We start from the raw sequence: 72,089 nt of genomic DNA on the forward strand, positions 1-72,089 counted from the left end.
CTAACACAATTCATTTCATAAATATACAAGATTATAATAATGAAACACTTGGTATTAATTGATTCTATTTGTGTAGTCACAAAGAGTGTACACAATTGATTCAATTTGTGGAATTCTAAATTCAATTTTTTTCTTCAGATTTATCAATCACAAGACTAGCTTGACTAGTTATCCAATTCCAACAAAACCTAATGCTTACGTAATAAATCACTATCAAGAATAAAACAATATAATACGAAGGAATTCAAAAACCTAAGCATGTAATCACTACGAATTTAAATTCAAGAGTAAAAGAGAGAGATGACACTGAGATTTATAGTGCTTCGATACTCATCCTCGCTTTGCCTACGTGTACTCTTCAATGGTTTCCCATTGGAACCTGCATAGTTCCTTGTTATTTGACAAATATTTTCAAGAGTTCATACAATCACCAATCCATAATACAATTGAGAAAATAAATAATCTAATTTGGATCTTGATTTTTATACAACAAACTTACCAAACTCTTCTACTTAATCTTAACTCAAATACGTTTCTTGAATCTTCCAATGAGATCAATTTTTCTCCATGTCTTAGTGTCTAGAAATCAACCCATTGATCCTACCGATTCCTTGAGCGGTGAAATTGTTCAAAGATCTGAGAAGAACTCCGCCTTATTTATAGTCTTCCACACAGTTACTACTAAGACAATGTTGGAGAGAGGGACCTACTTCTTTTCAATGGAATTTGTCACCACCATTGACAATCCCTTAAAATGCTAACAATCTAAAAAACTAAACAAGATCTCCAAGAACGGTTAGTTTCAAGTACACGCCTCCTTCAGTCAATCTCAGAACTCTCGTTATCAATATATGAACTCAATTGAAGTTGAAGATTGGAAGAATTTTGTTGCAAGACTTTGAACGATCAAAACAAAGGAAATTGATTTTCACTACAAATTACACTGAAAAATATGTTCAGAATGATAGATGATATATGAGAAATGGTGAAAAGGTGGTTTTATATGTGCTTGAGATTAAGCACACAAAATGGTTGATAAAGTTAGTTAGAATAGAATCAAGAAAAATATATTTTGAATCAAATGAGAAAAATGAGGTGGAATGAAAAAAATAACAGTTTTTTTCCGAAAAAGTTGCTAGTTGATTCAGATCAGACAAAACGTGATTCAAAACAAATGCCACGAGATTCAAATCATGTTCAAAATTTGATTCGGATCAAATGACACAGAAATGACAAGGAATTTTGAAAAAAGAGTTAGATTCGAATCTTGTACAAATATTGATTCGAATCAAATCAACTAGAATCAAAAATGAATTTTGAAAAATGAAATTGATTCGAATCATGTACAAATATTGATTCAAATCAAATCAAACAGAAATTGTTCCCAGAAAAATGATCAGGATCAAGTGTAAAATTTGATTAGGATCAAATGTCTAAGCTTCACTTCTGTCTAATTTGGTCAAGATCAAAAATTCAGTGTAAAACTGAATGATTCGAATCAATCTTGTAAAATATCAAAAATTGAAATTTTCAAAAGCATTTTGAGATTTTACTTTTGAATCAAAGTTTAACCAAAAAAACAAAACGATTTCATTCCACTAACATATGCTATTGATCAAAGAATATTTAGATCAAAATCAAATCTAACCAAAGTTGTATGCATGCTAAAAATGAATCAAATCAAACTCGATTCTGAGAAATCCAATCATGAAGGAGACTCAACAAATTGAAATAAAAATAAAGATAAAATCAATAAGACAAACAACAAAATAATTGGATAGAAGCTCCCCCTGAGTGAAGTAGGGATATGCAACTACAATCTCCCATTTCTTGATGTTTGGCAAGCTTTCACTTGGAATTGAATCGACCTTTGAGTAACATGCATATTCTCCCCCTACAACAGTGCACACAAATAACTCACAACATAAAAATACATAAAACAATTCTATACTCATTACAAATTCTCTGTCTTTGACAATATCATAAAGAGATAGTTCAAAATGCGTCTAAAAACCAAAGAAACAGCCACTAACAGATAATTTCAAAGAACATATGAGCTAAACAACTAAGAAGCATATACAACAACCATGATCACATATACAGTGAAGATAAACATGTCACAAGCAACATAATGCAAATAGACATGCAACACAACCATTCAACAACTAACAATAAAGTGATCAAACTTCTAAATCAAGGTATGCATTAACAATCATAAATAATGCAGGAATAAGTAATCAAAAGTTCCAATGAACATAATTACCAATATACATTTAAAAGACTTAAATGCAAGTAAGAACAATCAAAGACATAAGCTAGAGATGATTGAGTGAGATATGGAGGAAATAAGTAGACCAATGCATATCTATAACACAAATACATAAAATAATACAAGGGTTAGAGACATACAATTGTAGGTTGGTAAAAGCTACGATTTTCTACAAAATAGTGTTACTGCAATCAAAATATATATAAAAAATGAAAATAAAACCAAATCCTCATTCTATTTAAGGCATGAAGAGTCTAAGACTCCCAAATCCCTACAAATCTCGTGGAAGGATTCCGATGATAATGGTTTTGTAAAAATGTTAGTAAGCTGACTTTTACTGTCAACGTACTCAAAAACAACATCTCCTTTCTCCATATGACCTCTTAGGAAATGGTGTTGGATCTCAATGTGTTTAGTCTGTGAGTGTAGTACCAGATTCTTCGTAAGACTTATAGCACTAGTAATATCGAACATAATCAAAGCGCATCCAAGTTTTAAATCATAGTACAATAATTGTTACTTAAGCCATAAGACTTGTGCACAACAACTACCGACGGCTACATATTCAGCCTCGGTGGTAGAAAGAGCAACACTATGTTGTTTCTTACTATGCTAAGAAACTAAGCAGCTTCCAAATAAGTGGCAGGTACCACTAGTACTCTTCCTATCCGACTTGCACCTCGCGGAATCGGAATCGGAGTATCCTAATAAGCTACAACCATTTCTTTAGGATACCAAAGACCGTGATTGGAGGTTCCGTTAAGATACCTCAAAGTACGTTTAACGATCTTAAAGTGGGAATCCTTATGTGATGTTTGATATCTAGCACACATGTAGACACTAAACATGATACTAGGCCATTTGTGGTTAAATAGAGTAAGGATCCAATTATACCTCGATACCTGGTTATGTCGAAATCCACTTTTGTTTCATCTTTGTCAATAAGCACATTTGAGGCCATTGGTGTTGAGATAATCTTTGAATCTTTTATCTCGAACTTCTTCAAAAGATCTAGACAATACTTTGTTTGACTTATGGAAGTCCCTTCTTCGCCTTGCTTGATTTGCAATCCTAAGAAGTATGTTAACTCTCCCATAAGTTACATCTCAAATTCCCCCTACATCAAACTTACAAATTCTCAACAAATAGATTCATTAGTAGATCCAAATATAATATCATCTACATAAATTTGCACTAAAATAATATGCTTTTCCTTATGTCGTATAAACAAAGTGGTGTAGACTTTCCCATGATTGAATCCTTGTTTGATAAAAAAAATCCACTCAATCTCTCATACCAAGCTCTAAGAGCTTGTTTGAGACCATAGATGACTCTTTTCAACTTAAAAACATGATTAGGATTATTGTGATCCTCGAAACCCGAAGGTTGTGACACATACACCTCTTAATTTATATGGGCACTTATAAAATAAGACTTAACATTCATCTGGTAAAGATTAAATTCCATATAGCAGGCGAATGCCAAAAGGAGTCTATTGGATTTTAGGCGGGCTACATGAGCATAAAACTCCTTTTAGTCTATCCCTTCATCTTGATTATATCCTTTTTCCACTAACCTAGCTTTATTTCTTGTCATTACTCCATTTTCATCCATCTTGTTGCTAAATACCCATCTTGTGCCCTTGCCGGTTTTATCAACCGGACTCGAAACAAGGTCCCAAACGTCATTTATTTTAAATTAGATTAGTTCCTTTTACATAACAAGTAACCATACCTCGTCAAGTAAGGCATCAAATATGGATTTAGGTTCAATATGAGAAATGAACGCATAGTACTAACATACATTGTTAACCTGTCACCTAGTACTTACTCCCCTTTTGATGTCTCAAAAGATTTGATCTAACCGATTATTCTTTGCGATTGTCTAATATCGAGGCAGCTGGTTCGAGGTCTCTTGTTTATCATCCTCATATAATATTTCATCTTTATCTTCCGTAATGTCCTTCTCCTTTATTTTTGGATCAGGGTCCTCTTTTGAACTTTCATTTTCGATCAATCTTTCCGTTATTATACCTGAAACATTAGAGCAAATATCCTTCACTGGCTTTTGGGGCGAAGAATCATAAAAAACGTGAAGATATTCCTATAATGCAAATGAAAATCGATTGAATGTAGCATAATATAAATAAAGTGCAACTACACGGAGATAAAGGAGAATGAAACGACCATACCAATTACGATAATCTAGGACTAAACATTCTGCACAAGTAACGTTAGCAAATAACAACACTAATACAATAAAAAGAATACAATACAATCAAAAATGTGATTGGATACATCTTCCTTTACTTGTCTTTAGAATCGACAAAGATTCCTAGACACTCCTGCACAAAACAACAATAGATAGAACTAGGTACCCAATTTTAGTTGGGTCGTTGGGGGTTAGTTGAGTTACATTTAGGAATCCATGTCATTTTACCCATTTGGAAATTGAATGTTCCTAACATGAAAAAGAGGCCTAATGTGGCCCTTATCTCCATAATAATACCAAATAGCTTTAGATGAAACACTCCTTCTATTTCTCCTAGTGACATGAGGGTTTTTCTTAAAAACCTTCCATCTTTCAGTCAAAGAACTAGAACAGGTATTAGATAGTGAGGCAACATGTGTTAGTTGTCTCTTAAGAGTTTCAATTTCAATTTTTAAAATTGGATACTCAACACATTCCACAACTTCTACCTTTTCAGCTAAAGTATCTGAAATAATACAACAGTCATCCATAAGAGATGTATAAGCTTCCTTTAAACAATTTAAATAATGATTAAATTTTTTTATCTCATGTTCAAGTGTAACAATCATTTCCTTTATGGGAGAAATTTTCTTAAAAGCTTTAATGGAATCAATATACATGTCATTGAAAATATTAGACAATTCACTATAAATATACTCATTTTCAGAATCAGAATTTTATACCTTTGAAGTTCCACTTTTCTTTCGTGCCATCAAGCAAAAGTTGGCACACTCATCATTTGAACTTGAGCCATGGGCATTCCTGTGTTACCATTTATTTTGGTATTCAGGTCAACTTTCTGTTTCGGTACTCAGGCCAATTTTCACCGTATCAGACGGATTCTTCTTTTGAGATTGCTTCTTTGACGATGCTGACAGGCATTGTTTCGTAGGGATTCATGATCAAAATCCGGGTCTTCTTAGTATTTAACCATCTCCCACTATGATCATGTGAAGAACATCCTGCTTCATATTCTCTAGTTGAAGACGCTTAAATAGGGGCAACTGTCATACCCCGATTTTGCTCCTGAATTTTTTATGTTTGTGTGGCATGCTTGGCCTAACTTTACTTTGGTTTTGTATGAGGTTTGTGGTTTTGATCCAAAGTCATGATGTTGTGATTGTGGATATTTCTATGGTTTGGGTCATCTGAACAACCAGGTTTCTTGTGTGGCAAGCCACTTACTAGTCATGTTATTGGTTCATGGATACTATGCCAAAACCCTAACCTTATGGTCTTATTTCATGGTTTCGTTCATACACATTATCAGTCAAGTTATTCAAGTCATGACTAAACCAATTGTGAAAACCAACTTCAAACCATTTTGTTAATCCATTTCAATTTATTTCAATTTTTATTTCATTACATTTGATTCCATACAGAAAATACAAAATTTGGCATTTTTGACCAACTGTTGACTTCAGTCTACAGTTGACTTTTTGGTCAACTTTGACCAAAGTCAACCCAAAAATTCACCCATATTTGTCCATTGAATATCCATTTACAAAGCATATCATAAAGAAGAAATGCAGTCATTTTCTCCCAAAAATCAAGACATGTAAATAAAAGTATACAAGAGATATATCATGTCCTAAAGTTTGAATACAAGTAGGAAAATATAAATAACAAGATGCAACTTCCCATGCCTAAATATTGTCACAAATCTGCTGGCTACTGTCTTGATCTTTCTAATTGTGATATACTTCCAAGGTTTCCGCGTGGTTTTGCCTGTAAGGTCAAAGAATGCTCGTGGACAGCAGGGCTCATATCCAGTCAAACTGTTTTACACCTCCAACATGCCCATTATTCTTCAGTCTGCCCTTGTTTCCAATCTCTACTTCCTTTCCCAGCTGCTACACAGAAAGTATGCCGGAAACTTCATTGTGGATCTGTTGGGAAATTGGAAGGAATCTGAATATGGAGGCGGTCACTCTATTCCTGTCGGTGGCATTGCATACTATATAACTGCACCCTCTAGCTTAGCTGATATGGCAGCCAATCCTTTCCATGCACTGTTCTACCTGGTGTTTATGCTGTCAGCCTGTGCCTTGTTCTCCAAACTTGGATTGAAGTCTCTGGTTCATCTGCTAGGGATGTTGCCAAGCAGTTGAAGGAACGACAAATGGTTCAAGCAGGCCATCAACAACAGCTCTTTCGAATCTATACAGACACCCGTGCCGCAGTCCTGGAAGCAAGTTAGGTGTTGAGAGGCTGAGTAAGGAGGCTGTTCAATCCGTTGTTCCTGCAAGAATAACCTTAGCATTGAAAGGTGATATTTTCTATGAATATTTATCTTCAATGCGCTAAATTTCAAGGTCAGAAGCAGTCCGTGTTTCACAATGTGTTGAAAAGTCGCATCAGTTGAAAACAGTCAATAATAGGGTTAGAGCAATTTCACTCCGGTATACAAACATCCAGCAAACACAACTCACCTTGTAAGGCCAAATGCAAACCCCACACAAATGAATGCAACGGCACCGAAACCGAAACTGCATTCGTCAGGCCCGCAACAATATCTTCTGGATAACCGAAAATCACCTTGCAAAAGAAAGATTGGGGTTAACAAGCTGAAGAACTAAACTGAAATTCATCAGGCACCATATGACTTGCAGACCTGCACTTGGCTGCACAATTGGGGCTCATGGCTACTTAATTGAACAATTCATGAAGGATAAGAGGACGATGGGACCTAAGGCAAAGGTGCCGTTTCATATACCGACAATTCCGAGGCCACAGGATGAGTTTACTATAATTGTTAATAACGCTAACGTGCCCTTTGAGCATGTTTGGTTGCAGAGGAGTGACGATGGGCAGAAGTTCATTCATCCGTTGGAAAAGCTCTCTGTTTTGGATTTTGTTGATAAAGATCCTGGGAGTATTGTGCCACAAAAACCTGCCTCATTAGAAAGCACCCCTTTCAAGCTTGTAGAAGAAGTCAAAGATTTGAAGGAGATGGCTGCTGAGCTACGTTCTGTTAATGAGTTTGCGGTTGATTTGGAACATAATCAATACCGGTCTTTCCAAGGTTTGACTTGCCTCATGCAAATCTCAACAAGGGCTGAAGATTTCGTTGTCGATACTTTGAAACTTCGCGTTCATATTAGGCCCCATCTAAGGGAAATTTTCAAGGACTCTTCCAAGAGGAAGGTTATGCATGGTGCGGATAAAGATATTTTGTGGCTTCAAAGAGACTTTGGCATTTATGTTTGTAATTTGTTTGACACTGGCCAGGCTTCAAAAGTGTTAAAATTGGAGAGAAATAGTTTGGAGTATCTTCTGCACCATTTCTGTGAGGTTTCAGCAAACAAAGAATATCAAAATGCTGAGTGGAGATTGCGCCCTATTCCTGATGAGATGTTAAGATATGCCAGAGAAGATACACACTATCTGCTGTATATATATGATTCAATGAGGATTAACTTAACTTCCTTGCCAAAGGCACCTGAAAGTTCTGATTCTCCTCTGGTGGAGGCTTACAAGCGTAGTTATGATGTCTGCATGCAGCTATATGAAAAAGAACTTCTGACAGAAAACTCCTACCTTCATATATATGGGTTGCAAGGGGCTGGTTTCAATGCTCAACAGCTTGCCATTGTTTCAGGGCTGTGTGAATGGCGGGACATTGTTGCTCGTGCAGAGGATGAGAGTACAGGATACATATTGCCAAATAAATCTGTTCTTGAAATTGCTAAGCAGATGCCTGTCACTACAAGCAAGCTACGGCGATTGCTGAAGTCAAAGCACCCATATGTTGAACACAATCTTGATACTGTTGTTGGCATCATTAGACATTCAATTCAGAATGCTGATGCTTTTGAAGCAACTGCTCAACAATTGAAAGAAGGACAAGCCACCACTGTATCGGATGCAGTAGCTGTTACAGATCAGACTGAAGATCCCGTGAAGGAATCTTTTCAGCATCAAGATACCATGGTACAAATGAAATTGAAGCCCAATAATCTCACATCTGAGCTCCCAAGGGAAAGCCTCACTATTTCAGGGCAGACTAGGGATGCAAATGTTAATGCAATCTCTACATTGAAGGAAATTGGAGCAACTGTTCAGGTGCTTAAAAAGCCTGGCGGTGCTTTCGGGGCACTTCTGGGGAGCTCCACTTCAAAGAGGAAGCTTGGTCTTGATAAAAAGGGCAAAGAAGAGATCAAGCTAGAGCAAATTAGATCTTCAGTCACTCTACCTTTCCATTCATTTTTGGGTAGCAGTGAGACCTCAAAAGCTGTAGTAGAAACTCTTACTGTAGCACCAGACCAACAAAAGACCTGTTCCTGATCCAGTTTTCACCTCTGTGCCAGAAGAGATTATAATGCTAGACACTGGTACAGGTGCAGAGGAGGATGATATAGAGCAGGATAATAATTTAGAAAACTCCAATGATCACACGGAGAAAAATTCTAGTGCCTCAACTTCGGATGAGGACGAGCCAAGGTCTCTCTCGGAACTGTCATCAAACTTTCAAAAGTGCTTTCAGGCAAACAATCAAAATAACAAAACCAGAAAGTCAAAATCACTGAAGGATTTGATATCTGATAATAATCCAATGGTTGTAGCTAATGCTGTCGCGGCATTCGCTGAAATTCAGGACAATAGCAGTAGACCCATCTTTGAGATCACTAGCCACACACTGTCAAAGCTCCTCACTGCGTTAAATGAATGTACAGAACGGGGTCAAGCTTTTATACTGGATGCTCTATCTAGATACAAGGCTGCTGATGCGCGTGAGGCAGAGAACATTGAAGAAAGAGTTATGCCACGGTTACAGCATGCCAATTGTGCAGTTGTACTGTCGGCTGTTAAGATGATCCTTTAACAAATGGAGCTCATCACCAGTACTGATGTGGTCCGGAATCTTCGCAAAAAGATGGGCCCTCCTCTTGTGACATTACTCTCAGCAGAACCCGAGATACAATATGTTGCCCTGCGAAATATCAATCTTATTGTACAAAGAAGACCGACAATTCTTGCACATGAAATTAAGGTGTTCTTCTGCAAATACAATGCAAACCTAATGCATTAGCCCTAACTCCTCAGAAGATTAAAGGAACTGAATCATCCATATCACCTAGTCCTAGTCCCAAACGTCAAATCGTTACCGCCGCCATATAAGGCTGCTCCTGCACCATCAACTGCAGCAGCAACAACCAACAATCCGCATCGACAAGTCCGAATCAAGACCATATCCTGCTACTTCATGAAGCAGACCATGACAGAGATGTGTATGTTCCATTCAAGACCCCGACAGCAGTTCATGCACAAACAAGTTAGAGTCATGACAAAACACAAGTTGTCACTACAATATGTCACCAACATCCACAACCTCCTTGTAACCAATTTTTGCTGCAGTAAAAAATCAAAATAACTCAGTAAGGTGGTAAAAATTCACAAGCAACAAAAATGAAACATTTTCACAGAAGAAGTACAAGGTACATGTTACCTTTTTCAGAGCAAACACCAAAATGGGATAGACAACAGAGCAGCACAAAAAAGAAAGCAATTCCAATTCCATGCTTTTTTGATCTCATCCAAACCCTAGCAATGGGATTATAAAAAGGGAGGAATCAGTAAGAAAAAAACCCTAGAGCACCACAAAGAACTGGGAGGCGAAATCTGAGAAGAGACCCTAAAAATCCCAAGATTGATTACCTGGAGGCCAGCGTCTGTACGTTCTTCACCGCCACCACCGCGACACTTTGTAAGTACTTCTCTTTCTTTCTTTTTATCTTTCTCATATGCTTGTTGATGGAGATATCGTGTGAGTGAGAGAGAGATGTTGAGAGTTGAGAGAGAACGATTTTGGTGAGATAGAGAGAGCGCGTTTGAGAGGGTTTTGGTGAGAATGAGAGATAGGTGCGAACGAGATTGAGAGAGCGATGAGGGAGAGTTTTCTCTGAGCTTGAGGGAGTTCGTGAGGTGGGGAGGAAGATGACGATGAAGACGAACCTCTGTGTTTCCATTTTTCTTTTTTTCTTTAATTTGTTTTTAACACAAAAAACCATAAAAATGTTTATTTTGTTCTTTTATTTTAAATCTTTTTTAGACCGGTTCATATATTTAACATAGTATCTCAGTAGCAGATAATGATGAGTGGTCTGGTGGAGAAGGGCAGTGTGTATATTCTTGAGTGGGGTGGGTTCAACACTTGTGTGTGGCATTTTTTGGCATTTTTATTTCTCTTAGTTATATTATCTTTTCTTTTAGCATTTTTTATTCTTTTAGCATTTTGTTAATATCTTTTTTATGTCTATTATAATTTCATTTGTTAGTAAATGCATAGTTCAAAAAGCATTTTTTCAAACTATAAAAATCATGCTTTTCTCGGTTTAATATCGAGCCCACTTTTTACACCCTTGTAAGTCGATTGCTTTTTAAGCATCGCCATCGACCTCACATAGCTTACTCTTGGGCTTTCTTACAATGAGCCGGTTCCCTCGCACTTACACTCATACATTGTTTAATGCTCATTCATTTCGTTTCTTTGATTATTTGATTTGATCATGTACTTGTTTAAATATCTTATTGTTTGATTGTGGCCTACTTGTATGGTGTATGAGGCATATATTTATATTGTTTTGATTGCCATGACAACCCCCATTCATAACAAATGTATCCCCTTCCCATGAAATGTATAAAATTTACTCTTTCATTCTTTATTCATCTGTTAATACAAGAAATAAAATGAATACCCGATAACCATTTCAAAACAAGACCAAAACCTCGATCCAACGTCGAGTAATCATTTTTCAAAACCTAACAGAACCAGCACGTATTCATCCACCCTTTTGTAAGTCGATTGCTTTATGCATCGCCATCAACCTTGTAAGTCGATTGCTTTATGCATCGCCATCAACCTCGTAAGTCGATTGCTTCATGCATCGCCATCTACCCTTATCCCTAACACTTCTCCTTGCTCCATTCGTCGATTCTTGTTCCGATTAGGTAGCACCCATTAGATAGAACCCTTTGTATGATAACATAGGTAGAATTCCCATATTTCTTTGCATGCTAACATTAGGTAGATATTCCCATTTGTAAATCCTAAACACATAGGTCCACATTGCATGACAACTCTAGGGCAGAGCTTCCCCATCTTTAGACCTTTCCGAGCGTCTCCAATCCTGTGGCATGTAGTCCGTTCTATTGCAAAGAGGTAACTGCCTAAGACTCGATTCAGCGAGCTGCGACACCTACTGCTAGGACGTGAACACATCGCCCACTCTCCTTTGACACAACTGGTGTCCTCCTTTGTAAGTCCATATTCAGATGGCACCCCCTGTTAAGGGGAACTACATCGCCCTGATCCTTGTTCCAGACGAGGTATGTAGGCAGGTGGTCGTGCGAGACCACTCCGGGCACCTTTCTTTTTCCTTTTGTGTGTGTTTTGGTTCGGATGCTGATATAAGTCCAGTGATTGGCAGTCGGGCTCCATGTTTGCCCTTTTGTGTGTGTTTTGGTTCGGATGCTGATATAAGTCCAGTGATTGGCAGTCGGGCTCCACGTTTGCCCTTTTGTGTGTGTTTTGGTTCGGATGCTGATGTAAGTCCAGTGATTGGCAGTCGGGCTCCGCGTTTGCCCTTTTGTGTGTGTTTTGGTTCGGATGCTGACGTAAGTCCAGTGATTGGCAGTCGGGCTCCATGTTTGCCACCTTTTTGTGTGTAGGTGTCTTGTTTTGTTTGGCGTGCGTGAGCCGAACTACGGCAACTCTGATTCTCATGTTCAGATGAGATACGTAGGCACAAGATGCGATGTCTTGCCGAGTTTGACTAACAACTAACAACTAATCTTTGTTTGCTTTCGCCCTCGTTGCGATCCTTTCTCTCGCCCTCGTTGCGATCGAGACATTCCCTTTCTCTCGCCCTCGTTGCAATCGAGACTTTCCTTTTCTCTTGCCCTAGTTGCAATCGAGACCCATTGTTCCCGTAGTCAGCTGAACTACGTTTTGCTCTGATTCTCATTCCCGATGAGATACGTAGGCATAAGACGCGACGTCTTAGCGAGCACACACATCTCTTTCACCCATAGGTAACCGAGCTACGAAGACTCTGATTCTCATATTCAGATGAGATACGTATGCAGTGGATGCGACATCCGTGCGAGTCATTTTCTTTGACCCTTTTCTTTTAGTAAATAATACTTTAGATAAACATACACCCTTTAGACAAGAAACAACAAGAGTGGATCCCGTAGAGTACTACGGATGCGTAGGGGTGCTAATACCTTCCCTTCGCATAACCGACTCCCGAACCCAAGATTTGGTTGCGAGACCTTGTCTTTTCCTTTCCTTTCTCCAGGTTTACTTCGAGCGTTTCCCTTCCCTCTTTTGGGATAAATAACGCACGGTGGCGACTCTTCAGTCATTTTCTTTCGCCGGTTGTTTTTTCGCACCTCCGTATTTTTCGGGTTGCGACAGCTGGCGACTCTGCTGGGGATGCCGGTTTCCCTAAGCGAGTCCCTCCTAGCTTTTGTAGGTTTCCTGTTTGTTGGGTGTTTATTCTTTTGTACAGTTATTTATTTTCAGCATTTACCTGCTTTACCTTATTGCATTCATGTACATATGTTTGTTGTATCTGTGGGTTTTGTGGGTTGACTGTTTGTTGGGATGGGATATTTTATGAGAGATAAGCCCACTACCCAGGCTTGAGTGTACACATAGGTGTTAGAGTGGATAGTCATGAGGCTTGCGTGGCATGTTGCTATGTTAAGTCGTTCATGAACCCCACATTCCAGACGAGGTTTCTGTTGGATATATTGTGTCCTATGGGTGTTCCATAACGACAGATATTCCTTTAGAAATCGTCGACTCTGGTGACCATTTCCCGAGAACTCAGTCGAGGCCTCTCCTCCGAGACGCGTTTATGTTAGCTCTGGTGGGTGCATTCTCGCTGCTCAATCCGAGGACCCCGAGACTGGGAACTTGCTTTAGGATGTCCTATTGAGAGGAGTCAGTGGAGGTCTTTTATCCCGAAATAATGCCAAACCTTCAGTGGTAAACGTATTATTCTCGACTGAAGGGCTGAAGCTGACAAACTTCTGTTCTTAGAACCTACCTGTGAGGGGAGGGTTTGATCTCTACAGATACGGTTTCTGCCAGTGGTGCTGTGATGGTGACTTTGGTTCAGCCAAATTTATGGACATTTATTTCTGGGACGCCGGAGTTCTGTCCGTGGTTTATCAGCGGGTTCCGTTTATTTCGGATCCCTGGGCTGAATCTGTGGGTGCTCACTCAGATGGTGACTCAGTTCTCCAGACATGGGTTCAGATGCCAGTTGATCAGATTGACTTTGGGTTTCAGATGGTTGTGATCAAAGTTCAAGCCGAAGCTTCGGATCCTGTGTGCCGAGATGCACAGCCTGCCAGTCTTGGCTCCATCATTTGCATCATAGCATGTTTATTTTCCAAAAAAATGATAATGCATGAAAAAAGTTAACTCGCATGTGCATATCCTTTTCAGGATCATTCATGATAAAATAGCATCCGCATCATATGCATATCATGCACATATCATCCTTGCATTGCAGAGATGCTTGGGAGAGACTTCTCACTCTGGGTTTTGACTGAGACGGGATTGTTGATCATCGTCCGCACCGCAACCAGACTGAATCATCAGAGGAGTATGGATCAAGTCCAAGCTGAGTTGGCTGAGATGAGGGCAGAACATGGCCCAGTTCATGACCATGATGCAAGGAGTTGTTCAGGGGCAAGAGGAGCTGCGTGCCTTAGCCCAGAGACAGGAAGCTGTGATTCTGCCGCCCAGTCGTGCTTCACCAGAGAGGGTCCCTATCAATTATCAAATTACTGCTGTCACTATTCCCGTCAACAACTATGTCGTGGGTGAAGATTTGAGGGGTATTATAATCAGTGGACAGCCCCTTGCTACAGAGACTGTTAATGTCAGAGCAACCCTTGCTCCGGTTCGCCATCCTAGCTCTTCAAATCCTTCAAGTTCTAAAAAGCCATCCTCTGGGGCACCCAGAAAGGGAGAGGGTGAAACAAACGTTGTGCACCGTCGGAGGAGCGTGAACAAAGGACAGCATCGGCAAGTTGCTGCTGTGACTATTCCAGCAACTCAACAGCAACAGAGAAGACCCACTCAGCAATATCAGCATCAACAACATCGTCCTCAGCAGCAGACTTACCGGCCTCCCAATGGTAATCAAGCCAGTACGAGTAATGAGAGGAAGAAGATCATTTTTGATCCGATCCCTATGTCCTATGCAGAGCTGTATCCCTCTTTGATAGAGCGGAACTTGATTACTCCCAGAGACCCGCCGGCTATACCCGTCAACCCTCGGTGGTGGTATAGGCCTGAACAGCATTGTGTGTATCATTCGGGTGCTCCTGGTCATGATGTGGATAGTTGTTTCCAGCTAAAGATGAAGGTTCAAGACCTTGTGAGGTCAGGGATTCTGAGCTTTGAAGACTTAGGTCCCAGTGTTAATCAAGCTTGAAGACAACAAGCCCCGGGCCGGCGGTGGCTTTTCTTCTAAGATCTTCAACAAAGAGGGTTGTTCAAAAGCAGAAGCTGCTGATGCAAAGGATTCTGATATTTGTCATCCCTGGTGGGATCTATCGCAATTGGGTCACTGTGGGCGTTCCTACAGTCGTTCATAAGTCAGAGCAATAATCACTTTGTTTAAAAACCCTTCTCCCATGCCAAAAGGAGAAGTGATGACATTGTTGGCAACATTTTGTGCAATGATATTTTCATTCAAATAAATGCATGTTAAACATTTGTTTTTTCCAATTGTTTTCCTTTTTCGCTTTTTACATGAAATTGGTGATCACAAAAAACCCTAAAAACAGGAATAAAAACAATCTTTTCATCTGCATAACGATTGTCTTGTTTGATTTCCAAAAAGCTTTTCATATCAAAATCATTATGCAGGTTGTTTCTTAAACCCATTGAACACAATGATCTGACGTCATCTCCCAATTGTGAATTCCCTGTATTCGAAGCGGAAGAAGATGATGTTGAAGGGATTCCTGACGAGATTTCCCGACTTCTTGAGCAAGAAAAGAAGATCACTCAGCTGTATCTCGAGAATCAGCAGAACAGCCAACTGGGGCATAAAAGAAAAAGAAAAAAGAAAATACAAAGAAAGAAGAGGGTGCGAAATCAAAAGAAATCAGAATCAAAAGAAAGAAAGAAAGAAACAAAAGAAAAAATAGCACCCTCAAAGTCCCAAGTTGACTGATGCTGAATTCGATCGAAAAGAAGAGATTAACTGCCATGTGTCATGGTCAGTTATATCAGCGGAGAGTGACGAAAGCACGCTATAAGAAGGTCAAGCCTCGTGTGTTCCGAGGGACCCTGTGCTCAAGAAAGTCTTGTCTTTCGTACCCGATTCCAGGGGCAAGTGAACCCTAAGCTATGAACGCCCATAGGTTGTCAAGAGAGTCTTTTCAGGCGGTGCTCTGAGACTTACAGCAATGGATGAAGAAGTTCACTCGTCCTGTGAATTCCCGATGCAGTCAAGAAATACTTCGCAAAAAACAAAAAAAAGAACAAAAAGCTCGCTAAGTCGAACACCCCAAAGGGCGACTTAGGCAAAAAGGAGCGTCTCGGTGGATTGAAAACCCGAAAGGGCGATCCAGGCAAAAGTTAGAGACATTGGAAAAAAAAAGAATTCGCATCCCGCTAGATTGAGCACCTCACACTGGGGCAATCTAGGCAAAAATTAGGGATTTGGCAAGTAACTGCATCTTGACAAGACCGTGTTCTATATCTGTCATCCGTCAGGAATCCTCGATGCGTCGTCGACTGAAGCTCTGAATACATCGAAATTCAGAATGGTAGAGTAAGGGTCATTATGTTCAATGTAGCCCTCTCCAATATATATCACCGATTTCAAACTTGTACAGATCTATGGAGTCTCGCCCTTTGCAGACTACCATTTCATTACATCAATTTGAGCTTTTATCCAATTATTTGCACTCTTATTTTTTTTCAACTCAACAAACGTTTTGCATGTTTTAATTGATAAAGTATCATTGTTTTTCAAAATAAATAAATTTTTCAAAATTGTTCTTAAACAAAGTGAACATTCACAATGATGGAAGGATACTTAAGAGACCCACAATGCTCTCCCAAGGGCGGTATGATTACCAACAGGTAAGACAATTGTTCGTATCTCGAGCATGACTGTATCTTTTCCCTGTAGAACCTCTCATGGTTTCTCCTCAGCGAGCCTGAAGGTTACTGCCTTCCCAGTAGGGTTTGTGTTGATGGTTTTCCCTCAGTGAGACCCCCAAGCGGATCGGGTTCGGAGAAAATCATCCCCAGTAGAGATAAGAATGTGTTGCCTCCCCTAGTAGGGCAATCTCCAAGCAGTTCGGGTTCGATGGAGTGCATCCCCAGCAAGGTTTGTCTTTCCCCAGCAGGATGGAAGTTGACATGGTTATAGGATCCTCAGCACAGTTCCTGGAGTTCCCCGGTGTTGTCTCTGGAGGAGACGTGTGTTTATGCATTCATCATTTAGATAAGCATAGCATATTGCATCATTAGTGCATAGCATTTTCATGATCATAGGGCATTGTGTGAAACAAAAAAACTCATGCATCAACATTGCAAACATGTCCATTAGCCCTAGGCCGTGGTGACCAGCCGAGATTGGGTTGTTGGAAAGAGTTTAGCATCGCGCCTTTGGATCGGCTTCAGAATTGGGTTCATCAGCATGATTGAGAGGTTGGTGCTCTCCCAACAAGTGACTCCTTAGTTGAGTGGGTTATCCCCAGCAGTGTTACTCCTCGAAGTTGGCAGCATCTTGCAAGCATTGGTTCCATTCCTTTAGCAGAAGTGGGTGTGTCTGACCTCTCCATGTAGAGTCTACCCCTTAAGCAGAAAGTGTCTACCATTTCCTTCTGCGCTCCCCACTGAGTTATATCCTCGTGGATGACGGTTGTTTCCGTTCCCTCCCTAACGGGATGAGTTTTCCCTATTGAGTTCTGTCCTCATTAGGATGAGTCCTGTTTCAGTCTGCCTTTTTGGATCGATCCTAAATTGGCTTCCTGTTGGCTGTCGCCCGTGCTTCCCTGGGGCATAAATGAATAGTCGCTCATTAACCGACACTCATTCATCTTATCCTCGGCAGAATTTTTGGCTTCTACCTACAAACCGGTAGTTGTAAGTCCTATCTTTGTGGTTTTCTACCTACTAACTGGTAGTTGTAAAATCCCACTTTCATCCCCTAGCAGAGGTAACCGTTGTGGTTCATTCTGATTGTTGGCGGATTTTGCGATCTTCTACCTACTACCCGGTAGTTGTAAATCCTTTTTTCTCGCTCGGTCTCTCAGCAGACTTGTTTGTGGCTTCTACCAACGAACCGGTAGTTGTAAGTCCTATCTTTTTGGTTTTCTACCTAATAGCTGGTAGTTGTAAAATCCCACTTTCATCCCCTTGTTGGAGTTAACCCTTTGTGCTCATCCTATCGATGACTGGTTACTTTTCCGTGGTTTTCTGCCTACTAACCGGTAGATGTAATCCCCTCTTTGCAGTTATCAGTATCCAGCTTGCGATATTGATAATCTTTTCCCCTCTGGATACTTGCCTTGATCAAGCAGTATTGTCCCCAGTGGGTCTTCCCCTTTCTTTTGGGAATTTGCTCCAAGTTAGCAACTTTATCCTCTTTTGATTGGTCATCTTTTGCATGCCTAGTCCTGGTACCCTGATACCTTTCTTTTCGGTCGATTATTCATTTAACAACCTGCAACCCGGTTATGGATAATCTTCCATGCGAGTGTATTATCTACGTTTTGACGGCTACAGATAATATATCTCATGCACTCTTTGGTCAATCTTTCGATTGTTATCCCCAACTTGGGTCTTTGGCATGCGGGCCGGCTCACGTATCACTGTTTTGTTATCTTCGCCGATGCTGATAGACATGAAGAATTTTCCGGTGTTCAGACCGAGGCGGTATCCAGACCGATGTGGCGTTCAGGCTAGTTTCCGATTTTCAGATCGAAGAAGTTCTCAACAGTCAGGACGAAGAACTTGTGGCATTCAGGCCAGTTTTCCCGGTATCCAGACCGAAGTGGCATCCAGGCCAGTTTTCCCGGTATCCAGACCGAAGTGGCATCCAGGCCAGTTTTCCCGGTATCCAGACCGAAGTGGCATCCAGGCCAGTTTTCCCGGTGTCCAGACCGAAGTGGCGTTCAGGCCAGTTTTCCCGGTATCCAGACCGAAGTGGCGTTCAGGCCAGTTTTCCCGGTATCTAGACCGAAGTGGCATCCAGGCCAGTTTTCCCGGTATCCAGACCGAAGTGGCATTCAGGCCAGTTTTCCCGGTATCCAGACCGAAGTGGCGTTCAGGCCAGTTTTCCCGGTATCCAGACCGAAGTGGCGTTCAGGCCAGTTTTCCCGGTATCCAGACCGAAGTGGCGTTCAGGCCAGTTTCCGATTCCAGATCGAAGAAGTTCTCAACAATCAGGACGAAGAACTTGTGGTGTTCAGACCAGTTTTCCCGGTATCCAGACCGAAGTGGCATTCAGGCCAGTTTCCGATTTCCAGATCGAAGAAGTTCTCAACAATCAGGACGAAGAACTTAGGGTATTCAGACCAGTTTTCCGGTGTTCAGACCGAGGCGGTGTTCAGACCGAGGCGGTAGTCAGACCAAAGTGGCGTTCAGGCCAGTCTCTCCCAATTTTCAAATCGAAGAAGTTTCCGGTATCCAGACCGAAGTGGCATTCAGGCCAGTTTTTCCGATATCCAGATCAAAGTGGTGTTCAGACCAGATTTCCGATGATCAGACCAACATTGATACTCTCGTATTCCAATGCTTAGTGTTCAGACTAATGTGTGGCGTTCAGGCCATGGGCATTCCTGTGTTACCATTTATTTTGGTATTCAGGTCAACTTTCTGTTTCGGTACTCAGGCCAATTTTCACCGTATCAGACGGATTCTTCTTTTGAGATTGCTTCTTTGACGATGCTGACAGGCATTGTTTCGTAGGGATTCATGATCAAAATCCGGGTCTTCTTAGTATTTAACCATCTCCCACTATGATCATGTGAAGAACATCCTGCTTCATATTCTCTAGTTGAAGACGCTTAAATAGGGGCAACTGTCATACCCCGATTTTGCTCCTGAATTTTTTATGTTTGTGTGGCATGCTTGGCCTAACTTTACTTTGGTTTTGTATGAGGTTTGTGGTTTTGATCCAAAGTCATGATGTTGTGATTGTGGATATTTCTATGGTTTGGGTCATCTGAACAACCAGGTTTCTTGTGTGGCAAGCCACTTACTAGTCATGTTATTGGTTCATGGATACTATGCCAAAACCCTAACCTTATGGTCTTATTTCATGGTTTCGTTCATACACATTATCAGTCAAGTTATTCAAGTCATGACTAAACCAATTGTGAAAACCAACTTCAAACCATTTTGTTAATCCATTTCAATTTATTTCAATTTTTATTTCATTACATTTGATTCCATACAGAAAATACAAAATTTGGCATTTTTGACCAACTGTTGACTTCAGTCTACAGTTGACTTTTTGGTCAACTTTGACCAAAGTCAACCCAAAAATTCACCCATATTTGTCCATTGAATATCCATTTACAAAGCATATCATAAAGAAGAAATGCAGTCATTTTCTCCCAAAAATCAAGACATGTAAATAAAAGTATACAAGAGATATATCATGTCCTAAAGTTTGAATACAAGTAGGAAAATATAAATAACAAGATGCAACTTCCCATGCCTAAATATTGTCACAAATCTGCTGGCTACTGTCTTGATCTTTCTAATTGTGATATACTTCCAAGGTTTCCGCGTGGTTTTGCCTGTAAGGTCAAAGAATGCTCGTGGACAGCAGGGCTCATATCCAGTCAAACTGTTTTACACCTCCAACATGCCCATTATTCTTCAGTCTGCCCTTGTTTCCAATCTCTACTTCCTTTCCCAGCTGCTACACAGAAAGTATGCCGGAAACTTCATTGTGGATCTGTTGGGAAAATGGAAGGAATCTGAATATGGAGGCGGTCACTCTATTCCTGTCGGTGGCATTGCATACTATATAACTGCACCCTCTAGCTTAGCTGATATGGCAGCCAATCCTTTCCATGCACTGTTCTACCTGGTGTTTATGCTGTCAGCCTGTGCCTTGTTCTCCAAACTTGGATTGAAGTCTCTGGTTCATCTGCTAGGGATGTTGCCAAGCAGTTGAAGGAACGACAAATGGTTCAAGCAGGCCATCAACAACAGCTCTTTCGAATCTATACAGACACCCGTGCCGCAGTCCTGGAAGCAAGTTAGGTGTTGAGAGGCTGAGTAAGGAGGCTGTTCAATCCGTTGTTCCTGCAAGAATAACCTTAGCATTGAAAGGTGATATTTTCTATGAATATTTATCTTCAATGCGCTAAATTTCAAGGTCAGAAGCAGTCCGTGTTTCACAATGTGTTGAAAAGTCGCATCAGTTGAAAACAGTCAATAATAGGGTTAGAGCAATTTCACTCCGGTATACAAACATCCAGCAAACACAACTCACCTTGTAAGGCCAAATGCAAACCCCACACAAATGAATGCAACGGCACCGAAACCGAAACTGCATTCGTCAGGCCCGCAACAATATCTTCTGGATAACCGAAAATCACCTTGCAAAAGAAAGATTGGGGTTAACAAGCTGAAGAACTAAACTGAAATTCATCAGGCACCATATGACTTGCAGACCTGCACTTGGCTGCACAATTGGGGCTCATGGCTACTTAATTGAACAATTCATGAAGGATAAGAGGACGATGGGACCTAAGGCAAAGGTGCCGTTTCATATACCGACAATTCCGAGGCCACAGGATGAGTTTACTATAATTGTTAATAACGCTAACGTGCCCTTTGAGCATGTTTGGTTGCAGAGGAGTGACGATGGGCAGAAGTTCATTCATCCGTTGGAAAAGCTCTCTGTTTTGGATTTTGTTGATAAAGATCCTGGGAGTATTGTGCCACAAAAACCTGCCTCATTAGAAAGCACCCCTTTCAAGCTTGTAGAAGAAGTCAAAGATTTGAAGGAGATGGCTGCTGAGCTACGTTCTGTTAATGAGTTTGCGGTTGATTTGGAACATAATCAATACCGGTCTTTCCAAGGTTTGACTTGCCTCATGCAAATCTCAACAAGGGCTGAAGATTTCGTTGTCGATACTTTGAAACTTCGCGTTCATATTAGGCCCCATCTAAGGGAAATTTTCAAGGACTCTTCCAAGAGGAAGGTTATGCATGGTGCGGATAAAGATATTTTGTGGCTTCAAAGAGACTTTGGCATTTATGTTTGTAATTTGTTTGACACTGGCCAGGCTTCAAAAGTGTTAAAATTGGAGAGAAATAGTTTGGAGTATCTTCTGCACCATTTCTGTGAGGTTTCAGCAAACAAAGAATATCAAAATGCTGAGTGGAGATTGCGCCCTATTCCTGATGAGATGTTAAGATATGCCAGAGAAGATACACACTATCTGCTGTATATATATGATTCAATGAGGATTAACTTAACTTCCTTGCCAAAGGCACCTGAAAGTTCTGATTCTCCTCTGGTGGAGGCTTACAAGCGTAGTTATGATGTCTGCATGCAGCTATATGAAAAAGAACTTCTGACAGAAAACTCCTACCTTCATATATATGGGTTGCAAGGGGCTGGTTTCAATGCTCAACAGCTTGCCATTGTTTCAGGGCTGTGTGAATGGCGGGACATTGTTGCTCGTGCAGAGGATGAGAGTACAGGATACATATTGCCAAATAAATCTGTTCTTGAAATTGCTAAGCAGATGCCTGTCACTACAAGCAAGCTACGGCGATTGCTGAAGTCAAAGCACCCATATGTTGAACACAATCTTGATACTGTTGTTGGCATCATTAGACATTCAATTCAGAATGCTGATGCTTTTGAAGCAACTGCTCAACAATTGAAAGAAGGACAAGCCACCACTGTATCGGATGCAGTAGCTGTTACAGATCAGACTGAAGATCCCGTGAAGGAATCTTTTCAGCATCAAGATACCATGGTACAAATGAAATTGAAGCCCAATAATCTCACATCTGAGCTCCCAAGGGAAAGCCTCACTATTTCAGGGCAGACTAGGGATGCAAATGTTAATGCAATCTCTACATTGAAGGAAATTGGAGCAACTGTTCAGGTGCTTAAAAAGCCTGGCGGTGCTTTCGGGGCACTTCTGGGGAGCTCCACTTCAAAGAGGAAGCTTGGTCTTGATAAAAAGGGCAAAGAAGAGATCAAGCTAGAGCAAATTAGATCTTCAGTCACTCTACCTTTCCATTCATTTTTGGGTAGCAGTGAGACCTCAAAAGCTGTAGTAGAAACTCTTACTGTAGCACCAGACCAACAAAAGACCTGTTCCTGATCCAGTTTTCACCTCTGTGCCAGAAGAGATTATAATGCTAGACACTGGTACAGGTGCAGAGGAGGATGATATAGAGCAGGATAATAATTTAGAAAACTCCAATGATCACACGGAGAAAAATTCTAGTGCCTCAACTTCGGATGAGGACGAGCCAAGGTCTCTCTCGGAACTGTCATCAAACTTTCAAAAGTGCTTTCAGGCAAACAATCAAAATAACAAAACCAGAAAGTCAAAATCACTGAAGGATTTGATATCTGATAATAATCCAATGGTTGTAGCTAATGCTGTCGCGGCATTCGCTGAAATTCAGGACAATAGCAGTAGACCCATCTTTGAGATCACTAGCCACACACTGTCAAAGCTCCTCACTGCGTTAAATGAATGTACAGAACGGGGTCAAGCTTTTATACTGGATGCTCTATCTAGATACAAGGCTGCTGATGCGCGTGAGGCAGAGAACATTGAAGAAAGAGTTATGCCACGGTTACAGCATGCCAATTGTGCAGTTGTACTGTCGGCTGTTAAGATGATCCTTTAACAAATGGAGCTCATCACCAGTACTGATGTGGTCCGGAATCTTCGCAAAAAGATGGGCCCTCCTCTTGTGACATTACTCTCAGCAGAACCCGAGATACAATATGTTGCCCTGCGAAATATCAATCTTATTGTACAAAGAAGACCGACAATTCTTGCACATGAAATTAAGGTGTTCTTCTGCAAATACAATGCAAACCTAATGCATTAGCCCTAACTCCTCAGAAGATTAAAGGAACTGAATCATCCATATCACCTAGTCCTAGTCCCAAACGTCAAATCGTTACCGCCGCCATATAAGGCTGCTCCTGCACCATCAACTGCAGCAGCAACAACCAACAATCCGCATCGACAAGTCCGAATCAAGACCATATCCTGCTACTTCATGAAGCAGACCATGACAGAGATGTGTATGTTCCATTCAAGACCCCGACAGCAGTTCATGCACAAACAAGTTAGAGTCATGACAAAACACAAGTTGTCACTACAATATGTCACCAACATCCACAACCTCCTTGTAACCAATTTTTGCTGCAGTAAAAAATCAAAATAACTCAGTAAGGTGGTAAAAATTCACAAGCAACAAAAATGAAACATTTTCACAGAAGAAGTACAAGGTACATGTTACCTTTTTCAGAGCAAACACCAAAATGGGATAGACAACAGAGCAGCACAAAAAAGAAAGCAATTCCAATTCCATGCTTTTTTGATCTCATCCAAACCCTAGCAATGGGATTATAAAAAGGGAGGAATCAGTAAGAAAAAAACCCTAGAGCACCACAAAGAACTGGGAGGCGAAATCTGAGAAGAGACCCTAAAAATCCCAAGATTGATTACCTGGAGGCCAGCGTCTGTACGTTCTTCACCGCCACCACCGCGACACTTTGTAAGTACTTCTCTTTCTTTCTTTTTATCTTTCTCATATGCTTGTTGATGGAGATATCGTGTGAGTGAGAGAGAGATGTTGAGAGTTGAGAGAGAACGATTTTGGTGAGATAGAGAGAGCGCGTTTGAGAGGGTTTTGGTGAGAATGAGAGATAGGTGCGAACGAGATTGAGAGAGCGATGAGGGAGAGTTTTCTCTGAGCTTGAGGGAGTTCGTGAGGTGGGGAGGAAGATGACGATGAAGACGAACCTCTGTGTTTCCATTTTTCTTTTTTTCTTTAATTTGTTTTTAACACAAAAAACCATAAAAATGTTTATTTTGTTCTTTTATTTTAAATCTTTTTTAGACCGGTTCATATATTTAACATAGTATCTCAGTAGCAGATAATGATGAGTGGTCTGGTGGAGAAGGGCAGTGTGTATATTCTTGAGTGGGGTGGGTTCAACACTTGTGTGTGGCATTTTTTGGCATTTTTATTTCTCTTAGTTATATTATCTTTTCTTTTAGCATTTTTTATTCTTTTAGCATTTTGTTAATATCTTTTTTATGTCTATTATAATTTCATTTGTTAGTAAATGCATAGTTCAAAAACCATTTTTTCAAACTATAAAAATCATGCTTTTCTCGGTTTAATATCGAGCCCACTTTTTACACCCTTGTAAGTCGATTGCTTTTTAAGCATCGCCATCGACCTCACATAGCTTACTCTTGGGCTTTCTTACAATGAGCCGGTTCCCTCGCACTTACACTCATACATTGTTTAATGCTCATTCATTTCGTTTCTTTGATTATTTGATTTGATCATGTACTTGTTTAAATATCTTATTGTTTGATTGTGGCCTACTTGTATGGTGTATGAGGCATATATTTATATTGTTTTGATTGCCATGACAACCCCCATTCATAACAAATGTATCCCCTTCCCATGAAATGTATAAAATTTACTCTTTCATTCTTTATTCATCTGTTAATACAAGAAATAAAATGAATACCCGATAACCATTTCAAAACAAGACCAAAACCTCGATCCAACGTCGAGTAATCATTTTTCAAAACCTAACAGAACCAGCACGTATTCATCCACCCTTTTGTAAGTCGATTGCTTTATGCATCGCCATCAACCTTGTAAGTCGATTGCTTTATGCATCGCCATCAACCTCGTAAGTCGATTGCTTCATGCATCGCCATCTACCCTTATCCCTAACACTTCTCCTTGCTCCATTCGTCGATTCTTGTTCCGATTAGGTAGCACCCATTAGATAGAACCCTTTGTATGATAACATAGGTAGAATTCCCATATTTCTTTGCATGCTAACATTAGGTAGATATTCCCATTTGTAAATCCTAAACACATAGGTCCACATTGCATGACAACTCTAGGGCAGAGCTTCCCCATCTTTAGACCTTTCCGAGCGTCTCCAATCCTGTGGCATGTAGTCCGTTCTATTGCAAAGAGGTAACTGCCTAAGACTCGATTCAGCGAGCTGCGACACCTACTGCTAGGACGTGAACACATCGCCCACTCTCCTTTGACACAACTGGTGTCCTCCTTTGTAAGTCCATATTCAGATGGCACCCCCTGTTAAGGGGAACTACATCGCCCTGATCCTTGTTCCAGACGAGGTATGTAGGCAGGTGGTCGTGCGAGACCACTCCGGGCACCTTTCTTTTTCCTTTTGTGTGTGTTTTGGTTCGGATGCTGATATAAGTCCAGTGATTGGCAGTCGGGCTCCATGTTTGCCCTTTTGTGTGTGTTTTGGTTCGGATGCTGATATAAGTCCAGTGATTGGCAGTCGGGCTCCACGTTTGCCCTTTTGTGTGTGTTTTGGTTCGGATGCTGATGTAAGTCCAGTGATTGGCAGTCGGGCTCCGCGTTTGCCCTTTTGTGTGTGTTTTGGTTCGGATGCTGACGTAAGTCCAGTGATTGGCAGTCGGGCTCCATGTTTGCCACCTTTTTGTGTGTAGGTGTCTTGTTTTGTTTGGCGTGCGTGAGCCGAACTACGGCAACTCTGATTCTCATGTTCAGATGAGATACGTAGGCACAAGATGCGATGTCTTGCCGAGTTTGACTAACAACTAACAACTAATCTTTGTTTGCTTTCGCCCTCGTTGCGATCCTTTCTCTCGCCCTCGTTGCGATCGAGACATTCCCTTTCTCTCGCCCTCGTTGCAATCGAGACTTTCCTTTTCTCTTGCCCTAGTTGCAATCGAGACCCATTGTTCCCGTAGTCAGCTGAACTACGTTTTGCTCTGATTCTCATTCCCGATGAGATACGTAGGCATAAGACGCGACGTCTTAGCGAGCACACACATCTCTTTCACCCATAGGTAACCGAGCTACGAAGACTCTGATTCTCATATTCAGATGAGATACGTATGCAGTGGATGCGACATCCGTGCGAGTCATTTTCTTTGACCCTTTTCTTTTAGTAAATAATACTTTAGATAAACATACACCCTTTAGACAAGAAACAACAAGAGTGGATCCCGTAGAGTACTACGGATGCGTAGGGGTGCTAATACCTTCCCTTCGCATAACCGACTCCCGAACCCAAGATTTGGTTGCGAGACCTTGTCTTTTCCTTTCCTTTCTCCAGGTTTACTTCGAGCGTTTCCCTTCCCTCTTTTGGGATAAATAACGCACGGTGGCGACTCTTCTGTCATTTTCTTTCGCCGGTTGTTTTTTCGCACCTCCGTATTTTTCGGGTTGCGACACTTTCTTGTGATCCTTCTTAGATGATGAATATTTTTGAAGTTCACTAGGCCTTTGTCAGTATGCTTGAACTTGTTTCTCTTAAGATATCTATTGTAATGTATGGCGAATAAACCAATTTCTTCCTTTTTGGAAACTTCGTCAGAGTTGTCATTTTCTTCCTTTGACTTCTTCATTTTTGAGGATGAATATTTCAACGAAAGATATCGTTTCTCTTATTTCACTTTCTCTTTATTCTTCGAGTTTACTTTGCCATCAACGAGTCGTTTTCAGCTCATTCTCATGCTCGACTAACATCTCATATAATTTTGTAATGTCCAAAGTACTAAGATCATTTTCTTCTTTTATTGTAGTGAATTTTGGTTGCCACTCCCTCCGCATGGATCTCAATATTTTGTCAGTACAATCTTTGTTGGAAAAGGTTTTACCCAAGTCTCACAGTTTGTTGATCAAATGGAGGAATCTAGTTTGCATGGAATCCACAGATTCTCCGGGCTCCATACGAAATAGTTCAAACTCCTATGTAAACATATCAGTTTTAGAATCATTGACGTCCTCAATTCCATCATGGAGAGTTTGGAGAGCATCTCACATACCTTTAGTACTCGTATGATGTGAAATCAAATAGAATACTTTGACACTAAGTGCTAAAATAATTATGTTCCTCGCTATTAAATCATATGAAGCCTTTTTTGTTTCATCATCATTCCAATCTTTTGGATGTTTAACAACGTCGTCATCGCCCTTGGGAATAAATGGTCCCTCGGTGACGGCACACCACATATTTTTTTCAACCGACAACAAGTGTACATACATGATCGACTTCTAATATGTTGAATTTTTTCCTTTGAAAACTGGTACTCAATTATACGCCCCCTTAGGATCATTATCTTCCGACATACTCACAAATTTTTGGATGTCAATTAGACACAATCTAAAGACCAGATCTTGATGCCAATTGTTTAGTGTGAATATTAAAGTAGAAAAATGGTTTAGAGGGGGGTGAATAGACCAAAATTAAAAAGTTCAACCGCCATTTTCCAAAATCAGAGTGTTTTTAAAAATGAGCTCCAAACAGAAGGTTTGATGCGAAAATGAAAATTATACAGTTGAATATGATTAAGCTAACATTGTTTATTTCACAAATATATAAGATTATAATAATGAAATGCTTGGTATGAATTGATTCAATTTGTGTAGTCATAAGGAGTGTACACAATTTATTCAATTTATGAAACTCTAAATTCAATTCGTTTTCAAATTTTGTCAATCACAAGACTAGCTTGACTAGTTATCCAATTCCAACAAAACGTAATGCTTATGTAATAAATCGCTATCAAGAAAAAAATGATAATGCGAAGGAATTTAAAAACCTAAGCATGCAATCACTACGAATTTAAATGCAAGAGTAAGAGAGAGAGAGAGAGATTACATAGAGATTTATAATGCTTTGGCGTTCGTCCTCGCTTTGCCTAAGTGCACTCTTTAATGGTTTCCCATTAGAACCTGCATAGTTCCTTGTTATTTGAAAAATATTTCAAAGAGTTCATACAATCACCAATCCATAATACATCTGAGAAAACAAATCTCCTAATTTGTATCTTGACTTCTATATAGAAAACTTGTCAAACTCTTCTATGCAATATTTATTCGAATACGTTTCTTGAATCTTCCAATGACACCAATTTAGCTCCAAGCCTCCGATTTCGACCCCGAGTACCCCGAATTTCACATAAAACAATAGATACATATGATACATGGATCAGATCATCACATACTCATCAATTATCATTCAATTTCACCAATTAATCCCAAAATCAAGGTTATACTCATAACACCAAAGCACATCAATGGCAACAACCAAATTCAGAATTTATGCCAACATATTATACATGATATTCAACATACAACAAAGCACGAATTTACACACCAAACATTGCAATTATCATGGGTTACACATAATCGCCTTTAAGGATTCATAAAACACAATAATGGTGAATAAAAACCTAGAAGAGGGTGATGATCCCTCTCTACCCTTCATGTAATACACCTATATTCAAGTAGTCCCACCTTACCTGAATTTCCATAAAAAGTTCCAAGCTTGGCTATGAAATCTCTTTCTCTCTCAAACCCTTGTTCTTCTCTTCTCACACTTGCCTCTTTTCTCAATTCTACGTACTGTCAAGTTTTGGATCCTGTCCTTTTTACGGTTTATTTTAACCTAAAAATATAATCAATTTCCTCTTCATGCTTTTACCCCTCCACTAATCTCCGCTTTCTCCTCTTTCGCTTATTTTTCTAGTAATTATATTTTCTGCCCCCAAATCACTATTTTTCTCTTATTTTTCTATTTATTTAATTAATATTCTACTATCTTAATTAAATAAACTAATTAAAATTTTAATAACCCCCAAACACCACATAAGACATATCATCACCAATCAAATTATTTAAAGCATATTAAATCATTTAAATAATTGAATTAAGCAACAAAATTCAATTAAACAAGTTAATTGAATTCAGGGTGTTACACTTGGTGTCCAGACAATTTGGCTTCAGCCAATTCCTACCAAAGTCCTTTTTTCTCAATAGAGTCAAAATCCTCCTGGCCACTACTCAATTGTTAGAATAATAATATTAAACATGTATAGACTTCTTTACCAATAAGTCGTCACTCTAACCCCATTTAAATTTCAAGCTTCTTACCTATGCACACAATAATTCAAAGAATGGTGGTCATCCTATTATCTCGCCCTTTCTCAAGATCATTAGCTTATTCTTCAACATTTAACATATGCTTTTTCACCTCTGCAGACTAAATTCAAGAAAAGTCGAGGTACACACATCAAGGAAATTCAAGCTTTCCAAAAAATACTTCGAAACTGTGTATAATTCATGTGAACTTCATCGAACTATCTATGATGCAACCCTTACATTAAAACATAAAGGTACTGAAAAACTCTCACACTTTAAAATTCTACCTTATCTAAAAGATAGGTATGCTTTTGCTTTAAAATTTTATTTTTCCAAACTTCCACCATTGTCGACCTGTGAATTTGGTTTGACTTTTCGTCTACCATTTCTAGACTGGTTTATTTGTGGATCTTTGTCAGCTTTAAATAATGAACTGAAAAACCTCATCATAGAGTATTTTCGACTAAGTATAACATGGACAACTATAGAGGTCATCTCCATGTAGATATTAAACATGTTCAAGTGTTGTGTTGAATGTTTTTCAGCTTTAAATAGTGAAAGAAAAGCCTATTATCGAGAGAAAGAATGAAAATCAAGAAGGTTTGCCTTTTTTGTCTTCAATGGATGGTCAGACTTCTCACCATCATTGGTTGTTTCTATTTGCTTATTCGTCGACTCTTTTGAAGCAAGGCGTGCAACTACAAACATTCAACTAAGCTTTCATTCTTTCTCTCGATAAAATGCTTTGCTTTCACTCTTGCTTATCCTTATTATTTTCCAAAGTCAGAAAAGAGGAAGTAGTGCCACTGCCATCAGCCCCAAAAATAAAGCAAAGAAAGGCAAAGCCATTATTGCTCTTAATAGTGAAAAAACACATGTCTTACTTACTCTCTATCTCTCCTATATTTTCTCACATTCATTCTTTATGATACTAATATTTACCAATCCTTTAGTTTGAGCCAAGTGCTCAAGAGGAAAAAGAAGTCAAGCTTTCTGATGAGATTAATAAAATTTTGGTTTCTACTAAAACCACTTCTGATAAGCATCAGAAGGACTTGGCAGAGAAAGTTGCCAAGAAAAAAAAAGGCTTATGTCGGGACTTCAAAACTTCAACAAGCCAACAAAAGAAAACCAAAATACAAGCTCTTTAGGCTAATCCACCCAAACAATCAAGAGAGAAACCTCTCATCACCATTGATGAGGACGAAAGAGAAGATGACCCTCTGATAAAAAATAAACCAAGACGCCCAAAACCAATCATTCTTGACGAGAGTTCGAAAAGTAAAGATTCAAGCCCTAGCTTCAAGACCTTTATGGTACTTTAAATTTCAATCTCTATCTCCTTTTCAATATGTCTCTTATAATCTCACTATATCATTTGACTACTTTCTTTATAGGAAAAACCTATATCTATTGTACTTCCTACAATGAATGTCGATTCGAGTATCCATTGGTAGATTCCTTTAACAACAAGTTCGCCATCAATCCAACAATCCTTTATAGGATACTGAACCAAATATTCCCATAAGACACGCCCATCTATATGGATAAATATGAGGTTGAAATTCTTCTTTAAAAATTAGGGAAAGTTGAGGCGAAGCCGCAACTAAAAGAAACCATATGTAAGCGCTCAGTGTCTTGATGTATTTCTCGTTGCTCATTCATTTCAAGATGTTGAAGAACTCACAGTAAAGTGAGGAAATAAAGAGGGAAGCCCAAACAATATTCATTTTTTAAATGATATAGTAATGTAAAGTTGCAATTCTAAGACTATTCCACAAGAACCAGTACATTCAGAGAACTTGCTAAACCAATATTGCAAGAGAACATTGTGCTATTTATTTATGAACATGCTCATGTTCTTGACATTTGCAGCTAAAAACGTGAAATGAAAAGAAGTAATTACATAGAAGGATATCCCATGTTGAGGAATGAGAGCATCATGACCTGCTTGAGCCTCACTATGCGTAATTGGAAAGCCAATAGTGGCTACTAATAAAGGAGGGTAAGTGTTACCATACACTAGGGGAAGAAAAAAATGTTAACACTTACATACCAATAACAAATAAGTATGAAGATGTGGTCTATCTCAAACTTCACGTATTTAGAAGAAAGTTTGATCATGTCAAATATTCACTGCTTCTTACAATCTTGGCATGTGGATATCTCCACATGAGATAATCAAGTGAGGTAGTTACTTGTTGGATGAGAAATTTTTTGAAATAGCTTGATTTCAGCAACTCTCACAAATTGACAAGTTGTAGTTGTTAGGAAGGAACAAGAAAGACCTAAGAAACATGGTGTCATAACCTACCACGGGAGTGGAAGGACACAAGGAAAAATGGTCATGAATTAAGATTAGAAAACTAAAATAAACAAATGCTTCTTGTTCAAAGGATGCACCGTCTTATGAAAAATATGAAGTCGATGAAGTGGAATTCATGGTGTTATTCGCCACCTTAAGCGTGCTAAAGAATTTTAGATTCTAATAAAGACATTAAGAGAAAAAGGAAGTTATTATTATTTAGAAAAGCAAGGAAACTCATGGTAAATAACATAAAACAATAAAGAAATAATATCGACTAAGGCTATTTATGAGGAAAATCCAAAGAGTTAAACAAGTTAATTGCTTAAGGAGTTTAAAAAATCTAGGTGATCATTGTGTTTGTCTGAGAATTTTAGCTTGACATTTTGATATGAATGTAAGATACAAGATATGTAAAAATGTTAAGTATAGATGACCGAGTCATGTTTTCGACGAAAAGTCACATAATCGATAGTTCAATTTTTTTGACAAGTGTGGTTGAAAGACTTAAAGACATTTTTGACAGTAGTATCGGTTTGAAGCAATTCAAATTCTAGGGACATGTGGAAATAAATTAAATGACAAAAGCCCACGTAGCAATAGACGTGTTGAATTGTGAAGAGATAATCGTTGTTTGCAGTTAATAATGCACCTAGTATATAAGTAAATTTTGACTCTGTAAACAAGGTTTGCCTTTTATTTAGTTGTCTTTATAATTCATACATTTGATTCACTAAGATAACGAATTTGTGAGAAATGTATGAACGTGTGTTCCATTTATTGCTTACTTTTTTTTACTTGTTTCTATTTTCTTATAAGCAATTATTCAATATCAAAACAGAGTACAAGGGATACTCCAATCCTTACAAAAACACATTCTGATCATCTTCTGCTCAAACAATATAAAGAACAGTAAACCAATAATACAAACTACAAGCATTATAGAAATTACTACCTTACTTTATTTCTTTGGTATTTGCAATTAGAAATTCTTCCAACACCATTACATTATCTCAAGATGTTTTACACAAAGTATTGTCTAGGATTTTCAAATTTGATCCTACAAATGAATTAAAATTGTGGTTGTATACTCAAAACATCAATAAACACATAGAAAATGAAGTATATTAGGTCTTTGTCCTTTCGTAAGCCAAAAAAAGACGAGACTTTTAGTTATTTGACAATACAACGCAGAGATTCATCTGCTAACATAAATAAATAAATGAAGTGTTTGTCGCAATCGATAGATAAACAATTTTAGAATTAACTAACATAGTTAGACAAGTGAAATTAGAGGCAAACAAGATAGAGTCGAATCTTTTTCAAATTTATTTAGACCATAACTGGCGTGAAGCTCAAAGAAGAGTCAAAGTCTAGTAAAATTTAACGATTGAACATTAAAATTGTGTTCTATAATTTTAGATGTTATTAACCATATTTTACAAATAACAAGAAACACAATCTTAAAAATAAAGTACATCCGGAAAAATGACAATGGACAATACCTCAGAAATAGAAAAATCCGTTAAACATAGGTCACTATACATATCTCAATAAGAGAGAACATCATATGGATGTCGTTATTAAAAGTTGTAGATAGCAATGATTTGTATGTTAACTGTAAGGTATAGAATCAAAATGATTTACTCTATGTTTGGATTGGCTTCTTGAAGCCCCAAACTCACGTTTTATTCCTTTAAACTTAAAAGTGGTCTTATTTTCTTGTTTGGGTTTTTTCTCCAAAATCAATTCTACTCTCCTAGAAGCAATTCCAATAGAAGCTACAATTCCTAGCTTTTGAGGTTAGCAAGAATCAATTCTGCATTTATGATATTTTGGTTCTTACAATTTTCCTTCATTGCCCTCTTTAATTTCTTTTCAACTGTTTCTTCTATTTTCAAGCTACCATACTCTCTACTTTCCAATTTTCTGCTTTGTATTAATTCCTTCATTACTCTCTTTGCTTTGTATTAATGAATTTGGTAAACCAAATTTGATTAATTTATTACCTTCAAGTCTATATATACACCATCATCTCTTACAACCAAAAATACAAGGAAAAATTCTACTCCAAGAATAAGGTAATCTCATAATTTTGTTCTATAATGGTTGTATTTTGTAATTCTTCTGCAACTGATATGAATATGAGAAGAAACAATTTTTTTTTTTCGCTCACCTAAATGCATTCTAAGTGTTTGATAAAATGCCTCTTAGAATTTATTTTGTTCAATATTAAACTATAGTGTTAATATACTGCTTATGTTTTCAAACTGTTATTGTTTATATACTAGTTTATGTTCAAATGCATTCTAATGTTTATACTATAATATTTATATATTGCAAATACATTCTAATGTTTATATACTATAGTGCTTATATACTTTCATGAGCTAGTTTTTTACGGCTAGTTAATTTTTTCCTGCAATGCAACTTTAGTGCTGCTACTTTAGTGTTGATATACTTCATGAGTTTGTGTAATTTCATATGGCAGCCTATAATGCTGCTACTTGTATTATGAGTGAAATTTTGTTGCCATATCATGTTAAAATCATTTTCTACTCACACATTATTGTTAGTGTTGATGTGTGTTTGTAACTTTGTGTACATAGTATTATGACTACAAAGAGAAAAATTCATGTTGATGAAATTCAAAGATATAAAGCTAGTTGGACGGATCTTAAAGTTAACGAAATATTCATTCAAGCATGTATGGATCAAGTTACGAAAGGTGAGTGCATTGGAACTAGCTTTACCAAGACGGGTTGGAAAAACATTGTTTCTCAATTTAATGGATCATCTGGGAGAAATTATGACAAGACAAAATTGAAGAATAGATATGATAGCTTGAGAAAGGAATGGAGAGCATGGTTTAATTTATTTGGAAAAGTTACCGGAATGAGGTGGGATAGTGAGAAGAATTCATTTGATGCACCGGACGAGTGGTGGGAGAAAAAACAATTGGAAAATCCTCTATATGGAAAATTTAGAGAGAAAGGACTTCCATTTGCTAATCAACTAACCACACTTTTCAAGGATGTGGTGGCTAATGGTGAGTATGCTTGGGCACCTTCAAGTGGTATATTGCCCGATGAGGATTGTGGTAACGATGTTGATGACTTAGGTCCATGTCCTAATAATATTGGCTTGGATATGGAAGAAGGATCGGGTGATAGTGAAGATGTAAGTATTGGAGCAACGGAAGATTTTTCAAATATTAATTTGAATACTTCCCAAGGGGTTGCTAGCCAAAGTAGTGGACAAAAGAGAAAGAGAGCTAGTGGTGTTGAAAAGAAAACCAAGAAAAAGATAACTCCCTCATCAACAATAGCTGAAGTTGTTAGTGTGATTGCGGAAACATGTAAGGCACGAAATGATGCTATAACTAGTACATCTATTGGTGAGGTGATGGCCACACTCCATACCATGGATGAAATTACAAGTGATATAGACTTGTTGACAAAATGTTGCCAACTAATGATGTTCAAGCCTGCGAGGGAGATGTTTGTTTCCTTTAAAGGTTTTGAAGATAGAAGGGTGCATTGGCTTAAATTTGCAGCAAATAATCCTATGTCGTTTATGAAGATGTAATTGATCTAAAATTTCATAAAAATTAGTCTTATTTATGTATTAGGATCTTAAGCTATGAATCATCTTAAACTAGGACTTATAGTAATTAGACTTTTTATGTATTAGGATTAGCTATCTTTTAATTACCAAATGATATGGTGAAGTGGAATTATAAGTATTGAAATGAATTTGCTATGTTTCTATTACTAAATGCTATGTTTATAAGTATTGAAATGGAATTACTAAATGCTATATTTCATACTGTTAGTTAGATACTGCTAGTTAATTATGAAATGAAATGAATGGTGCATCTACTTAAATTATACTGCTAGTTAATTTCATACTGGTATGGAATGTAGATTTACTTACACCTAAATGCTATTATTTATAATTATGAAGGGATAAATGAATGATCAGAATGAGCAATTGGACAACAATAGAGAAGAAGAAGATGACAATGATGATGATGATGATGAATTTTTTCAACAAGCTAGTTTTGTGGCTGCACTAATTGGAGAATACGCAGTAAGTCAATTATGCAAAGAACCATGTAGAACTAGTGAATTAAGCGGTCATGCATGGGTTCAAGAAATATTGCAAGGTAACTCCACTCGTTGTTATGAGATGTTTCGAATGGAAAAACATATTTTTAATTTGATATGCACTAAACTAGTTGAGCATGGTTTAAAGTCTTCTAAAAGAATGGGAGTTGAAGAAATGGTTGCAATGTTTTTAGTTGTTGTTGGACATGGGGTAGGTAATAGAATGATTCAAGAAAGGTTTCAACACTCAGGGGAGACTGTTAGTAGACATTTTCATCGGGTACTTCGTGCTTGTCTTAAGTTGTCTATGAAATATATTAAACCTGAAGGTCCTACATTTCATGATTGTCATTCAAAAATAAAAAATGATCAACGTTATTGGCCTTTTTTCAAGAATGCTATAGGAGCAATTAATGGTACTCATGTGTCATGTGTAGTTAATGCCAACGAGCAAACCAGGTATATTGGAAGAAAGGGATATCCTACACAAAATATAATGGCTGTATGTGATTGGAATATGTGTTTCACTTTTGTATTAGCCGGTTGGGAAGGTACTGCCCATGATGCACGTGTTTTTGACCAAGCTCTCACAAATGTGAACCTTAATTTTCCACACCCTCCTCCTGGTTTGTTCTTTTTATTACTACTAATGATTTATTTATAATATTTGACTTCACTTTTAAATGATTAATTTATTTTTATAGGTAAGTATTATTTGGTAGATTCTGGCTATCCAACACCAATAGGATACATTGGTCCCTACAGATGTGAACGTTATCACCTTCCTGATTTTAGGCGTTCTAACGGGTTCGCAAATAATAATGAAGTATTTAATTATTATCACTCAAGTTTAAGGTGCACAATAGAAAGAACTTTTGGAGTATGGAAGAACAGATTTGCAATTTTGCGTTGTATGCCCAAGTTCAAATTTCAGACGCAGGTTCAAATAGTCGTCGCAACAATGACCATTCACAACTTTATTAGAAGGAATGCAGAAATTGATGTTGATTTTAATCTTTATGAAGATGAAAATACAACCATTCACCATGATGATTACCATATATCGCCTAACTTAGATCAATCACAAGTTTTAAATGTCGCTTCATCATTAGAGATGGATCACGTTCGCGACTCAATTCGCAATAAAATTATAGAGTACAAGTTAAAAACTTAATATTGTTATAAATTAGTACTATATTTCAATTTAAATTAGTATTGTAATAACATTTTAGTGCTATGTTGCATTTCAAATTTTATTATATATTTGTAATTTTTATTATGTTTAAATATTATTAATTTTGTCTTTTTTATTTATGTGTTTAACCATGTCCATTTTGGTAATTATACATTCAAAATCAATTTTGATAAAAATCATCCAAACAACATTAATTGATAACAATCACTTTTACATAAATGTATCCAAACATAAATCAATTCTGTTAAACTCAATTCTGTTAAAATCAATTCTACCAAACTCAATTCTATCAAAATCAATTTTGTTCACCGCCAATCCAAACACACACTTAGTACAACAAGTCATGCAAAATATTTTTAAATCATTCTATGAATACATTTACTAAATATTATGGAGGATGATACCGTGTTTGTCAAATGTACTGTTTAACAATCCTATTGCGTGTTTGGATGCAAATTTCCAAACATGCTACTAGTCACATAGTGAAACATACAAACCTTTTGAAGTTATAATTATTAGGCACCACAACAGGGCGGCGGGTTGGGATGGATTTTAACATATTCAGACCCTGCCCCTGCCCTCGCCTCCTAGACCCGCATCTGTCCTTAAATTTAATCTGAACTAATAGTTAGTCTCTCGCCCTCGTTTCTATTGAGAAACGGATTTCTCCGCATTTGTCCCGCTCCTACCCGTCTAAATTGTATTTTTTTTAAATGTATATTTTTTCAATAATGATAAAAATCAATAATTTAATTACATAATTAATTATTTTAAGATTAATTATTTTAAGAATAATCATATTGTTGGGTCACTTTTATTTAATTTGTATTTTCTAAAAAACAAATAATAATTGTAATAAGTTTCATAGTGTAAGATTAAGAAGTGTAAATAAATAATAAAATTATTTGTAAAAATTTTTTTTATAGTCGGATGTTGGACGGATACTAGCATCCCCGCCTCCATAAAAAAAAATCGGGTTTTTTTCACTCCTTCCCCGTCCCCAATTAAATCAAAATTTTCTATTAATTTTAGAGCAGGAGCAAGGGCAGGGGTGGGGTCGGGGTATTTGTCATGCCTATTAGTTGTGTACAATAACTGTTATGTGTGTTTCCTTAAAGAGTTAATTCAAAATCATAATTTATTTTACTTAAACAGTTAAATCAAAATCAATTTGTTTCCTCTCAATTAATCAATAAATTTCAACCGGTGGAGTTTCACATCATAGCATTTGAAGTTGAATCAAAGATGCACATGGGTGGGGCTTAGATTGTTAATGCAATCCAACACCCACGTACACCAAAACGACCTATAGTGTAGTATTACCCTGCAACTGCTGCCATCCACCTCTTAATTTTACTAACAACAAAAAGATTGAGAGGATATATGGATGCAGAAAATAACTTTGGATACCTACCATCTCCCCTCCCACAAATAGCTTTGGATACCCAACTTTCCCTTGGATAAAAGCTAAAAACAAAAAGTATGATGCATGACCATACATATCGAATCATCGATTGTTGAGTCTCAAAAGCATGCAAGATGGGGCTATTTTTAATCAATCCATTCTTCAAAACAAGAGCTAATTAATCAAGTTTGACCAAAAATGTTCTATTTAACTATTTAAGTAATCTTTGTTACAAAAACTATATAGGTATCAATATGTACTATCTAAATAATTTTAATATTCTAGTGTATAGATGAGTATGTAAAAAAATATGCATGTGTAGATTTTTGGTTGGGATTTTTTCATTGGTAAGATAGAGGATTGAAGATTTTACAGTAGGATAGACAATATTCAAAGTCGTTTCACATAAAGTGATGAAGAATGAGAAAATGTTTTTCGAAAATCAACATGCTTTCGTATCGTTTCTATTTAACATCTTCTGTTTTCTAGTACCAGAAACAGTAAATCTTTTACATAAAATTCAAAGACTCATGCATAATAATGTCGTGTCTCCTAGAACAATGAATATAAGTTTAAAAAAAAAATTAATTTTGCCATCCAAAAAAAGATTATCGCATAACTTGTTATCCGTTGATCCTTTATTTATATATGATCTTAATTATATATAAAAATATTTATAATATAAAAAAAATACTTGAAAGATTTTGGTTTTGTCTCATCCACGAGACGAATAACGTGAGGTGTGAGGTGATTGTGCAAGGGTGTGAAGCATTCGTCTCGATCTTTACGCCATACTTAAGTATTTTGATGTCATTTGCAAGGGAGATATGGTTTGTTTATAGAGAAACTTAAAAGAAAGGGAGAGAGATTCTTAGAATTTCTAATATTAAACATTGGGTGCGTTTGATTTTAGAAATAAGAAGTATTGTATTGAACAATATTAAACATTACAAAATTATATAAGACAAATTTTTATAATGTATTGTGTTTGATGATCGATGCACTAATATATTTTTTCTATATTATTTGATGTATCTATGCACCACACAAAATGATATTACTTTTACTATAACATTTTTTAATGATATATAAAATATTAGTATTTTTATGAATCAAAATATTAAATAATGAGAAGGAGGAGAAAAATGATTAAAAGAAAGATTTTGGTACTTTACACTATTTGATACGTGGGTACACTAAACAAAAATAATATAACTTTGACTATAATATATTTTTTTATTATAAATATTAATTTTTGTATTTATGAATTAAAATATAAATTTGTTTTTGAGAGAGAGAGAGGTAATAAAACGATATTTTGATAACCAATTAACAAGGCAAGAATCAAGAGAAATTAGTGTGCTTGTAAATAAAAAAATTCTAGGAAGCAATCGGCCCAACGTGAATGGACATCAGTTATATCTTCTAGTGTGAATGGTGTCCGATCATTACACCTATAATTTGAACAAAGTTTAAATTAGGATAACACAACATCAACAAGAACATTAAATATTAAATCTCCACGACACTAACATCATAAACCTTTTACTAACTAACAATAACAACATTAACTTTACTTACAATCAAAAAACATAAAACTTAACCATTTTACTTAACAACTAGTTAAATAACCATGCGTCCGCACGAGTTAAAATAATTTTGTATAGTAGAACTATACTCAAATGTACATTGCAGCAATATTTATGCGTGCTTTCTTGTATAGATCTAACTAGTTATATCCCATGCTATTTCATGAAGTATTTAAATCACATTTTCAACACTACAGATAAATGCAAATTAGTGATAATCCACCACCTTACCAAATAACAACAAATTATCTTAAGAGTAAGAATGAATCAATTCTTATGAAATGAAAAGATTGAAATATTTACACCATGTTATAGTTGAATCCACATATATAATTGTAATATTTTGACAATTTTAATTTTCTATAATTAATATTACTAAGACATTTAGTATTGACATTTAGTATTGAGGTTTTTTTATTTTATATAATTAATATATTTTGACAAATTTATTTATAATTAATTGTAATATTTTGTTAATTTTAATTTTATATAATTAATGTTAGTATTGTTGGTGCAAAGGTAGAATAAAAGATGAATATTCTATTAAGAGAATGACGGCTACAAAAAAAGGATTAAAAGTTACAATGATTGACACCCTATTTATAAGCTAAAACTAGGGTTACTACAATAGGATAAAATACTAAAATACCCTCTAACAAACTTAGGGGCTAAGAAAATAATACAATTTAAATATGAATTAAATCTAATAAAATCTAATACCATCCCTTAATTCATATTCCATCAAAACTTGTAACACCAATTCCATCCCTTAATATGAGAAATTGGTCAGTCTTGATAGCTTTCGTCAGAACATCTGCCAACTGCTTCTGAGTGCTGCAGTGTACAACTTCTAACACTCCCCTCTGAACTTGATGTCTCAGAAAATGATACTTGGTCTCAATGTGCTTGCTTCTCCCATGCAACACTGGGTTTCTAGCAAGATTGATTGCAGACTTGTTGTCAATCATCAGCTTCAGAGGTTTGTTTACTTTAATCTTCAGATCCTGCAATAGATTCAGAATCCACACAGCTTGGCATGCAGTAACAGCACCTGCAATATATTCAGCTTCACAAGTTGACAACGCCACAACAGGTTGCTTCTTGGAACACCAAGAAATGGGACCTCCCAGAAATTTGAATAAGTACCCAGACGTACTTCTTCTGTCAACTCTGTCTCCACACCAATCAGAATCTGAATAACTCAGAAGTTCTGACTCATCCTTTCTTCCAGAAGGAAATAATACTCCATACTTCAGAGTTCCCTTGATATACCTCAGAATCCTGACTGCAGCTTGGTAATGGGACCACTTAGGTTTACTCATGAACCTACTAACCATCCCAACTGAATAGCAAATATCAGGTCTGGTATTGCACAAATACCTCAGAGAACCAACTAACTGTTTGAAGGTTGTAGCGTCCACATCCTTTCCATCAGAGTCAGAATCCAGTTTCTGATTTGTATCAGAAGGTGTGACAGCAATCTTACAATTCTCCAGTTCAAATCTCTTCAGAAGTTCTAATTCATACTTGAGCTGATGCAAAATAATACCTTTCTCAGAGTATCTGAATTCCATCCCTAGAAAGTATGTCATTTTGCCTAGATCAGTCATTTCGAATTCATTCATCAGAACTTTCTTGAACTTGGCTATCTCCTGTTCAGAACTTCCAGTCAGCAGTATATCATCAACATATAAACATACCAGAGTCATATTTCCTTCAGAAGTATGCTGAACATAGACACCGTACTCCATCTCACATTTCTGAAAGCCTTGCTTCTTGAAAAAAGAATCAATCTTCTTATTCCAAGCTCTGGGCGCTTGTTTCAATCCATATAGAGCTTTGTATAATCTGTACACCATCCCTTCCTGATTCTTTTTCACAAATCCAGGAGGTTGTGACACGTAAACTTCTTCTTCTAATGGACCATTCAGAAATGCAGATTTTACATCTAAATGCATCAGAGGCCAATTCCTGTTAGCAGCTATTGCAATCACCATTCTGATTGTTTCATGTCTTGCTACAGGTGCAAACACTTCAGAGTAATCCAGCCCGGGTTTCTGTAGAAATCCTCTGGCTACCAACCTTGCTTTATGTTTGCCAATTGAACCATCTGGCTTTAACTTCTGCTTGAAAACCCATCTGACGCTGATGGCTTTCTTGTCTTTTGGAAGTTCTGTCAGCTTCCAAGTCTTGTTTCTCTCTATAGCATCAAGTTCTTCTTTCATGGCCTTCAACCAGAGCTTCTGCTTAAGAGCCTCTTCTGTACTTATGGGTTCAGAGTCTACTAACATGGCACACTGAATAACTTCTCCTTCAGAGTCTACTTCAGTGTCTTGCAGCATGTCAAATTCTGCATATCTTCTGGGGATGTTTCTGATTCTTTGTGGTCTCTGAACTTGTTCAGAGTCTTGAGCTTCAGAGTTTCTAGCTTCAGATGGTTGACTTCCTCCAAAGCCTTGACCATCTTCAGAGTCTGGCATATTTCCAGAGTCTGAATTGCCACCAGAATCTGGATTACCATCAGAGTCTGGGTCATCAGAGTCTGGATCATCAGAGTCACCTTCATCTTCTGAGTCTTCTCCAGAGTCAGAATCACTATCAGAATCAGAATCAATATCAGAGTTTACTCCAGCCTCAGAAATTCTGAACTCTGACCTTTCTTCAGAGGTTCTAACATCAGAGTCAGATTGAGACTTATCCCAATTCCAAACTTCTGATTCCTTCACAATCACATCTCTGCTGAATTCAATTTTATTGGTTTCTGGACAATAGAGCTTGTATGCACCTGTACTGTGGTACCCTATCAGAATCATCACTTTGCTTCTATCATCCAGCTTCTGTCTTCTGGCTTCTGGAACATGTTTATAGCAAACAGAACCAAACACCTTCAGATGACTAACACTTTGCTTATCTCCAGTCCACTTCTGTATTGGAACTATTTCCTTCAACTTCTTTGTAGGACATCGGTTGAGTACATACGTTGCGGTGGCAACAGCTTCTCCCCAGAGCTTCTGAGGAAGCTTCTTCTCCTTTAGCATGCTTCTCACCATATCAAGCAAAGTTCGGTTTCTTCTTTCAGCAAGACCATTGTGTTGAGGGGTATAAGGAGCAGTAACCTCATGCTCAATTCCATTCTCCTCACAGAACTTCTGGAACTCTTTGGAGTTATACTCACCTCCACCGTCAGTTCTAAGAATCTTCAGCTTTTGACCACTCTGATTCTCAGCCTTCATTCTGAACTTCTTGAATTCATCAAACACCTCGTGTTTGAACTTAATAAGGGATACCCATGTCATTCTTGTGAATTCATCAACAAATAACACAAAGTATTTATTCCCTCCCATCGATGCTACTGGAAATGGACCACACACATCAGAATGTACAACTCCCAAGGCATGTTTTGCTCTTGGAGCAGTTTCTGACGCAAATGGCAATCGTGGTTGTTTTCCTTCCATACAAACTTTGCATGACTTTTCAGGCTTCTTAATTGCAGGAATTCCATGTACCAACTTCTTTGAATTCAGATGTTTTAAGCTTCTGAAATTTAAATGACCAAATCTTCTGTGCCACAGCTCACTCTCCTTCTCAGCACTTGTTGCACTAAGACATTCTGAGTCTGCAGTTCTGACATTCACCTTGAATGTTCTATTCCTTCCCTGTTCTGACTCCATAATCAACTTCTGATTGCAGTCATACAGCTTCAGAAGATTGTCCTTCATGGTAACTGAGAAACCTTTCTCAATTAATTGTCCCACACTCATCAGATTGCTTCTGATGCCAGGTACATACCACACGTTCTGAATCAATGCTGTTTTCCCATTGTTCAGAATCACTCTGACATTTCCCATACCTTCTGCATTAAGATATTTGTCATCAGCACATCTGATCTTTGTTCTCTTTTCAGAGTCAAAGTCAACCAGCCATTTCTTGTTTCCAGTAAGATGATTTGAACAGCCAGTGTCCATATACCACCAGTCTATCAGATCCATATCATCAGATTCAGAGGCCATCAATAGCACAGATTCGTCATCAGAACTTCTGGCTATATTTGCTTCTTCTGATTTTCTCTCCTTGTTTGACCAACAGTCTCTAGCAAAATGACCGAACTTCTTACAGCAGTAACATTGGATTTTCTTCTTGTCATACTTCTCTTTTCCCTTCTGAGCATTCTTTTGTCTATCAGAGGTTGAGCTTTCTGACTTCTGACCACCATCAGATCTTCTCCTGGCTTCTGACTGCTTCTGATACCTCCTATCAGAAGTTGCTTTCAGAGCCTGCTGCTCTACTTCCCTTTCAGAAGTTCTCTCAGTTAAACGCAACTCTTGCGCTTCTAGACTGCTCTGCAGCTCTTCAATTCTCATGGTGCTCAGATCTTTGGAATGTTCTATTGCTACCACAATGTAATCAAATTGACAGGTAAGGGATCTCAATACCTTCTCCATGATTGTTTCTTCAGAAAGAGTTTCTCCACACGCTTTCATCTCATTAGTGATCAGAATCACTCTGGAGATGTATTCAGAAACTTTCTCATTATTCTTCATGTTGAGATTTTCATATTGCTTTCTCAAGGACTGAAGCTTCACCTTCTTCACTGATGCGTCACCACCATAACATCTAACCAGTGTGTCCCACGCAGCCTTTGCTGTCGTTGAATCTGCAATCTTCTCAAACACATTTACATCAACACATTGATGAATGAAGAACAATGCTTTCTGATCCTTCTTCCTTACTTCCTTCTGCGCGTTTTTCTGTTCATCCGTTGCATCTGCTGCTACCGGAATATAACCATCAGTGACAAGATCTAGAACATCTTGAGCACCGAACAGTACACGCATTTGGATCATCCAACGATTCCAGTTTTTACCGTCAAATACTGGAAGTTTGGTGTTCATGTTGCCGTTTCCGTTCATCTTTCTACCTTGCACAGTACACTCAGATTTCTCACACAGTGTTTCCCAACCCACAGAATTAAAATTCTGATCAGATTTTGTTCAAGTTTCAACACGAATCTAAGAATCAAAATCAAACACACAAGACCTCACGTTCACTCGTGTTTCCCGTGTTTCCCAATGAATCCGAACCGGAGCTCTAGATACCAATTGTTGGTGCAAAGGTAGAATAAAAGATGAATATTCTATTAAGAGAATGACGGCTACAAAAAAAGGATTAAAAGTTACAATGATTGACACCCTATTTATAAGCTAAAACTAGGGTTACTACAATAGGATAAAATACTAAAATACCCTCTAACAAACTTAGGGGCTAAGAAAATAATACAATTTAAATATGAATTAAATCTAATAAAATCTAATAAGTATGACATTTAGTATTGAGGTTTTTTTAATAGTTTTAATTTTAAAAAATAATAAATTTAAGGTCTTCTTATTATAAAGCCTTTATATTTTAAGAGGCCCGAAACAATTGTTTTAGTGATCTTATCCTTGCTTCTCAATATGTGTATGTAATTCTAATGAGAATTGTAAAAGGAGTGTTGCAATATGGAACATTTATTTTAGTACAAACACAAAATTGCTTCTCAATATCTGGCCATCTTTCTTTCTTATATAGATAGTAGATTAATACGATAGTATAATACCTCCATATAAGTTATAACCATATTATACAAAATGCGGAATATGTTGGATAAATATACCTCCAAAGTGGTTAAATCCGTGTTCTTCCAAGTTGTCACCATTAGAATGATATATAGAATGTGACAATTAAATACCACATAATTAACTATGCAAAGTAATCATATGAATCAATCCCATAAGAGATGCAACATAATAATCACTACATATTAGACCTATATCTAAAGGGCTCTTGATATCAATGGGGGATTAGCTAGAAAACAAAAATATATAACTAAGATTGTATATTGTTAATCTATCAAATATTCCCAATATCATCATTATACATCAAACATGACCAAAGTATAACAAAAGGGCTTCTCTTGATTCTCATTAATAATATAACCCAATGTAATATATTAAAATGGGAAAGAAGGGTTACATAAAACGTGAAAGGAAAATGTAAACTATCAATATACAAAAAGTACCAATTGTTTCGATGATTCCACGTATTCATACATTTCCCAATTGTAGAATCTTCTCCCAACAAAGAATTTAAACCCATTAAAAGAAGAATTAATATGAAAAGTGAGTAAATTTTTTCAAGAATAATTCTCGTATTTGATTAAAATTATTTTGTAAATGACAAGAACTAAATGTACACAGAACACATAAACAAAGATATGAAAATAGAGAAATGCAACAAACAGGAAAAATGACAGCAAAACAAGAAAAAACCCTATAAATAAAGCTCATACTTTTGTGAAGCAAATTGAACCACATAAACCAAACTCATGGAGCATGTGATGATGAAATGAAAAAAAAACATCACTCATGAACACAAAACACACATAAGAAAGGAAGGTCATAAACAACATTCTATTAATGAGTTAATTCATCCCTCAAGAACACAAAACATAATTTTTTTACCTAAATGATTTATTTTAATTTTTTTTCCTCCAAAATAACTCATATTTCAAATAAATTCTCAAACTATCCCGCATTGAAGCATGTGTGTAAGATGAATTGGCGCATATCCTTAAATTTAAAGAGGAGGTTCCAATTGAATTGACTTCTGCACAAGGTGCTCTCAATCCAATTAGTGCATATGTGTAAGGAATGAAAGGAGGTGCCAATTGGTCTGACGCCTGTGTGTTGTGTAATTTTTTTTAAATAATTGACATTTTATTTTAAAGTCGAAATCGGATCAATTGGTATTAATATTAATATGTGTTTACATAAGAATATCAAAAATACTATGTCATTGACCGAGATGACCCAATCGACCTCCAGTACTATATCCCCTAGCTACCCAAACGCGTGACCTTAACCCACATTGATGATTCATCCCAGGTGTTTGAGGATTTGAGGGCCCAGGAGCATCACCACCACCTGCAGGAGATTCCCTAAGATATTCAGACAAATCTGCATAGTCATGTGTATGCAATGAAGCTCTACCTCCATAGCTGAGTTTGTGACCCATGCCATAGTAGTTGGGTTGCGTTTGAGTTATTGAAGGGCGTCCGGGATGACTGAAGGGCGATATTGGTGTGAATTATGTGTCGAGGAAAAGTTGAAATGGTTGTTGTGGTGTTTGGTAGCCATATGATTGTTGCATGTTTTGGTTTTGTGATGTTTGGTCTTCTTGGCTATAGTAGGAGGGACGGTTGGTGTTAAATATCACTGAGTGTTTTGGCTAAGGATGTTATAGTAGGGTGATATGTTGGGTGCATAGCGATGTAGGGTGTCTTGATGATGATCTTCTTGTTGGTTGTGGTACGGGGGATACTCTTGGTATTGTGGTTAGGTGTTTGGTATGTTAAGGTTGTAGGTTTGTCTGTTTGTGGGCCGATAATTTTGATGGGTATGGGATTGTGGGTAACTGATCTAGAAATATTGTGAGGGGTTAGATATTGAACCTTCTTATGTGTAATTCACCTGACGTGGGTCGTATAGGTACATATCCTCCGCGAGGAACTCAAATCCAACCGATATTTAAATTTAAGGATAGACGGCAATTCATATGGCACCTATGTGTTGACGTTTTTTTAAAAGTGGGGTAGTTTGAGAATTTATCTAAAATATGTGTTATTTTTGGAATTTTTAAAAAAAAAAACTGGATTATTTGTGTAAAAGTTTCCACAAAACACATAAACAAAGACACGAAAACTGAGAAATGCAACAAACAGGAAAACATTACGGCTAGATAGAAAGAAAATACAAACAAAACCCATGCTTTTCTTAAGAAAGTTAAACCACATAAAGGAAACTCATGAAACATGTAATGATGAAACGAAGAGAAAAAAAATAGGTGCCATCACATGAACACAATCACTCAGAAAACCAAACTTGGGTTGCATTAACAAAGCTTTGTTTTTATACTGTAAAACCAGATAAAATCAAGTAATGTACATCATCAGTCATGTTACAAAAAAATGTTTTAATGAAAAATGAATGGAGAAGAAATAAAGTTTCACATAACAAGACAAAAAGACATAGTGAAGACTCTTAAAGATAATGAAAAAGTGAATGAAAATAACTAACACACAAGCTGTTGTAACTGTAATGTAACTAATTTTCAGTTAGTTATCATGTAGGTAGTTCACTCCTGTAGTTAGTTAGGCTTTACTTGTTGTATAAGTAAGCAACTACACTTCATTGTATAAATGAGAGTAAGCAATATACTTCTGCAATCTTTCTTCTCCATTAAAGTTCATTTTTTCTTCTGCATTTTTCATGTTTTTCATGTGCTTAATTTGAGCTTTAACATGGTATCATCAGCCTGTGATCAAGCCTTCACTGCTGCACTTGTTTAACTCACCTTCTCCACCTTTTTTTTCACCCTTTATCTAATTTTGATCCTTCTTGTTTCTGATTAGTTTCTTTTCTCCGACCACCATGTCAATTACGAGCTCTACAAGAAGCATCAATAGCCGTCCTCTACCACCTGTTAGCAACAAGGGATATCAAATTAATACCTTTAACCCTTACTTCATGCACCCCAATGAGAATCCAACTATGGTACTTGTTTCACCATTGCTTTCGACCAACAACTATCATTTTTTTGTCAAGTTCCATAACAATGGCTCTAAGATTCAAAAATAAGCTCCACTTCATCAATGGAAGACTGCCTCGACCATTGGATGAAGATCACGATTCTATTGCTTGGGATAAGTACCACACCATGATCATGTCATGGCTTCACAATTTTGTTGAATCAAAGATTGCTCGGAGTGTGTTATGGATGGACACTGCAACTAACATTTAGAATGAATTGAAGGATCGTTTTTACCATGGTGATAATTTCAGATCTTTAAGAAGAAATCTGCAACTTGAAACAAGGTGATTCATCTATATCTTATTAATATACCAAACTCAAGAAACTATGGCAAGAATTGGATGATTTTCGACCAATTCCTGAATGTTCATGTAACATCACATGCCAAGCTGTTGTCAAAATTCGTGCTTACAAAGATGGTGACCAAGTCATTAGATTTCTTAAGGGCTTGAATGACCAATACTCAGTTGTGAGGTCTTAAATTATGTTAATGGAACCCTTTCTAACCATTTGTAGAGTTTATTCACTTCTTGTGCAACAAGAACGATAGACTATTTTACCTCTTGATGAATCAAAGGTACTAGCATTTCCTAACATTCAACCTTAATATAATGCACCCAAATCCAATGAAAAATTTCATGGTAGAAGCATTAGAGGTGGAAAATCTTCTAGAGGAAGAGTTCGAGCATTTGCACTCATTGTGGGATGACAAACCACACAATTGATTCTTGCTTCAAAAAGCATGGTTATCTACCATATTGGAAGAAAACTGGCACAATCAATCATTATTCAGCTATTCCAAGCATAAAAGAGGTATCACACTGTAAGACCCCAATTTTGTCCCTAAGATCCATCATGGCATCATAACATTGCACTTGCATTGCCTCAAGGATCATTAGCATCTTGGTTCCCTTTGCCTTTAGGCGGGACCTCTTGTGATTGGTTTGACATCACCAGGCATGCTTGAATTGTATATCACTGCTTTTCTCATTTTGTTTACTAACCAAAAGCACAAAAATATGTCACTAACATCTTTTATTTGTAGCTTAAGCAATCACTAGGTCAAGAGCTTCAAGGAGATCCTTTGTGCAATAATAGTGTCAAGAGAAGATGAAAGCAAACATGGTAATGGTTACCAAAGCTCTCATCCATCAAATGTGTCTCCCTAACATCTCAATTCATCATTTTGATCAAGGCAAGTCAAAGGGTTTGAGGTTTGTGTCCCAAAGGAACCCTAATTCATCTGTGCACCACAATGCCTTACTCATGAAGCAACCTCAGCCCATGGTCAAATGAAATCAAGGGAAGTTCTTTAATTCATCATTTCATGCATATTTGAACTTATTTGAGTGTCCTCAATCATCAATTCATCAAGATATGAGACATGGACTTGAGAAGTTGATCAGTCAATTCATCTGACTATTTTGAAGTGCACCGAGACCTAATGTTTTATTTGTTAGTCAAATAGAGATGATCCCAAAATAAAACATCTTCTTAAGGACAATATGAACAACTTTCATGTTCATCAAAAATTTATTTGAAACTTGGAAGGTCATCCATCATCCATTCCAATACATTATAGGTCATTTTGACTGAAACCCTAATTTTAGGTCAACTTCCCAAGGACATAACTCATTCGTTTTTCATGATTTTGAGGTGGGATCAAATGCATTGGAAATACTAAGATGTCTACTTCAAATGTTATGTTGAACAAAATTTCAAAATATCAAAGGAAATACATGTGATAATGCAAGACATTATAGGTCACTTTGGACCAAATGCATTAAAAGGAAAAAAAGTCCAACTTCAAGTGCCCATAACTCTTTCATCAAAAATCCAAATGATGCAAAATGTAAGTCCATTTTGATTGTCTTGAAAATATATACAACTTTTATGTTGGAGGTGTTTTCATTTGAGGCTTGCATCATCAAAACATAAGGGCTTGAACATTGGCCAAATTTAGAAACTTTGCCTTTCCATGTTTTGCACCTTGCACTTTAAACTCCAATTTCACCAATTTCCACACTCCAAATGTATTTTTGCCCAACATAACAATTGTTCCTTGCATCAAAACCTTTCCAACCATTACTCACATGATCATGTTTGGATTTGGAAAATGGCATTTTCGAAGAGGAGAAGTTTTAGGCATGATTATGCATAACATGTTGAAATTCATCACACAAGCTAATTCACTCCAAGCTACACGTCCAAACTATCTCACATTCATTTCAGCTTGCATTTGCACCAAGTTTTGGGCCTCACATGCGCCTGTACAGGCCCATGCATGGAGGACCCAATTCACATGCACACGAGTTTGATCATGCATTGCATCAACTCTTGCTATAAATACACTTGCTTGCTTCACTTGAAAACCAACCTAATGGCGCCTGAGATGCTGCACAACTGAATCCATAACCATTACCAAAGAAGTTATTTCACTTTTCTTCAAATTTTTCAGATCCAAAATTCAACTACATCTGGTTGAATCCTTGGATCTAAAGCTTCTAAACCTTCATCCTTCAGCTCATTGATCTTCTGTTTTGGCAAAGAAAGCAAGGAATCAAGCTCAAACCTCCAGAATTCAAGTTTATTCTTCAACTGGTATTTTCTTCGAAACTCATCATATATTGACCTATTTGCTTGGATCTTATGTTGGCTGAAGTCCTCTCAATAGAGGTATCATGACTGTGCATTTAATTTTTGAAATCCATTAAGTTCATGATGAACACCACAAAACTTCCATCTCTGATTTCTCTCAATATAGAGATCTAGAGTGGAATTGAGTGGCACAGGGATGATGTACATCATCCCATCTTTCCAAAGATGTATAGATCGTGTATTTTGGTTAAGATTTGGTTGTCTGCAATTTTGGCCGGAAAACACAAGCTCACCGGAGAAGAAGGTGGTTCCGGTGGCCGTCCCATTGCCAGTTTGAATGTGGATCGTTGGATTGAGTTTTCCAGATCTAATCCTGGCCCTCACTTGTTATGACTAATTTTAATTCATTGTGTAGCGCACTGACTTTGGTCTATGGTGGAAGCGCGCATCTGGAGCGCATGATCTGCCGAGCTCAGATCTAACGCTCCTGGTTTTTTTGAATTTCCAATTTTCTGATTTAATTTCTTTTATTCCAATAATTTTCAAAAATCAATATCTTCTTCATTTTAAATCCAAAAATTATGGGACCAATTGCATTCTTCTCCAAATAAATTCTAATTTCTGATTTTGATTTTTAATATTTTTTATTTTATCATTTGATATTTTTTGTGAATTTTCTCTTTTCTGGTTATTTTTAATTCATTTTAAATAGTTTTTGATATCCAAAAAATACAAAAATATTTTCCTAACCTATTTGAATGATGATGGATCTACGAAAAATATTCTCATTAATTTTTTAATTGATTTGAGATTTATTTGAGATTTTAGTTCAATTAGGTTATTTTTATTCATTTTTAATTGATTAAAAATAGTTTCTGACTTTTTAAAATGCTGAATTTTTTTGTCAAACTTTGTTTGACCTTGTTGAACTTGGGATAAATTACTTGGACCTGTCAAGACTGATTTGAAGTAATTTTGAAGTTTGACCTTTCTTTTATTTTTAATTCAAGTTTATTTTAATATTAAAAATGCCAAAAATATTATGCTTATGGTTTGATCTCCAATCTCCATCTCATTTCTGATTTCTTATTGTTTCACTTTGACTTTCAATGTCATTTGGTCAATACATATAGATTGGTACATCTTATTTCATCTTATGCATTTTGATCTTTCCATTTCCTTATCCATTCTTCATCTCCTTCTTCCTTCTTCTTCTTCTTTCTTTTTGATCAATGAGTTGAAGGTTGATAAGTTAGCATTGATTAGGAAGACTTAATCTTCCTTGATTCAAATCTAATTCATCTTGATCAATTGATCAAGTGAATGGCTTTGCATTAAGGATAGGTTGTTTTCTAAATCATGCAAAAGGCTTAAACCAATACAAGATCAATTCTCTTTTCCTTTTTTGGCATGGCAAGTTGTTGGAACTTGGTTCACTAATCAAGACTTCTAACTTGTGTTGTTGCCTACATTATTATTGACCGGCCTCAGATAGTTGTGACTTCTACATAAGTCCAATTACGATTGCTTAACATAGCACTAAATTTTGCCTTATGGCACACTAACTACTAACACTAACCATTAACAATTAACATTTACTTTTTGCTCTTTACTTTTATGCAATTTACTATTCTTGCATATATTATCCATTTGCTTTTCTCTTTGATCACTTGAGCACATGTTTATGTTAATGCCATTTGCCTTTTGCTCACTTGAGCACATAATTGTGTATATACTATTGTGCTTGTGTTTTTGTTTTGATTATTGTGGACCAAATGCAAAGAAGTGGACTTAGATTTTAGGATTTTTCCCTATGCAAAGAATGGAGAAATGGACTTAGTTTCTAGGACATTCCCTATGCAAGAGCAAAAGGATCTGAATGATGAATATGGGCCAAGCCTCTAAACTCACTCTTGTCCATTCTTGATTTGTTTCATAAAACTCTTTGATGTGTGTGTTCTTGTGCTAGGGGTTCCCACTTGAGCTTAATTAAAGAACCATTACCATGAGCTCCCAGGAGAGAGAGATCCAAGATGCATTGAGAAGTTTTCTTCCAAATTCACTCTGATTGATTGCTTGAGTTTATGCTTTGTGTGATTGCTTATTCCAAAGGATGGAAGCTACTTGAATCATCAATATGATCTCAAGAGAGGAACTCCATTGTGGTTTTGTTTCTTTTCCCTCACCTTTTTGTATTGCTTAGGACTTTAGCCCTTCTTCTTCTTCTCTCCACTCTAACCCAAGCCAAAACTTTCGTGCAAACATCTAACACTTTTTTTCAACATTAGAAACCTAAGCCTTATGCTTTTGATTTTTTTCAAACTTTCTTTTCATAACACTTATTTTGAATTGAATCTTTAAGTCCACTTTGTCCATTTTGTATATACTTCTAATTGGTAAATATAACCCATTCAAATGTGTTTTTGTGGTTTCAATGGCCACCTTCTAATCCAAACTTTTTCATAACCTTTAGTTTTTAGGTTTGAGTTATCTTTGTGGTAGATGTAATACTCACCTATATCCTTAGTGATGGACAATGAGTCTTCCATGCTTATTATAGGGTTAACCCCTCACTAGCATGTTGAAGCTATCCTCACGTGGTGGATTTGTGGTTTTAGGTTGAGTTTTCTCCCTTTGATAACGAAAGACCTTAAGGCTTTTGGACCAATCAATTCACCAACTTGTTTTGAGATTTTTACCCCGAACTACGAGGTTTTGATCCTAATCTTTTTTTAGATGGTACGTAGGCAATGGGTTTATCCATCCAAACACAAAAATGTAAATAAACTTGTATATTCTCTTCTCATCTCTTCAATCATGTTTGCACAAATAAATTTTCACAAGACAACAACCTTACAACAAGTGTGAAAAGGGCTCCCTAGGAGTACCTAGGATGTTTTGGGTGCCTAACACCTTCCCATTACATAACCAACCCCCTTACCTAGATCTTTGTTTCTCTTTTACTAGTTTTTGTTAAAACTTTTAGGTTTTTGTTCGCTTTCTAACCATTCCTTTGGATAAATAGAAGTGCGGTGGTGACTCGACTTGTATGATTTACCTTGGATTTAGTCAATATCTCTAATGGTAACGAATACCCCGCTACAGAAAAGTGGCGACTCTGCTGGGGAATTCTTTTGCCTAGTGGGTTTTGTCTACTTTTAATATTTTATTGTGTTGTATTGTTTGGTGATGTATTTTTGTGCAATTTGGGATTACTGTATTGTATGTAATGATTGAATTGCTTGAATATTAATTCCTTGTGTGCTTGGTGATCTTTGTGAGATGAGTTCTATACCCGGACTCGAGTGCACTTCGGATAGGAGAATGGCGTAGTCTTGTTGACTTGTGTGGAGTTATTCCTTAGCAAGTTGACTTGCAAGTCCATTCACTTGGTGGAGGTCATGTTGGGATCAATAATGTCACACAAGTAGTTATGGTTAGACATTACTCTTTCCAATATAGACCTTAGAAGCCAAGGACCTTAGTTTACCAAGCCCATCTTGGCCTATTCTTAGGATGTAGTGCGAAAGTCGCTCAAATGTAAGATTTGATACGATTGTTACGCGATACTACACTCATAAGAGTCTCTCTTGAGAATATTTTTGGAATACGAGTAGTCGTTTATCCGATAATATCCGAAAGATGGGATGATGACTATGGGAACCTCTTGTAGAACATGTTTGGCAGGTTTGAACCCTAGTACACTCCCTTTGGGTGGTTCTTAACCGAGACTCCATGCTCGTGACTTGCAACAAACCCTTTGATTTGTGGTTGATCCGTTCATGTATCCTTAATATCAATGGAACTTGGGTGTTGATAAGGTGTAAACCATAATCCACCAAAATGGATGATTGATATTAAGGATGATATGATCCATCCGATGACCTTTGTTTGGTGTGCTTTGCTTGATCCTTGAGTGTGATTGTTGCATTCATGCATTCATGCACCCATTTGCATCCATATCATCAATAATGAAGAAAATTTTTAAGGAACTTAAGGGGTTTATTTGCAAAATTTTCAGACATGGAAAGACAAAGAAGGAATACAAAGAAGTACAGTTTCAGACAACCAGATTTGAAAGAGTTAAGGAAGTTGACATCCTATGTACTAGATCCCTTGGGTTTCAAGGCTCGTTTTGGGAAGCTTCTTCCTCTTCTGACTACTCAGGTGGACGAAGGGTTGATGAGTGTATTGGTGCAGCTTTATGATCCCTTGTACCGTTGCTTCACTTTTCCGGATTTCCAGCTTTTGCCTACACTTGAGGAGTATGCCTACCTTGTGGGTATACCTGTTCTAGACCAGTTGCCGTTCAGTGGCTTGGAGAGTGTCCCTACTCCTCAAGAGATAGCTGACATGTTGCATATAGATGAATCTCTGGTGGTGCTCATATGACTACCAAAGGTGGAATTCAAGGTCTCCCTTCTAAGTTCCTCCTTACTCAAGCCACTGTCTATGGGAAGGCCATGAGTGAGGACGCCTTTGAGGCCATATTTGTACTTCTCATTTATGGGTTAGTGTTGTTCCCCAACATCGACAAGTTTGTGGATGTGAACGCTATTAGGATTTTCTCTACTCTTAATCCCGTTCCGACTCTGTTGGGTGACACTTATTTCTCTTTGCATATGAGGAACGCAAAGGGTGGTGGCGCCATTGTGTGTTGTTTGCCTCTGTTGTATAAGTGGTTTATTTCTTACTTACCGCAGACAGTCGCCTTCAAGGAGAACAAGGGATGTCTACGGTGGTCCACGAGACTTATGTATCTCACTAATGATGATATCTCTTGATACAACCGTATATATGATGATGTGCAGATTATCGACTCTTGTGGTGAATTCTCCAATGTACCTCTTCTTGGTACATGTGGTGGGATTAACTACAACCCTGTTTGGCATGTCGTCAGCTTGGGTTCCCCCTAAAGGATAAACCCAATAACATTCTGTTAGAGGGTGTGTTCTTTCAGGAGGGTAAAGATCCCCAAAACTTGAAGGGCAGAATGGTTCGCGCTTGGCGCAAGATTCATAGGAAAGGAAGGAAAAAGTTGGGTCCTAAGAATTGTGTTGCTATGGAGCCTTACACTGCTTGGGTTAGGAAGAGAGCGTCTGAGTATCTCATGCCTTACGAGTATTCAAGACCTACACCTTTGGTTATGGCTGGGCCTTCAACCCTCCCTGACCAAGGAGTAGAGGAGTTGAGAGACGAAGACTGATCACGTGCTTGGATCCGTGAACGAGAAGAGTTGCTTCAGCAAATCAAGGAGAAGGATGCTTTGATAGAGTTCCTCGAACATCAGGTTATGGACGATTCTGATGATGCATGGACTTCTCTACTTCCTCAGTCTTCTAGGTTTTGGAAAAGGAAGTATGACCGACTCGCCAAGGAGAAGGCAAATATGGAGGCAGCCTACGAGAGGGAGGTGAAGAGACTTCATGCATCCTATTTTCCTGTATCCCGAGCTTTAGATGATTGTTTCTAGGGATCCATAGGATGATTATTTTCCTTTTCTCTTGTATATGGTTACCAACGCTGTACTTCTTTCGTATAAAAGGTTTCCCAGATATTATGTCTCCAGATGAAAGTGTTTAATATTTCCAAAATTTGCAAATAGAACCCTAAAGTTCCTTTGAAATAAAAATAAATCATGTGCACAAGCATTACATGCATCATGTGCATAAGCAGGTTTTGTTCCCGGCTTCTTGTCCTGTGGTCTAACTCTGTGTTCTTCATTTATTTTGAAGACAAGCTGAGTCACCGGTACTACACCAGAGCCAACATTTCAAGACTGATGGATCATTCGGAACAAGAGAACCGCGAGCTGAAAGAGGAAGTGGCCAGATTAAGTGCCTTGATGGAATCATTCATGGCTTCCCAGAGCCAGTCTTCTCCGACACCTTCAACTCCTCCCCAGAGGACAGTTATCTCTGAGATTGTATCCTCGACTGTTCCTGCAGCCAGTGCACACTTTGCTCCAACGGCCATGCCAGCTGGATTCCCGTGGGGGATGCCTCCCAATTTCATGCCTGAGGGTCCTGCTCCCACCTTTGCTTCTATGCCGGCATCTAGCCCGGTCCTTGCTGTTCCTCCTCCTGTCGTGCATACTTTGCCTAGAGTAGACGACACCATCTATCATTCTGAGCCGTCTGAGGGCCCAGATGTCTATGAAAAGATGGATGCTATGAACGATCAATTTCTTGAGCTTCGCAAGGAATTGAAAACTCTCAGAGGAAAGGATCTTTTCGGCAAGTCTGCTGCCGAACTTTGCTTGGTTCCTAATGTGAAGATCCCTGTGAAATTCAAGGTCCCTGACTTTGAAAAGTACAAGGGAAATACTTGCCCTCTCAGCCACCTGGTCATGTATGCCATGAAAATGTCGACTCAGACCGACAATGACCAATTGCTCATCCACTACTTTCAGGACAGTCTGTCCGGTGCCGCTCTGCGTTGGTACATGGGTTTAGATAGTGCAAACATCCGATCCTTCAACGATCTTGGCGAGGCCTTCGCCAAGCAATACAAGTACAATGTGGATATGGCTCCCGATAGGGATCAATTGAGAGCCATGTCCCAGAAGGACAAGGAAACATTTAAAGAGTACGCCCAGAGGTGGCGAGAGTTAGCAGCACAGATCGTGCCTCCGCTAGAAGAGAAAGAGATGACTAAGATCTTTTTGAAGACCTTAAGTTCTTTTTATTATAAGTGGATGATTGCTAGCGCTCCTTCTGACTTCACCGAGATGGTGAATATGGGGATGCGTCTAGAAGAAGGGGTTAGAGAAGGACGTCTGACCAGGGAAGAAGGCTCCTCTGCCAAACGTTATGGGGCGTTTGCGAAGAAGAAAGATGAAGAGGCACATGCTGTGACCTCCCATATGAAACCAAGAAGACCCTCTGTGAGGAGGAAGACCGTGCGTCCCGCCGGTAATCAGCACCAGGTGGCTCATATAGCACCTGTCTTCAGAGACAATCAGCAGTACCAGCAACATAACAACAATCAACAACCACATCCACAATATCAACAACAACAACACCGTCCGCAACAGCAGACCTATCAGCCTCAAAACAGTAATCAAACCAGTACAAGTTACGATAGGAAAAGGGTCACCTTCGATCCTATTCCGATGACGTATGTAGAGTTATATCCCTCTTTGATAGAGAGGAAGTTGATTACTCCGTGAGACCCACCGGCTATACCTACTAACCTCCAGTGGTGGTATAAGCCCGAATTACATTGTGTTTACCATTCTGGTGCTCCCGGCCACGACGTGGAGAATTGTTACCCTTTGAAGACCAAGGTTCAAGACCTTGTGAGGTGTGGCATTCTGTGTTTTGAGGACGTAGGTCCTAACGTGAAGAAGAACCCATTGCCCGAGCATGGGAAAGCTGTCAATATGGTCCAGGGTTGCCCTGGTAAGTACAAAGTCAAATATGTCAGTCATATTCGACAATCTCTGGTCGAGATGCATCATTTGCTATGTGATTATAGTCATTATGAGCATGACCACGATAGATGCCAAGTCTGTTCTGTCAATCAAAGAGGTTGTCGCCAGGTATGCAAAGATGTTCAAGAAATGCTGGATGAAGGAGTTATTGAGATCCTTCAAAACAGAAATGTTGACGAAGATGCTGACGAGGTCAACGTAATTTCTCCAGTATTCCGGATCCCCAAACCTGTTATCGTCAAGTATGATGGTAGCAAGCAGAAGGTTTCTCCCGCATTAACCATCAAGCTAGCCGGACCGGTACCATACTCTTCTGAAAAGGCGATTCCCTATCGCTACAACGCTGTCACGGTAGAAATTGGGAAAGAGTGACCTTGCCATCTTCCTTTGTTGTCAACATTGCGGATGTTAGTGGTTTGACCCGCAGTGGTCGTGTATTTTCAGCACTGCCTAAGCCTCAAATGGATGCTCGTGTTGATGTTGATTCTGTTGAGCGCCCGATTGGGAATGCTGTGAGCACTCCGAATCCGACACTTGTTGCTAAGCCCTCCTCTACATCAAGAACTCCTGCTTCTGTTGGACCGAGTAGCAATACGAAAGAAGATTGTGATGAGATGCTGAGGCTCATCAAAAGGAGCGAGTACAATGTTGTAGACCAGCTTCTACAAACGCCATCCAAAATATCGGTGTTATCATTGCTTTTGAATTCAGAACCACACCGAGAGGCTCTGCAGAAGGTTTTGGATGTGGCATATGTGGATCACGATGTCACGATAGAACAATTTGATAGCATTGTTGCAAACATTACTGCTTGTAACAATTTGAGTTTTTGTGACTCTGATCTCCCCGAGGAGGGAAGAGACCACAACTTGGCATTGCATATATCTATGGGTTGCAAAGATGACGCCCTGTCCAATGTGTTGGTAGACACTGGGTCATCACTGAACGTACTGCCAAAATCCACTCTCTCGAAGCTGTCATATCAGGGGCCTCCCATGAGGCAGAGTGGAGTAGTTGTGAAGGCTTTCGATGGGTCTCGCAAAACTGTGATTGGGGAAGTTGATCTCCCAATCAAGATTGGACCAAGTGATTTCCAGATTACCTTCCAGGTTATGGACATTCACCCATCGCATAGCTGTCTCCTGTGCAGACTATGGATTCACGAGGCAGGCGCCGTGACATCCACCCTACACCAGAAACTAAAATTCGTGAAGAATAAGAAGCTGGTGGTGGTAGGGGGAGAAAAGGCTCTCCTGGTTAGCCATTTGTCTTCCTTCTCATATATAGATGTTGAGGATGAAGTTGGAACTCCTTTCCAAGCTTTATCTATTGCTGAGCCTATTAAGAAGAGAACTCCTTCATTTGCTTCCTATAAAGATGCAAAGTTGGCCATCGAGCGTGGCGCAACCGCTGGTTTAGGAAAAATGATTGAGCTAGAAGACAACAAGTCCCGGGCTGGCATAGGTTATGCTTATGGGGTTTTCAACACCCAAGGGCTGTTCAAGAGTGGAGGTTTCATCCATACTGGCCAAGGCGAGGAAGCTGCTGCCATTCTGGAAGAAGACGAAGAGGATTCTGGCAACTTCGTCATCCCTGGGGGAATCTGCAATAATTGGGTCGCTGTGGATATTCCAAGAGTTATCCATAAGTCGAAGTAATGTTCATTTGTGTTTAAAAAAACCCTCCTCCCATGCCAAAAGGAGGAGTGATAACATTGTTGGCGCATAAATACAATGATATTTTTCATTCAATAGATTCATGTTAAATGTTTGTTTTCCAATTATTTTCCCTTTTCGCTTTTTGCATGAAATTGGTGATCACATAAAACCTAAGAAAAAATAGAATAAAATCAATCTTTTCATCTGCATAATGATTTGCCTTGTTTGAATTCTAAAGCTTTTCATATCCAAAATCATTATGCAGGTTGATCAAACCCATTGAACATAATGACCCAACACCATCTCCCAACTTTTAATTCCCTGTATTTGAGGCGGAAGAAGATGATGATGAAGAGATTCCTGACGAGATTACCCGTCTACTTGAGCATGAAGAGAAGATCATTCAGCCACATCTTGAAAATCTGGAAACAGTCAACTTGGGGTCTGAAGATTGTGTGCGAGAAGTGAAGATTGGGGCACTCCTGGAAGAATCTGTTAAGAAGGGGTTGATTGAAATGCTACGAGAATATGTCAATGTCTTTGCCTGGTCATATGAAGACATGCCCGGTCTAGATACATATATTGTGAAACATTTTCTACCTCTAAAGCCTGAGTGCGTGCCTGTGAAGCAGAAGCTCAGAAGAACTCATCCTGATATGGCAGTGAAGATCAAAGAGGAAGTTCAGAAGCAAATTGATGCAGGGTTTCTGGTGACTTCTACATATCCTCAATGGATGGCCAATATCGTGCCTGTGCCTAAGAAAGACGGAAAAGTCCGAATGTGTGTAGATTATAGAGACTTGAATAAAGCTAGTCCAAAAGATGACTTCCCTTTACCACACATTGATATGTTGGTAGACAATACAGCTAAATTCAATGTCTTCTCATTTATGGATGGATTTTCCGGATATAATCAGATCAAAATGGCACCCGAAGATATGGAGAAGACAACATTCATCACACCTTGGGGAACATTCTGTTATCGAGTGACGCCCTTCGGTTTGAAGAACGCCGGAGCCACGTATCAACGAGCTATGACCACCTTGTTTCATGATATGATGCACAAGGAGATCGAGGTATATGTTGATGATATGATCGCTAAGTCAAGAACGGAAGTTGAACATGTAGAGCACTTGTTAAAGCTTTTTCAGCGTTTGAGGAAGTATAAGCTTCGTCTGAATCCCAACAATTGTACATTTGGAGTCCGTTCCGGCAAGTTATTAGGCTTTATTGTTAGTGAAAGAGGTATTGAGGTTGATCCTGCAAAGGTCAAAGCAATACAGGAAATGCCTGCGCCCAAAATTGAGAAGCAAGTCCGAGGTTTTCTTGGCCGCTTGAATTATATTTCCAGATTCATATCCCACATGACTGCCACATGTGCGCCAATATTCAAGCTCCTCCGGAAAGATTAGTCCCATGATTGGACCGAGGATTGCCAGAAAGCTTTTGACAGTATTAAAGAGTATCTGTCCGAACCTCCGATCCTGTCTCCGTCCGTGGAAGGAAGACCATTGAATATGTATCTGACCATTCTTGAAGACTCAATGGGTTGTGTCCTCGGTCAGTAAGACGAATCAGGAAAGAAAGAATATGCTATTTACTACTTAAGCAAGAAGTTCACCGATTGTGAGTCTCGATATTCAATGCTTGAGAAGACCTGTTGTGTTTTGGCTTGGGCTGCTAAGCGCTTACGCCTGTATATGTTAAATCATACGACTTGGTTAATATCCAGAATGGATCCAATCAAGTATATCTTCGAGAAGCCTGCTTTAACAGGGAGAATTGCCCGTTGGCAAATGGTGTTATCTAAGTATGATATTGAGTATCGAGCTCAGAAGGCTATTAAAGGTAGTATCTTGGCTGACCATTTGGCACATCAGCCGATTGAAGATTATTAGTCAGTTCAGTATGACTTCCCAGATGACGAGATTCTGTATTTGAAAATGAAAGATTGTGATGAGCCTACGCTCGACGAAGGGCCAGAGCTTGGTTCCAGATGGAGTATGGTGTTTGATGGCGCTGTAAATCAGTATGGAAATGGTATTGGGGCATTGATTATTACTCCTCAGGACACACATATTCCTTTTACAGCAAGGCTAACTTTCAAATGCACGAATAATATGGCTGAGTATGAGGCATGTATCATGGGATTGGAGGAATGCATTGATCTAAGGATCAAGCATCTTGATGTTTATGGTGATTCGGCCCTCGTTGTCAATCAGATTAAGGGTGAATGGGAAATGAATCATCCCGGTCTCATTCCATATAGGGATTATGCGAGGAGGATTTCAACGTTCTTTACTGAAGTTGACTTCCATCATATTCCTCGAGATGAGAATCGGATGGCAGAGGCTCTTGCTACTCTTGCTTCAATGATTGTGGTAAAACTTTGGAATGAAGTCCCCAATATCACTGTGATGCGCTTGGACAGACCAGCTCACGTATTTGCAGTAGAAGAGGTGAAAGATGATAAGCCATGGTATTTTGATATCAAATGTTTCCTTCAGAACCAGGTTTACCCGCCTGGGGCATCTGTGAAAGATAGGAAGACTCTGAGGAGATTGTCAGGAAGTTTCTACCTCAATGGTGATGTGCTTTACAAGAGAAATTTTGACATGGTTTTGCTCAGATGCGTGGATAGACACGAAGCAGACATGTTGATGACTGAGGTCCATGAGGGTTCATTTGGTACTCATTCCAATGGACACGCCATGTCCAGAAAGATGCTGAGAGGAGGCTACTATTGGCTGACAATGGAGTCTGACTGCTGCAAGTACGTGAAGAAATGCCATAAGTTTCAGATTTATACGGATAAGATTCATATTCCTCCGACACTTCTGGATGTGATTTCATCACCATGGCCTTTCTCCATGTGGGGAATTGACATGATTGGCATGATAGAGCCGAAAGCGTCTAATGGACACAAATTTATTCTCGTAGCAATTGATTACTTTACCAAGTGGGTTGAAGCGGTATCATATGCAAATGTGACCAGGAAGGTGGTCGTGAAGTTTATCAAGAACCAACTCATATGCCGTTATGGTGTGCCAGATAAAATCATTACTGATAATGGATCTAACTTGAACAACAAAATGATGAAAGAACTGTGTAGTGAGTTCAAGATTGCACACCATAATTATTCTCCTTACAGACCCAAGATGAATGGAGCTGTTGAAGCTGCTAATAAGAATATCAAGAAGATTATCCAGAAGATGGTTGTCACGTATAAGGATTGGCATGAGATGCTGCCTTTTGCTTTACACGGATATCGTACTTCTGTTCGCACTTCAACAGGGGCAACCCCTTTCTCTCTTGTTTATGTCATGGAGGCTGTACTCCCAGTAGAGGTGGAGATCCCATCAATGAGAGTCTTGATGGAAGCCAAGTTGGCTGATGCTGAATGGGTTCAGAGTCGTTACGACCAGCTGAATTTGATAGAAGAGAAGAGATTGACTCCCATGTGCCATGGTCAGTTATATCAGCAAAGAATGAAGAAAGCTTTTGATAAGAAGGTCAAGCCTCGTGTGTTTCGAGAAGGTGACCTCGTGCTCAAGAAAGTCTTGTCTTTCGCGCCCGATTCCAGGGGCAAGTGGACTCCAAACTATGAAGGTCCATATGTTGTTAAGAGAGCCTTTTCAGGCGGTGCTTTGTGTAACACCCCGATAAAATATGATAATTATTTAATTTAAGTTAATAGTATATTTATTAATTTAATTAAATAATTAGAATATTATTGGATTATTATTATTGGAATAATAAAGTTGGAATATATATAAAGAGTTCCATTTGGTAAAAAGGGTTTTTCACGTGAAAACCAGAGAAACGACAGAAAGTGAGAAAAGGGCAAAGAGGAAGAGCAAGAGAACAAGGGTTGAAGAAGGGAAAAGCTTGAAGCTAAAGGATTTGCCGGATTAACTCAGGTAAGGGGGGGTTTATCGTCGTTTAATGGGTATTATGGGTTAACATGTAATGGGTAGTAATAAGCCATTGAATTGACCCTAATTTGGATGATGAATGTTGCAAATTGTGATGACCAAATTACGTTAAAAACTGTGATTGAATCTATAGTTGGGTGAGTCGTAGTTTTCTGGACGTGTAGCTTTTTACGGAATCGAAATCGGAGGTCCAGAAGTCCTCCGACGGCGAAAAATGCGGGGGATTCTGCATTCTGTTCGTGTTAGCGCAGGAACAGCTTTCTGTCTTGCGTTAACCGGTTAACCCAGGGTGTTAACCGGTTAACACTGTTATGAATTATGAGAAATTGCTGTCTGTCTTGCGTTAACCGGTTAACCCAGGGCGTTAACCGGTTAACACTGTTAAAATGTGCCAGGAAGCGTGTTCTGTGTTGCGTTAACCGGTTAACCCAGGGCGTTAACCGGTTAACACTGTTTGAAAAGTGGAAAATTGATATTCAAATATTGTGTACATATTTGACGATTGGCCTATATTGGTGTATGATATAGTAGGGATCTTTTCCCGTTGTTTTGAACAGTATAGGTATTAGTAGAGTGTGCTAATACGGTGATTTATCATTTGACATGACATGATATGATTCTGTGATAAATATGCTGATGATGTATGATGATATGCATAATGCTGTGAATATATCTATTGTGGATTGGAGTGTGATGTATGTATGATGTATGATGGACTGTTTATGGCTTAGAGTGTGAGCATATGTCCATTGTGGATTGTTGTTGATGGTTGCATGCTAGGTGATTTAGCGTGCATAGCATAGCCTTTATGGTGGTAGCTAATTCCCATGGTGAGGAATTAGTGAGTGAGTCACTAGGTCTCAAATGAGTGGGACTAGTGAGCTTGGTAGCCGTATCTGGGTTTGATCGGTGAGGTTGAACTATGTGTTCACGAATAGTCGGTACCGCATGCATGGAGTCTCATTGCATAATGTATGTGTGGCGTATAATATGAATGGATGTATTCCAATATTATACGTGTGTTTTGTGTTGTGTTGGGTATGATTTGAGTTGATGTTGCCGTTGCTGAATGTGTGATCTGATTAGGGTGATGAATGTGTTAATTTACTTAGCATTACATGATATTTTATAATGCTTATTATATCGATTGAGGAACTCACCCTTACAACTATGTTTCAGGTAACGAGCAGTGATTGAGTAGAAGCTAGTGCTTGGAGTCTAGTGTAGTTCCTTAGTGGGTCATGCTCTGGTAGATGTAACATCGGGACGGGATGTTTTACTTTGTTTTCATTTTGGTTGTTGAACAACTTTACATGTAATGTGTTACATGGTTTGCATGATTGATTAGATCTCTATCCGCTGTGAATTGTGCAATGTTTTATTTTGATTAATAAATGAGCATGACAAGTATTATGGTGAATGGTGTGAAGTGTCAAGTGTGACACCCTTAAATTGCATATCTACTCTGATTTATATTTGTTGTTTTAATTATTATTGGGGTATTTTAGAAGGGTGTTACATTAGTGGTATCAGAGCATAGTCGGTCGAGTCGAGTCGTAATTATTCTGTTTCCCTGTACGTGATAGGTGTTGTGTAACCCTATCAGTACTTATTGTTTTAGCTTGTTGGGTTTTCAGAATAGAGATGGCTGGAAGAGGTAGAGATGATGCTGCGATTGCTGAGGCTCTGGGTATGCTAGCTGGAGTACTTGGAGGGAATCCGAATGTTTTGGGACTGGGAGCTGCTCGTCAACTGAGTGAGTTCCAGAAGAACAATCCTCCAATGTTCAAGGGAGCATACGATCCAGATGGTGCTCAGAAGTGGTTGAAGGAGATCGAGAGGATCTTCCGAGTGACTGAGTGTGCCGATAACCAGAAGGTCAGGTTCGATACGCATATGCTGCCAGAGGAAGCAGATGATTGGTGGGTTGCTGCCCGCACTGAGTTGGAAGCTGCTGAGAGTGCTGAGATCACTTGGGCGGTGTTCAGAGAGAGATTCCTGAGGAAGTACTTTCCAGAGGATGTCAGAGGAAAGAAAGAGATAGAGTTCTTAGAATTGAAGCAGGGCAACCGGTCTGTTACTGAGTATGCTGCTAAGTTCACAGAGCTGTCGAAGTATTACACTCCCTATGATGAGGCTACTGGGGAATTTTCAAAATGTGTGAAGTTTGAGAACGGGTTACGTCCCGAGATCAAGCAGGCTATTGGGTATCAGCGGATCAGAGTGTTTTCTGAACTGGTTGACTGTTGCAGGATTTTTGAACAGGATACCAAGGCCAGAGCGGAGAGCTATCAGCAGAGGGTTGATAGGAAAGGCAAGAATCAGAATGATCGTGGGAAACCGTATGCAGCTGGCAAAGGTTTCCAGAGACAGAGTAGGATGAGGAGACCTAGTGGGGGAGACTCCAGTGCCCCTGCTAAGTGTTACAGATGTGGTCAGGCTGGACATCGTATCCATGAGTGTACCAGTGCTGAGAAGAAGTGTTTCAAGTGTGGCAAAGGTGGTCACTTGGCTGCAGAGTGCCGGTTGAAGACTATGACTTGTTTCAACTGTGGAGAGGTGGGTCATATCAGTCCACAGTGTCCTAAGCCGAAGAGAGAGAACCAGTCGGGAGGCAAGGTCTTTGCTTTATCGGGTTCTGAGACTTCTGCAGATGATCGTTTGATCCGAGGTACGTGTTATATTAATAGCTTTCCTCTTGTAGCTATTATTGACACAGGTGCGACTCATTCCTTTATATCTTTGGATTGTGCTGTGAAACTTAAATTAGAGATATCTGAGATGCATGGGAGTATGGTGATTGATACTCCTGCGAAGGGTTCAGTGACTACTACTTCAGTTTGTTTAAATTGCCCTTTGAGTATTTTTGGTAGAGACTTTGGGATGGACCTCGTGTGTCTTCCACTAGTGCAGATTGATGTTATCCTGGGTATGAACTGGTTGGTGTTTAACCGAGTTTATATCAACTGTTTTGATAAGACTGTGATCTTTCCTGAGATTAAGGAAGGAAAGAGTTTGTTTCTATCAGCAAGGCAGGTGAATGAGGCGGTAGCAGATGGGGCAGAGTTTTTTATGCTGTTAGCGACTTTGGAGGCTAAAGATAAACTGGTGATTTGCGATCTAGCCGTGGTGTGTGATTTTCCTGATGTGTTTCCTGAAGAAGTGAATGAATTACCGCCAGAGCATGAAGTTGAGTTCTCGATTGATTTGGTACCTGGTACTAGGCCGATATCGATGGCTCCGTACCGTATGTCTGCTGTTGAGTTAACTGAATTGAAGAGTCAGTTGGAAGATTTGTTGGATAAGAAGTTTATTCGTCCGAGTGTGTCACCGTGGGGCGCACCAGTGTTATTGGTTAAGAAGAAAGAACGTACTATGAGGTTGTGTGTGGACTACAGGCAACTGAATAAAGTGACGATCAAGAATCGGTATCCTTTGCCGAGGATTGATGACTTGATGGATCAGTTGGTTGGTGCGAGTGTGTTCAGCAAAATAGATTTGAGATCGGGGTATCATCAGATACGTGTGAAAACTGAGGATATTCAGAAGACTGCTTTCAGAACAAGGTATGGACATTATGAGTATTCTGTAATGCCTTTTGGTGTGACTAATGCGCCTGGGGTATTTATGGAGTATATGAATAGGATTTTCCATCCGTACCTAGACAAGTTTGTTGTGGTGTTTATTGACGATATTTTGGTGTATTCGAAATCTGAAGAAGAGCATGCTGAACATTTGAGAGTGGTTTTAGGAGTTCTACGAGAAAAGAAGTTATTTGCTAAACTGTCCAAGTGTGAATTTTGGTTAGAAGAAGTTAGTTTTCTTGGTCATGTGGTTTCAAGAGGTGGTGTTGCTGTTGATCCTTCTAAGATAGAAGCAGTATCTAAGTGGGAAGCTCCGAAGTCAGTTTCTGAGATAAGGAGTTTTCTTGGACTTGCAGGTTATTATAGGAAATTCATTGAGGGATTTTCTAAGTTGGCGTTACCGTTGACGATGTTGACTAGAAAGGGGCAAGCGTTTGTTTGGGACTCAAAATGTGAAGGAGGTTTCCAAGAGTTAAAGAGAAGGTTAACTACTGCTCCTATTCTGATATTACCAAGTCCATCGGAACCATTTGAGGTTTACTGTGATGCTTCATTGTTGGGTTTGGGTGGTGTTTTGATGCAGAATAAGCAGGTTGTAGCTTATGCTTCGAGACAACTGAAGGTTCATGAGAGGAACTATCCGACACACGATTTAGAGTTGGCAGCTGTGGTATTTGTTCTGAAGTTATGGAGGCATTACTTGTACGGGTCAAGATTTGAGGTTTTCAGTGACCATAAAAGTTTAAAGTATTTGTTTGATCAGAAAGAGCTGAATATGAGACAGAGGAGATGGTTAGAGTTTCTGAAGGATTATGACTTTGGTTTGAATTACCATCCGGGTAAAGCAAACGTAGTGGCTGATGCATTGAGTCGGAAATCATTGCATATGTCTATGTTAATGGTTAAGGAATTGGATTTAATTGAGCAGTTTAGAGACTTGAGTTTGGTGTGTGAGAGTACTCACAATAGTGTTAAATTGGGAATGTTGAAGTTAACGAGTGGTATTCTGGATGAGATTAGAGAGGGTCAGAAATCCGATGTGCTTTTGGTTGATAAGTTGACTCTAGTGAATCAAGGTCAAGGTGGTGAATTCAGAGTTGATGAGAATGGTGTTTTGAAATTTGGTAATCGGGTGTGTATTCCGGATGTTACCGAACTTAAGAAGAGTATTCTTGAGGAAGGACATCGTAGTGGCCTGAGTATTCATCCTGGGGCTACGAAGATGTATCATGATTTGAAAAAGTTATTTTGGTGGCCGGGAATGAAAAGAGAAATTGCGAGTTTTGTTTATTCTTGTTTGACTTGTCAGAAGTCAAAGATTGAGCATCAGAAGCCGTCTGGGCTAATGCAACCGTTGGCTATTCCAGAGTGGAAGTGGGATAGTATCAGTATGGATTTTGTTTCTGGTTTACCGAGGACAATTAAGAATTTTGAAGCTATTTGGGTGATTGTTGACAGATTGACAAAATCGGCTCATTTCATTCCGATCAGAATGGATTATCCGTTAGAGAGATTAGCTGAGTTGTATATTGAGAAAATTGTAAGTTTGCATGGTATTCCGTCGAGTATTGTTTCGGACAGAGATCCTAGATTTACATCGAAGTTCTGGGAAGGTTTGCAGAGGGCTTTGGGAACTAAGCTGAGATTGAGTTCTGCATATCATCCGCAGACTGATGGTCAGACTGGGAGGACGATTCAGTCGCTGGAGGATCTTTTGAGGGCTTGTGTTTTGGAAAAGGGAGATGCTTGGGATTGTTATTTACCTTTGATTGAGTTTACCTACAACAATAGTTTTCATTCGAGCATTGGTATGGCACCGTTTGAAGCTTTGTATGGTAGGAGATGTCAGACACCTTTATGTTGGTATGAGTCCGGTGAGAGTGCTATGGTTGGACCGGAGATTGTTCAACAAACTACGGAAAAGATTAAGATGATTCAGGAGAAGATAAGGATTGCTCAGAGTCGTCAGAAGAGTTATCACGACAAGAGGAGGAAGTCACTTGAGTTTCAAGAGGGAGATCATGTGTTTCTTCGTGTTACTCCGATAACTGGGGTGGGTCGAGCTTTGAAGTCGAAGAAGTTGACACCTCGATTTATTGGTCCTTATCAGATTTTGGAGAGGATATGGGAGGTAGCCTATCGTATCGCTTTACCGCCGTCACTTGCGAATTTGCATGAGGTTTTTCATGTGTCTCAGTTGAGGAGCTACATTCCTGATCCGTCGCATGTGGTCCAAGTAGATGATGTACAGGTGAGAGATAACCTGACTGTTGAAACATCACCTATGAGGATCGAGGATCGAGAGTTGAAGCAGTTGCGGGGTAAAGAAATTGCTTTGGTAAAGGTAGCTTGGGGAGGACCAGCAGGTGGCAATGTGACTTGGGAACTTGAGAGTCAGATGAAGGAGTCTTATCCAGAGTTATTCGCTTGAGGTATATTTTCGAGGACGAAAACTCTTTTAGTGGGGGAGAGTTGTAACACCCCGATAAAATATGATAATTATTTAATTTAAGTTAATAGTATATTTATTAATTTAATTAAATAATTAGAATATTATTGGATTATTATTATTGGAATAATAAAGTTGGAATATATATTGTCGCATCACGCGAAAAACCGGCGGGAAAAGAAAGAAACAACAGAGCCGCCACCGTGCGTTATTTATCCCAAAAGAGGGAAAGGAAACGCTCGAAGTAAACCTAGGAAAGAACATGGTCTCGCGACCAAAGAGGATGGGTTCGGGAGTCGATTATGCGAAGGGAAGGTATTAGGCACCCTACGCATCCGTAGTACTCTACGGGATCCACGCACAAAAGGAAGGGAAAAAGGTTGCTAAACACTGCTCAAACACATACACACTGGCTGAAAGAAACAAAAGAGACTGACTGAGACTGACTCGGCAGGATGTCGCATCCTGGGCCTACTTAGTCTATCAAGCATAGACATCAGAGTCGAAGTAGTTCGGACTGGGGAGACAAAACATGCTCGCTAGGATGTCGCATCCTATGCATACGTATCTTCTCGGACGAGAGAAGAATCAGAGCATTCGTAGCTCGGCTGACACGCACACAAACAAACACAAACACAGGCAAACGTGGAGCCTGAATGCCAATCACTGGACTTACATCAGCATCCGTACCTAAACACACGCAGGAAACCAACTGCCAATCGCTGGACTTATGTCGGACTCCAACCAGAACACACACAAGGGTGGTTAAGACACAAAGGATTGAGAAAGGAAAAGGGCGAACAAACAAACTAAAAGGGAGACTAGAGCTCGAGCCTAATAGTTGTCAAACACACACAAAAAGAAAAAGGGCGCCCGGAGAGATCAGCTCAATCTCCTGCCTACATACTTCATCTGGTATGAAGATCAGGGCGATGTAGTTCCCCTACGCAGGGACAAGGATCTAGCCTAACCAGATAACAGAGGGAGACACAACTCTAGGGAGACTACGACTCGAGCCTAGATGTTGTCATGCAAAGTCAACCCTAAGTTAAGGTTTCTAGCTAAATGGCACAAGGGCCAAACTATCCTAGACAAGGCTTGCACAGGAAGCAAGGATCTCGATTGCAACTAGGGCAAGAGAAAAGGGAGGTCTCAATCGCAACGAGGGCGAGAGAAAAGAAAGGTCTCAATCACACAGGGGTGAGAGAAAAGAGTTAGTGTTAGTGGTTAGTCAAACCTAACTTGCATAGGAAGCAAGTCTAAGCTAGCCTAAGAGGCAAAGCAAGCAAAACACAATCACAGGAAGCACACACTATATGCACACAAGGGGCTCACACAAGGGTTAGGCACTGAGGCCAACTGGAATAGGGTCAGTGTGCTCTTAACCTTGCCATTGAGAGGCTAAGGTGAAGCAGATGAAAGGATGAAGTGAGGATGAGACCTCACAGCTCTTATCCCTGGCCAGGGAGAGCTAATAGACAAATGAGCATGGGTCCA

General features: G+C 38.6%; 5 protein-coding genes across 7 annotated transcripts; 4 read left to right on the top strand and 1 right to left on the bottom strand.

Annotated features, from left to right (window-relative positions):
• Nucleotides 1-7,105: 7,105 nt before the first annotated feature.
• Nucleotides 7,106-8,806, top strand: LOC127107931 (protein RRP6-like 2). The gene has a single exon (XM_051045277.1). It carries the CDS (start codon nt 7,121-7,123, stop codon nt 8,804-8,806), a length of 1,686 nt encoding a protein of 561 aa, XP_050901234.1. The 5' UTR covers nt 7,106-7,120.
• Nucleotides 8,807-9,005: 199 nt separating this feature from the next.
• Nucleotides 9,006-24,591, bottom strand: LOC127107932 (uncharacterized). Of its 3 annotated transcripts, none has more exons than XM_051045281.1 (3): nt 24,248-24,591; nt 9,969-10,063; nt 9,006-9,871 (listed from the first exon to the last, which is right to left on the bottom strand). In XM_051045281.1, the coding sequence occupies exons 1-3, from the start codon at nt 24,556-24,558 to the stop codon at nt 9,825-9,827; spliced, it is 453 nt and encodes a 150-aa protein (XP_050901238.1). In that variant the 5' UTR covers nt 24,559-24,591; the 3' UTR covers nt 9,006-9,824. The 3 variants fall into 3 exon arrangements, with proteins under 3 accessions (XP_050901238.1, XP_050901236.1, XP_050901235.1); XM_051045279.1 differs by lacking the exon at nt 24,248-24,591 and adding an exon at nt 10,178-10,520; XM_051045278.1 differs by lacking the exons at nt 9,006-9,871; nt 9,969-10,063 and adding exons at nt 23,076-23,941; nt 24,039-24,133 and having other exon boundaries at nt 24,248-24,590.
• Nucleotides 21,176-22,876, top strand: LOC127107929 (protein RRP6-like 2). Its single transcript, XM_051045276.1, has one exon. The coding sequence runs from the start codon at nt 21,191-21,193 to the stop codon at nt 22,874-22,876; it is 1,686 nt and encodes a 561-aa protein (XP_050901233.1). The 5' UTR covers nt 21,176-21,190.
• A 9,818-nt stretch (nt 24,592-34,409) lies between the features above and the next one.
• LOC127106270 (L10-interacting MYB domain-containing protein-like) lies at nt 34,410-35,736 on the top strand. The gene has a single exon (XM_051043573.1). The coding sequence runs from the start codon at nt 34,621-34,623 to the stop codon at nt 35,593-35,595; it is 975 nt and encodes a 324-aa protein (XP_050899530.1). The 5' UTR covers nt 34,410-34,620; the 3' UTR covers nt 35,596-35,736.
• Nucleotides 35,737-35,979: 243 nt separating this feature from the next.
• LOC127104449 (uncharacterized) lies at nt 35,980-37,290 on the top strand. The gene is made up of 2 exons (XM_051041628.1): nt 35,980-36,742; nt 36,821-37,290. The coding sequence occupies exons 1-2, from the start codon at nt 35,980-35,982 to the stop codon at nt 37,288-37,290; spliced, it is 1,233 nt and encodes a 410-aa protein (XP_050897585.1).
• Nucleotides 37,291-72,089: the final 34,799 nt, after the last annotated feature.

The sequence above is a fragment of the Lathyrus oleraceus genome, chromosome 7, assembly GCF_024323335.1.
Source record: "Lathyrus oleraceus cultivar Zhongwan6 chromosome 7, CAAS_Psat_ZW6_1.0, whole genome shotgun sequence".
NCBI lineage: Eukaryota > Viridiplantae > Streptophyta > Magnoliopsida > Fabales > Fabaceae > Lathyrus > Lathyrus oleraceus.

What these genes read in the sequence shown, in the direction of transcription:
- LOC127107931 (XM_051045277.1), top strand. Translation starts at nt 7,121, where the DNA reads ATGACTTGCAGACCTGCACTTGGCTGCACAATTGGGGCTCATGGCTAC.
- LOC127107929 (XM_051045276.1), top strand. Translation starts at nt 21,191, where the DNA reads ATGACTTGCAGACCTGCACTTGGCTGCACAATTGGGGCTCATGGCTAC.
- LOC127107932 (XM_051045281.1), bottom strand. Translation starts at nt 24,558, where the DNA reads ATGGAAACACAGAGGTTCGTCTTCATCGTCATCTTCCTCCCCACCTCA. An exon ending in GTACAGACGCTGGCCTCCAG is followed by an intron (nt 10,064 to 24,247) that starts GTAATCAATCTT and finishes TCCCATTGCTAG; the next exon opens with GGTTTGGATGAGATCAAAAA. An exon ending in TGGTGTTTGCTCTGAAAAAG is followed by an intron (nt 9,872 to 9,968) that starts GTAACATGTACC and finishes TTTTTACTGCAG; the next exon opens with CAAAAATTGGTTACAAGGAG.
- LOC127106270 (XM_051043573.1), top strand. Translation starts at nt 34,621, where the DNA reads ATGACTACAAAGAGAAAAATTCATGTTGATGAAATTCAAAGATATAAA.
- LOC127104449 (XM_051041628.1), top strand. Translation starts at nt 35,980, where the DNA reads ATGAATGATCAGAATGAGCAATTGGACAACAATAGAGAAGAAGAAGAT. An exon ending in TTTTCCACACCCTCCTCCTG is followed by an intron (nt 36,743 to 36,820) that starts GTTTGTTCTTTT and finishes TTATTTTTATAG; the next exon opens with GTAAGTATTATTTGGTAGAT.